This window comes from Amblyomma maculatum, chromosome 1 (assembly GCF_055883805.1).
Source record: "Amblyomma maculatum isolate TAMU_Amacu chromosome 1, ASM5588380v1, whole genome shotgun sequence".
Lineage (NCBI taxonomy): Eukaryota > Metazoa > Arthropoda > Arachnida > Ixodida > Ixodidae > Amblyomma > Amblyomma maculatum.
Genome location: NC_139344.1, coordinates 501,914,413 through 501,986,501, shown reverse-complemented (window position 1 = coordinate 501,986,501; position 72,089 = coordinate 501,914,413). Strand labels below are relative to the sequence as shown.

General features: G+C 47.6%; 2 long non-coding RNA genes across 4 annotated transcripts; one reads left to right on the top strand and one right to left on the bottom strand.

Annotated features, from left to right (window-relative positions):
• Window positions 1-29,322: 29,322 nt before the first annotated feature.
• Window positions 29,323-31,531, top strand: LOC146210333 (uncharacterized). 3 transcript variants are annotated; one of them, XR_014703526.1, is made up of 5 exons: window positions 29,323-29,617; window positions 30,507-30,615; window positions 30,968-31,091; window positions 31,169-31,203; window positions 31,451-31,519. It is a non-coding gene; the product is annotated as an uncharacterized LOC146210333 (long non-coding RNA). The 3 variants fall into 3 exon arrangements; XR_014703525.1 differs by having other exon boundaries at window positions 30,433-30,615; XR_014703527.1 differs by lacking the exon at window positions 31,169-31,203 and having other exon boundaries at window positions 29,324-29,617; window positions 30,433-30,615; window positions 31,451-31,531.
• LOC146210332 (uncharacterized) lies at window positions 30,999-34,337 on the bottom strand. The gene is made up of 4 exons (XR_014703528.1): window positions 34,040-34,337; window positions 33,837-33,962; window positions 31,531-31,638; window positions 30,999-31,084 (listed from the first exon to the last, which is right to left on the bottom strand). It is a non-coding gene; the product is annotated as an uncharacterized LOC146210332 (long non-coding RNA).
• Between the last annotated feature and the right edge of the window lie 37,752 nt (window positions 34,338-72,089).

Below are 72,089 nucleotides of genomic sequence, written 5' to 3'. Positions count from 1 at the left end.
TGTCTCCCGCTTGGGCGGTACCCTCAAGGCGGCCACGCGGTCATCTCATTCGTCTGGCCGACGGTGCGCGGCGGCCCTTGCGACGCAAACGGGTGTGCCCAGACCATGAGGAGCCGGCAGAAGCCGAGCTCGTCTCGTGCCATCTACACTACGCTTCTTCAATTCGTCTTGCCGAAGGCGCCCGTTAGCTCGTTCGACTCAGGTTTGGCCCCGACCATGAGCCGCCGAAAGACGCCGATCGACGCAGGTGTGTCCCAGTCCATAAGACGCCGGCAGACAGCGAGCTCCTCGTATGCTGCCCTCTACACTGCCACAACGGCTTCCTCTTCACCAAGTCTAAACTTTCGAGGGGGCGTGTCTGCGAGAGTGAAAGTGCGTTAATGTGAGTGACGTTAAGGTAATAAGGACACTCCCTCGACGACGAGCCCGTCTTTAGCCTAGGGAACCTGGAGAACACGAACCCTTTAAAACTGTATGTGTGTGCGGGCATCGTCAGTTCTTCTCTACTCCTCCTAACAATGTAAATAAAGAAGTCTTCGTCCTTCCACTCCCAACTTCTTCGCTAAGCGGCACTTCTTCCTGGGTGGAGCGGACGTCGGTGCGGCCGGGGATGCGTCCAGCGGCACCCGAGCTCCACCTCTAACACCGCCCAGAGAAGCGACGACAGTGTGCCCGGCCACAACCTTAGCACGAGACGAAGCAGATATCGAACACCGAAGCCCACGTGTAATTCGACGAATCGAACAAGCGACCTTCAAGTTGTCGATGGTCGCACAGTCACTGCCGTAGTAGACACCGGAAGTGACTATTCAGCCAATAGAGGACCGTTAGTCTCGCAGCTCAGGAAAGTAACGACCGCTTGGGATGGCCCGCTGATTCGCGCCGCAGGTGTTGACCTCATTACTCCATCGGCGCAATGCACTGCAAGAGTAATCGTAAATGAGCATATTTACCCCACCAGCTTTATGGTCCTGAAGCAGTGCTCCAGGGACGTGATTTTGGGCATGGGCATCCAAAATGAATATAGGCCTATCATCGACCCCCGAACCAAACTCATAAAGCTCTCTGAACACAAAGCCATACATGCGACGACTTCAATGCAACATCATCATCATCATCAAAGGCCTGATTATACCCTCTGCAGGGCGAAGGCCTCTCGCATATTTCTCCAATTAACCCGGTTCTGTGCTAGCTGCATCCACTTGACCCCTGCGAACATCCTAACCTCGTCCGCCCACCTAACTTCCTGCCGCCCCCCGCTACGCTTTTCTTCCCTTGGAATCCAGTTTGTTACCCTAATCGACCATCGGTTATCGCACTATATGTCCTGCACATTCCCATTTCAACTTGATTTCCACTAGAATGTCAGTAACTTGAGTTATTTCTCTGACCCAATCTGCATGCTTCTTATCTCTTAATGTTACCCCTAACATTTTTCGTTCCGTAGCCCTCTGCGTTGTCCTCAATTTAGTAGAACCCTCTTGGTCAGCTTTCACGTTTCAGCCCCATAGGTGAGTACAGGTAAGATGGAACTGCTGTATACTTTCCTCTGGAGCGATACCGGTGAGCTGCTAGTCACAATCTGCGAGTGCTTGCCAAATGCGTTCCATCGCAATCTTATTCTTCTTCTTATTTCCTTTTCATGGTCCGGATCTGCGGTTACTACCTATCCTAGGTAGACATATTCGCCTACTATTTCCAGTGCTTCGCTACCTACCGTAAACTGCTGTTCCTTCCCGAGGCTGTTGAATATTACCTTAGTCTGCATATCGATTTTCAAGCCTACCTTTCTACTTTTCCTGTCTAGATCATCAATCATTATTTGCAGTTCATCCCCCAAGTTGCTTAGCAAGGCAATGTCATCAGCAAATCGCAGATTACTGAGGTATTCTCCATCAACCGTTATACCTGACTGCTCTCATTCCAAGTCTCTGAATACTTCCTCTAAGCAAGCTGCGAATAGTACTGGGTAGATAATGTGTCCTTGCCTAACACCTTTCTTTATGGGAATTTTGTTAATTTCTTTGCGCAGAACTATGGTTGGTGTGCAGACACTATAAATTTTCCAGCACTTTCACGTACTGCTCGTCTACCCCCCGATCCCCTGATTTCGCAATGCCTACATCTCCGCCGAGGTTTCAACTGAGTCAAATGCTTTCTCGTAATCAATGAATGCTATGCATAGGGCTGGTTATATTCCGAGCATTTTTCTATCACCTGGTTGATGGTATGGATATGATCGATAGTAGAGTACCGCTTCCGAAAACCTACGTGATCCTTTGCTTGATTACAGTCTATGGTTGTCCTTATTCTATTAGCGATTACCTTATTAAATACCTTATACGTAACAGACAGTAAGCTGATTGGTCTGTAACTTTAAGGTCCTTAACGTCCCCTATCTTATGAATGACAATGTTTGCAGTCTTGCATGGTTCTGGTGCCGTCGATGACACCATGCACTGTGTATACAGGGTGGCCAGTTTTTATAGCATGATATCCCCCGTCCTTCAACAAATCTGTAGTTATCTGATCCCCTCCAGCTGATTTCCCCTTTTTTATAGTTTCTAATGCTTTCTGGACCTTCTCCTTTGTCACTGGTGGAACATCTGACTGTTTTTCCCTACCACTAATCTCATTATGATCCTGGCTACTTTGGCTGCTGTATAGATCTGTATAGAACTCCTCGGCTACTTTGACTATTTTTTCCATATTCGTGATGACGTTGCCCGCCTTGACTCTTAGCGCATACATCTGGTTTTTGCCTATGCCCAATGTCTTCTTTACCGCTTTAAGAGTTCCCCCGTTACAGCATGCTGAATTTTCTCTGTGTTATACTTCCTTATATCGGCCACCTTGCGCTTATCGATTAGCTTTTATATCTCGGCTAATTCGATCTGGTCTGCTGGATTGGAAGCTTTCATGCTTTCGCGTTTCTGAATCATATTTGTCGTCTCCTTAGGCAGCTTACCGGTATCCTCTCTAACTATCCTACCGCCTACTTCTACAGCGCACTCAGTAATGATATCTGAAATTACTGTTCGTTGCTTCTAGGGTAATGTCGCCATCATTAGTTAGAGCTGAATATCTATTCTGTAGCCAGATTCTGAACTCTTCTGCTCTCCTCTTCACCGCTAATTCATTGATGGCTTTTTTCCTTCTAATCTGTTGCGTTCCTTCTTCAGATTTAGGCTAATTCGGCACCTCACCATCCTGTGGTCACTTCATCGCACTTTCCCGATCACCTCTACATCTTGCATAATGGCAGGGGCTGAACACAGTATGAAGTCAATTTCATTTTTAGTTTCCCCGTCAGGACGTTTCACGTCCATTTCCGGTTCTTCCGTTTGCTGGGGAAGGTATTCATGATCCTTAAGTTATTGCACCCTGCAAACTCAACTAGTAACTCCCCACTGCTATTCCTAGAATCAATGCTATAGTCAGCTACTGCCTATTCTCCTGCCTGCTTTTTCCCTACCTTGTCATTGAAGTCGCCTATTAGTACAGTATAGTGCGTTTTTACTTTTGGTAGCGCCGATTCTACATCTTCGTAGAAGCTTTCAACTGCCTGGTCGTCATAACTACATGTAGGTGTATATGCCTGTACACCTTTCAGTTCATACCACTCATTATGCCTAATTACGATGCCTGCCACCCTCTCATTAATACTATAGAATTAATCTATATTACCCGCTATATACTTACGACCCCGGGATTCTGGCTCACGCGCCTCCGAAAACGCCTCGCGCCGTGTAACTGAAGGATTCTGAAAAAATAAAAATCGATAGCTTGTCACGCATAAGAGTTATCAGTTGTTTCCCCCGATTACTTCTTATAAGCTTCGTGTAGTTTCTTCTTGTAATCATTTTATCTACTTAGACAGAACACACAGGTTTCCTGGGCAATCGAAAAATCAGTGTATGGGGCCTGTGAGAATTTCTTCAATAACACACCACTTCTTGCTATTCAGGCATCGACTACTGCGCCAATTAGGAAGATATAAAATGTTTCCCGGGCTTTTTGGTAGTGCAGTGTTCTGCCTTCAAATCAATTTAAATTCGGTTACAATTGATTGAAGGGGACAGGTTCCTACTCTTGTTTTTCTGATAAGAAAAGGTATTCCTGTCAACCGGGGCCTCGCGGGATTAGTTGCTCCTCGAAGGCGCAGTCATGACGCCCTCGGAGACGTCACGGACCTGACTGCTGGAGCGCACGACCGTGTTTGGAGGAGACGGCGCCTTTCATCTGCTTTTTTTTTCACAGGGGGAAAAGAGAAGGATGTCGAGATGGGTGGCGGCGAGAGGGGGGGGATGCACTCGACAGCTGATGGCGGTGGTTTAGAGAAAAAAATGATTCTCGCACTTGCTTCTTCACTCTTTCAGTTTGGTGCGCCTTTAATAGCCTCGTCGGCGCCAGTACTCGGCAGAGGCTTTGTGCCGCGAGTTGGGAGCTTCGTTTTGCGATGAGAGGGGTATGACACTTGTTCGCGGGTTAGCTTTAGTGCATAGCATTACTTGGCTTATTAATGCGAAAGCATTCACTATGTTCACAGATCTCTATCCGCATACCGCTTCAGCAAATTCGTGTCCAGAGCAGTTTTGAGTAATTGAGAAGTAGTAGCGGTAAAGGAGCAGTGTCAATAGATAGACGGTGACGTAACGTTGTGACCGAAAAATAATTAGGCCAATAAGTTAATTAGGTAATTATTTCCAGGAAAAAATGTAAAAGTTGACTGCAACAGTTGTGAGTAATTAAGAAGTGGTAGAAGTTAATGAGTGACGTCAATCGATAGAGGGTGACGTAATGCTGTGTCCGGAAAAATAATTAGGCCTTTAAGGTAATTAGGTAATCAACTAAAGGCAAAACACGCAAAATCATGTCCTCAGCAGTTGTGAGTAATTGAGAAGTGGTAGAGGTTAGTGAGTGGCGTCATTCGATAGAGGGAGACGTAATGTTGTTGCTGAAAAAAGAATTAGGCCAATACATTAATTAGGTTATTTATCACAGGAAAAAATCTAAAAGGTGTCCATATGCAGTTGTTTGTAATTGAGATGTGGTTGAGGTTAATGAGTGCTGTCAGTCGATTGAGGGTGACGTAGTGTTGTGTCCGAAAATTAATTAAGGCTAATAAGTAATTAGGTAATCAATTAGAAGCAAACGCGCTAAATCGTGTACGCAGCAGTTGTAATTGAAAAGTGGTAGAGGTTAATGAGTGGTGTCAATCGATAGCGGGTGACGTAATGCTCGGTCCAAAAAAACTAGGTCAATAATTTGATTAGGTATATAATTAGAGGTAAATTGTAAAAATAAAGGCCAAAATGGTCTCATTAGCCAATGGCTTGGCGCCACATTTCAATGTATCAAATAGTAAAATAATTAAACCAGTCAATTAAGGTGACATCAAGGATGACGCCACACAACCTGACGTCGAGCCAAAAAAAGGGTATAGGAGGAGATTAGGGCGCTATTTTAAAGTATCAAACACTAAAGTAGTTAATTAAGGCAGTCAATTAGGGTAACGTCAAGGATGTGACGTCACGCAACCGGAGGTAGGCAGAAAAAGGACATAGGAAGGGATGGGCGCGCAATTTGAAAGTCCCGAAGACTAAAATGGGGAACAAGAAATGAATTAATGTGGCTCAGGGTTGTGATGTCACGCAACCGGAAGTAGAGCCGAAAAAAACATAGGAAGGAATTGGCGCGCAATTTGAAAGTACCAAAGACTAAAATGGGTAAGCAAGAAGTGGATCAAACAACTAGAAGAAATCAGAAGCAGGCAACAGAAACATCCGTGCTTTCGCATTACTCCAGTGCACATTCTGCAGTGCTCCTTAATTTTATCCTAGCGGTGTAGATTGTGCCTATGGCACGTGTGTACACTGTCTTCAGCGGCGGTGTAGCTCATGTCAAGTACACAGCCACACGAGTTGTGTTGTTGGACAGTCTGCCAAGTACAAATTGTACTGGACTAATAGTACGTCCTAATTGTTTATATAAATTAGCTAATTGGCTAATATACTTTACACCACGACTGCAAGTAATATATCGTTGGATAACTTACGCAGGGTATAATTGCACTGTATCATTTGCACAACTTGCTTATGCCAACTTTTATTAGTTATTACTGATTAAAAATTGAAATTTACAGTGCAACATGAATTGAGATATCGTTGCAGAGCTTATGTCGACTATAATCACACTAAACTAGATGCAGGTTTCGTTTACTGTTCATCAGGTAAAGAAATAAAGAAATGAAATTTATGTTACAACATCGTCATATCATTGGATAACTTATATCCTTAGCTTACTATTCTGATTGCTGGTCTTAGTTAATAGTCATTGTTTATTAAATGTGATGAATAATATATTTTAGATTACAAATTCAAGTTATATCGCTGAAAAGGTCTCGACGCGTAAATTAAAAATCAAACGCTAAACCACGCAAAAGTCTGTACAACCGAGCATTAACCGAGTTCAACTCGGTCCGAAAATGCATCACAAGAACGAACCAACAGCACTTAAGCGCGGAAGTGCGTACTGTGGTTTTCGGCCCCCCCCCCCCCCCCCTCCGCTGCTTATGCTGTGTGCCGCGCGCGATTTTAATTACCAATATTACGCTACGCGACCGCAGGTTGTATATACTGTGGGACAGCACTTGCACAAAACGTCTGTTCTATTCCAGAACCAGCTGGCATACAGAGCGCGATGCTCCGAGCAACAGTCAGCGATGATGATGATGATAGATCTATACAGATGAAAGAGGTGAAAGTTCACGCGTTGCGCTCACACAAATCCCCCCCGACAAAAGAGCGGCCACCTTGGTCGCTGATTACAGGGATGAGGGACGACGGGCATAAGGCTTCATGCGCGAGCAGTGGACGATCTCTTCGGAGCGACGACGTCGATCTACGACGATGTGCGAGGGAATAACGCGATAGTTTACCGGAGATGTTTGTTGTAGTACTGTATAAGGGCCAATGTAACGATGGAGAAACTTCTCACACAGGGCAGGAATGCGGATTGGTGTCCACAGGAGAACTTCATCGCCGGGGTAAAAAGAGGGAGTTCGATGGCGTTGATCATATAGGGCTTTGCGTTCTTGTTGAGCATCTTCAGTGTTCAAACGGGCAAGTTGGCGACACTGGGCCAGACAAGTGGCAAACTCTTCGCCCAGAGATTCAGACGTAGAGGGAGCAGAGAAGAAAGTAGTGTCGAATACTGTCGATGGTTGACGGCCATAAACTAAAAAGAAAGGGCTATAACCAGTAGTGCGCTGAACAGCGGAATTGTAGGCGTAGGAGACGAAAGGTAAAAAGGTGTCCCAGTTCCGGTGATCAGGAGCGATATACATGGATATCATGTCGGACAAAGTCCGATAAAACCGCTCGATGAGTCCGTTGGTCTGAGGGTGGTAGCTAGAAGAATTCTTATGGACGGTGTTGGCTGCGCGCAGTACTTCCTCAAGGACTTGAGAAAGAAATCTTTCCACGGTCGCTAATGAGAATACGGGAGCACCATGACGCAAAACTATCGCACGCAGGAAAAAATCGGCGACTTCAGAGGCGGCACCGGAGCGAAGAGGTGCGGTTTCAGCGTACCGCGTTAGATGGTCGATGGCAGTGACAACAAAACGGTTGCCGTCTGACGTCAAAGGGAGAGGACCAAACAAAACAATGGTGACCATGTCAAAAGGCACAGATGAGCAAGGTAGAGGTTGCAGTAGGCAAGCAGGAGGGGATGTTGAACGCTTGCGATGCTGGCAAGACGGGCATGATGAAATGTATTTGGCGACACTGGCAGAAAGCCCAGGCCAGAAGCAGCGGCTCTTGATACGGTCGTAAGTTTTAAAGTGGCTTAAATGTCCAGCAGTGGGGTCGTCATGGTAAGCCTCCATAATTTTAAAACGAAGGGAGCGAGGGGCAACGGGTACCCAGCGTTGGCCCGTAGATAATAAACGTCGCGGTAAAGTGTTCCATGGTGACGTAGCAAGACTCCAAGCTGGGCTTGTTGGTTCATAATTACTAAAAAGATTTGCAGCGCTAAAAGACGACACATAGAAAAAAGATGCACAGGACGGCGCTACACTTTCAACAATGCTTTAATTCATTCAAACACACAGAATATATATGCAGCGGGTGATGGGAAGTTATCATGAGATGAGCTATAACCTTCCATATCTATCTAAAAAGGCGTATTCATTACTGAGCAGCACCGTTTGATTCTGCGCATTCTAAAACAGTGAAACGAGCGATAGCATCGCTCTGCCCGCAATCCACTCTCAACAAGTCATGTTGCCATATGCATGAAACTAGCTTCGACAGACAGATCACAAAACTGAAATCTGCTAGTTTTCCCACTAGTTTACAATCGGCTGTCTCTGAGATCCTTGTGCAAAGATTGAAAGCAGGAAGAGGTGTACAAAGGGATAAGCCTGCAAAACCGATTAAACCTGTAGTGGTCCCATACACACATCGTGTAGCCCATAACTTGAAGAATGTAGCCACACAATTCAAGGTTCCGGCGGTATTCTCCGCTACATGCAAGCTCGGTAGGTTGTGCCAGAAAACGTCCAAGGAGAAGGAAGCATTTCTTGGGTGCAACAAGAATCACAGAAAGCCTTATGTGGCATGCACAGAGGGAGTAGTTTACAGCATCCCTCTCACTTGCGGCAAGGTATACATCGGCCAAACAGGCCGATGTATTAATGATAGGCTACGGGAGCACAAGAACTCGCTAAGGACTGGCACCGGCTCCAACCTTCCCTTACATTGCAGAAAATGTAATGATGGCACGTGTCGAGCCCTTTTGTATGACACGACTGTATTAAAACGATGTAAGAACGCTATCGCCCGACAGCTCATAGAATCATATCATATTGAAAGAACTGGGTCTGCCTGCGGTAGTTCTGCCACCATGGTGCTGCACAGTAATGAATATGCCTTTTTAGATAGATATGAAAGATTATAGCTCATCTCATGATAACTTCCCATCACCCGCTGCATATATTGTCACGTAGTGGTGACGAGGTCGACGACACAAATGAAGGGTCGATGACTGCACTAAAGAAACTCTTTATTTCGGCTGACTTGCGCCCGCAAAAGAACTAAGCAACTCGGCGGCGGCGATAGAAACAAACGCGCTCGTCGATCGTCGAACAAAGAATGCTCGTCACACTCGGCAACGCTCAATTTAAAGGCTGCACAGAACAATCTAGATAACGTCGCAAACAGCTACCAGTCCGGACTGGAACATTGTGGAAAGACACCCAAGTGGCCGGAACCTTCGAGATAGATCTCGGTGCATCTTGTGCTACAACAAAACTGATAAAGGTGTGACTCGCGACATCGAGCATTAACAAACAAAGATTACGGAACTGATACGCGGTCCAGAATCAGAGTGATAAGCCTGTATGCCGGCGGCTGTTAAAAAGCAACAAATACTGTTTTGAAGGTTTCGCGGCATTACCCCCCCCTTAAAAAAAAACATCGCCTCGATGTTCCAAAACAAAGCAACTTAAACGTAAGCACTGCAAATTTTAAACACCACACATTCTTTAATGCGCGTAATATGGCTTCAGTCGTACAACATGTACAATTTCTGGGCGTGCGCGTCGCCGTTGTGATGCTGACATTCCGTCGGGAATGACTTCATAGTCCAGTGGGCCGACGCGGCGAATGATTTTGTACGGACCAAAGTATCGACGCAACAATTTTTCACTTAATCCGCGACGGCGAACAGGTGTCCAAACCCACACTTGGTCTCCTGGATTGTACTCTGCGTGGCGTCGTCGTAAATTGTATCGTCGGCTGTCGGTGCGCTGTTGGTCTTTAATACGCAGCCGTGCGAGTCGTCGGGCTTCCTCTGCACGCTGCAGGTAGGCGGCGACGTCAAGGTTGTCCTCGCTGGTTACGTGCGGCAGCATTGCGTCGAGCGTCGTCGTGGGCTCCCTGCCGTAGACAAGCTTAAACGGGGTCGCTCTGGTCGTCTCCTGGACTGCCGTGTTATACGCGAAGATCACGTACGGCAAGATGGCGTCCCAGGTCTTGTGTTTAGCGTCGACGTACATAGCGATCATGTCCGCGATCGTTTTGTTCAGGCGCTCCGTAAGGCCATTGGTCTGGGGATGGTACGCAGTTGTTCGTCGATGGCTTGTGTGACTGTATTCCAGGATGGCTTGCGTCAACTCTGCCGTAAACGCCGTTCCCCTGTCCGTGATGAGCACTTCTGGGGCGCCGTGTCGCAAGAGAATTTGTTCGACAAAAAATTTGGCGACTTCTGCCGCGGTACCATTTGGTAGTGCTCTTGCTTCGGCGTAACGGGTAAGGTAGTCGGTGGCCACGATGATCAACTTGTTACCCACAGACGAAGATGGAAAGGGGCCGAGGAGATCCATCCTAATTTGCTGAAAGGGCAGGATTGGGGGCGGAATCGGGTTTAGTAGTCCTGCTGGTCTGATCGGTGGCGTCTTGCGTCGTTGGCACTCACGACACGTCTTCACGTAGTGCGCAACTTCGGTAGGCAGTCGCGGCCAGTAATACTTCTCTTGGATTCGACGCAACGTGCGCGCAAATCCGAGGTGGCCTGCTGTGGGCTCATCGTGCAACGCCTGCAGAATTTCTTGCCGAAGGGTTTTAGGCACTACGAGAAGCTGCGTGGTCTTGTTGGGTGCGAAGTTCTTCTTCACGAGGAGGCCATTGCTTAACGTGAAGGATGATAAATGTCGCCTGAACACACCAGGAGGGGGAGCGGTCTTTCCTTCCAAGTAATCGGCTAGCGCTTTCAGCTCAGGGTCTGATCGCTGTTGTTCTGCGAAACTGCTGGCGCTTACCGGTCCCAAAAAGGCGTCGTCGTCATCGTCCTTCGGGGGAGCATCGACGGGAGCGCGGGATAAGCAGTCTGCGTCGGAATGCTTTCGGCCCGACTTATAGACTACAGTCATGTCAAATTCTTGAAGTCGTAGGCTCCATCTGGCAAGGCGCCCGGAAGGATCTTTCAAATTAGCCAGCCAGCAGAGCGCCTGATTGTCGCTTACCACCTTGAATGGTCGGCCGTATAGGTATGGACGAAACTTAGAAGTGGCCCAGATGATTGCAAGGCACTCCTTCTCGGTCGTCGAGTAATTGACTTCGGCTTTTGTGAGTGACCTGCTAGCGTAGGCGATTACTTTCTCCTGTCCGGCACTCTTCTGGACGAGAACGGCTCCTAGGCCCACACTGCTCGCGTCAGTGTGAATTTCGGTCTCGGCGTTTTCATCAAAGTGGCCAAGTACAGGAGGGCATTGCAGGCGGCGCTTGAGTTCGTCGAAGGCTTCTCCTTGCGGCGCTTCCCATTTAAAAGGTACGTCAGCCTTTGTAAGCTGCGTCAATGGTTCGGCGATCCTCGAAAAGTTTCTGACAAATCGTCGATAATAAGCGCACAGCCCAAGGAATCGGCGCACAGCTTTCGTGTCGGCAGGCGGTGGGAATTGTGCGATTGCAGCTGTTTTCTCCGGGTATGGGCGAATACCGTCCTTGCTAACGATGTGACCTAGGAACCGGAGTTCTTCGTAGGCGAAGTGACACTTCTCTGCTTTTAGCGTTAGTCCCGATGACTTGATGGCTTCCAACACTGTCTGTAGTCGTTTTAGGTGGTCTTCAAAGTTTGACGAGAAGACAACAACGTCGTCCAAATATACCAAACAAATCTGCCACTTCAACCCTGCCAGGACTGTGTCCATTACTCGTTGAAACGTGGCTGGTGTGGAGCAGAGACCAAATGGCATCACCTTGAACTCATAAAGGCCGTCCGGTGTGATGAATGCGGTCTTCTCGCGATCTCTTTCGTCGACCTCAATTTGCCAATATCCGCTCTTCAGGTCCATCGATGAGAAGTACCTTGCATTGCAGAGTCGGTCGAGAGTGTCGTCGATGCGGGGAAGTGGGTAGACATCCTTCTTCGTTATGCTATTCAAGCGGCGGTAATCAACGCAGAAGCGAAGTGTGCTGCCTTTCTTCTTGACCAAAACGACTGGTGCCGCCCAGGGGCTGTTCGATGGCTGGATTACGTCATCACGCAGCATTTCCTCAACTTGATCGCGAATGGCTTGCCGTTCTCGCGGCGATACACGATAAGGGCTTTGGCGCAGAGGTCGGTCGTGTTCGTCCGTTATAATGCGGTGCTTGGCCAGTGGTGTTTGTCGTACCTTCGATGATGACGAGAAGCACTCCCTGTAGTTTCGAAGAAGACTGCGAATCTGGGTTTTCCTGCTGTGGGTCAATACTGGGTTGATGTCAAATGTGGGCTGACGGAATTGGTCCGGTGCGTCTTCCAGTGGTTGGCCGTGGAGGGCGAATACGTCTTTGAGGTCCGCTAATTCGTCGAGAAAAGCGATGGTCGTGCCCTTGTTTAGATGACGGTATTCTTCAGTGAAGTTTGTTCCCAGCACCTGAGCTTGTCCTCTCCGGAATTTCGCGATGCCTCTTGCGATGCCGATACCCCGTTCCAAGAGCAATTGGATATTTCCTTCGACGATGCCTTCAGCGGTTTCAATGTCTGTGCTACCTACACTGACGGCGACGCTTGATCGGGGCGGCACGGTAAATTCTCCGTCGAGGATGTTTAGAACGACCTGTTGCGTCGAAGTCGTCGTAGCAGGTATGGCATTGTCTGCAGAGAGCTTGATGAGCTTGGATCGGAGGTCGATGATAGCCCTATTTTCATTTAGGAAGTCCATGCCTAAAATCACGTCGCGGGAGCACTGCTGCAAAACCACAAAGCTGGTGGGGTAAGTACGCCCATTTACGGTTATTCTTGCAGTACGCCGTCCCGATGGAGTAATCAGGTTGCCACCTGCGGTGCGAATCAGCGGGCCATCCCAAGCGGTTGTAACTTTCCTGAGATGGGAGGCTAACGGTCCACTGATGACTGAATAGTCAGCTCCGGTGCCTACAAGGGCAGTGACTCTGCGACCGTCGATATCAACTTCAAGGTCACTTGTTCGCGTCCTCGCATTGCACGTGGGCCTTAGTGTCCGATCTCGGCTCCGTCGTTTCTCAGGTCATGGCCGGGGCATACCGTTGTTACTTCGCTGGGCGGCGGTGTCTGCTTGCAGTCTGGTCGTGTTGTCGTCGATGACGTCGTGTGGAGCGGCAGTGAAATGGCTGCGTCGTCGTTAGTGGTCGTCGTCGGCGGAGGATGTTCGTTTTTTCGCCGTTGAGCAACCTCACCTCCAAAGGTTGCTCTGTTTAGTTTCCCCTGCGCGGGCTTGGGGACTTTCCGCGCATGCTCTCATCATAGGTACGGCTTGGCGACGCAAAGCGGGCCCTGTACGGCGATGGAGATCTGAACCGACGGCTTGGTGGCGCAATCTCACCGCTACGCAGGTAGTTGTCAATTTCTTGTGGTCGTTCACCTGGGCGTGGTCGTGGAGCGTCGACTGCAAATCCGCGGAGACCGATTCGTCGGTACGGGCAGTGGCGCAGAATGTGGCCGGCCTCACCGCAGTGGAAGCATAATGGCCGGTTGTTTGCAGTCCTCGAGGCGTCGCACTTCCTGGGGTTTGGGGGTCGTTGGTAGGCTTGGCGGGCGGGGGCCAAGGGGCGGTTTTCAGGAGCAGGACGGTAGCGGCGAGGGCTGGGAAAGTCATCACGTCGGGGCGGAGGGCGACGTAATGCACCAGCGTAGTTCATCGCTGTTGCTTCTTGTGCTGGAACAGTCGCAGCCGTCACTTCAGGAACGCCCAGCGCCTGCTGAACTTCTTCACGGACGACGTCCGCGAGCGTCGCCACCTGGGGTTGTTGCGATGATGGCAACATTCGGCGGAGCTCCTCTTGCACGATCTCCCGGATGAGGTCGCGAAGGTTCTCTCCGCTTGCAGATGTGCTGGGGTAGTGGCATGAGTAGTTTGGTTGAAGTGGTCGCTCGTAGTGGCGCATCCGGGTATCCAACGTCTTCTCGATGGTCGATGCTTCACTCTCAAATTCTTCCGCAGTTTTCGGCGGGTTCCGGACAAGCCCCGCAAAAAGCGACTCTTTAACGCCTCGCATTAAGAATTTCACTTTGTCATCTTCGGTCATATTAGGGTCGGCGCGGCGAAACAGGCGTTTCATCTCCTCTACGTAGGCCAGGACGGGCTCGTTTGGTAGTTGAATTCTTGATTGGAGGAGGGCCTGAGCTCTTTCTTTTCTGACAGAACTTGTAAAGGCCATCAAGAACTGTGCTTTGAATATCTCCCAATCCTTGAAAGAAGTCTCGTCATTTTCAAACCAAATTCGGGCATGTCCTTGAAGAACAAAGTAGACTTGCCTTAGTTTCGCGGCGTCGTTCCAGCCGTTGAATTCTGCCACACGATCGAAAAGGTCCATCCAGTCTCCCGCATCTTCATCCGGTCGTCCATGGAAGCAGGGGGGCTCACGGGGTTGGACGAAAACAACCGGTGCTGTAGGCTGGGCCATTGTCAGTGTTGATGCCTTCCGAGATCGAATGGGGTCAGGCAGCAGACCGTGTTCGGGTTGTAGGCCTTGAAGTCGGCGGCTGGCTCGGTGACCTGTAGGCTGGTCTTCCAGGGCGACAGGAACACGGCTTGGGACTTTGCTTGAAGGATCAAAGGAAGCACCTCCACCAGATGTCACGTAGTGGTGACGAGGTCGACGACACAAATGAAGGGTCGATGACTGCACTAAAGAAACTCTTTATTTGGGCTGACTTGCGCCCGCAAAAGAACTAAGCAACTCGGCGGCGGCGATAGAAACAAACGCGCTCGTCGATCGTCGAACAAAGAATGCTCGTCACACTCGGCAACACTCAATTTAAAGGCTGCACAGAACAATCTAGATAACGTCGCAAACAGCTACCAGCACGGACTGGAACATTGTGGAAAGACACATAAGTGGCCGGAACCTTCGAGGTAGATCTTGGTGCATATTGCGCTACAACAAAACTGATAAAGGTGTGACTCGCGACATCGAGCATTAACAAACAAAGATTACGGAACTGATACGCGGTCCAGAATCAGAGTGATAAGCCTGTATGCCGGCGGCTGTTAAAAAGCAACAAATACTGTTTTGAAGATTTCGCGGCAATATATTCTGTGTATTTGCATGAATTACAGCATTGTTGAAAGTGTAGCGCCATCCTGTGCATCTTTTTTCTCTGTGTCGTCTTTTAGCGCTGCAAATCGTTTTAGTTCCATGGTGGAATCGGAACCGACTAAGCTGACGGCGCAAGCGACTGTTTGGGACAACTGAGTCTCCACGGAGGCGAGCGATGATTGTGCGGCAGTAAGGGTCAGTCAGCTGCAGGGACGAGAAATCTGCATTGTTCTCGGGTGGAGCTATAGCGATGGGTGCAACATTCAGGTGGCCAGCAGAAAGCTGACTCGGATGGTAGGAGGGAGAGGAGACCGTATGTGGGGCCGCGTCACTAGGTAGCAATGGGCAGCTAGAGAGGGCATCAGTGTCGAGGTGTTTTCGCCCAGATTTATAAGTGATGGTGAAGGTGTATTCTTGAAGACGTAGTACCCAGCGACCCAGTCGACCCGATAAGTTCTTCAGCGATGACAGCCAACAGAGTGCGTGATGGTCTGTAACAATGGTGAAGTGGCGGCCATACAAATAAGGTCGAAATTTTTGAACCGACCAAACAACGGCGAGGCACTTTTGCTCGGTAATAGTATAGTTACGCTCAGCTGCATTAAGCGTACGACTGGCGTATGCGACGACTTGCTCTTCAGACACTACGTTGCGTTGCAAGAGAACCGCGCCAATACCGTGGCCACCGGTGTCCGTGTGAAGTATGGTGGGTTCGTCAGCGTCAAAATGGCGAAGCACAGGAGTGGAAGTGAGTGCCTGCTTGAGAGCTTTGAAGGCGTCTTCACATTCAGTGGACCAGGTGTAAAACACTTGGGAAGGCACGAGCTTGTGTAGCGGGGCCGCAATTGTTGCAAAGTACCGAATAAAACGGCGGAAGTAGGAGGCTAAGCCAAGGAAGCTGCGAATATCTTTCTGACGTTGGGGTCGAGAAAAATTAACGACAGCCGTAATTTTTTCGGGATCAGGCTGGATTCCTGCCTTACTGACGACATGGCCGAGTACTTTCATGGTCTTACTGGCAAAGGGGCATTTCTTGGTATTCAGCTGAAGCCCCGCCTGGGCAAGGGACGTGAGGACTTCAGTGAGACGCTGTAAGTGCTGAGCGAAGTTTGACGAGAAGACAATGATGTCGTCGAGATAACATAGGCATGTTTTCCATTTCATGCCGCGAAGCACGGTATCAATCATGCGCTCAAAGGTGGCCGGCGCATTTCAGAGTCCGAAAGGCATCACATTAAATTCGTAGAGACCGTCGGGGGTAGAAAAGGCAGTGTTGTCCTTGTCTGCATCGTGCATAGGAATTTGCCAGTATTCCGAGTGGAGGTCGAGACTGGAGAAATACTCAGCGCCTTGGAGACAGTCTAATGCGTCATCAATACGAGGCAAAGGGTAAACATCCTTGCGCGTGATCTTGTTAAGTGCCCGGTAATCCACGCAGAAGCGGACTGAGCCATCTTTTTTTCGAATGAGGACCACATGTGAGGACCAAGAGCTCGTAGATGGCCGGATGACATTTCGAGCAAGCATGTCAGTAACTTGCTCCTCAATGACTTTGCGTTCTGCTGCTGAAACGCGATACGGCCTTCGTCGAACAATAGCAGAGCCGTCCGTCTCTATACGATGAGAGGTGACGCAGGTCTTCCCCAACGCTGAGGCGCACACATCAAAAGACTCTCGGTGCCGCAAGAGGACGTCTAGCAGAGCTGTGAACTGCTCGGATGTAAGGTCAGGGCTGATGGCGGCTGCGAGCGCAGAGGATGTCGGAAATGGAGGCTTGGCAGCAGGCGGTGGTGCGCTGGGAAGTGTGTTGAGGGGAACGGGATCGCAGTCAAAAACAAACCCAACTGTGGCTCCTCTGGGCAGTAAGAACGGCCGGAGAGTTGTATTGAGGGCCGCAACCACCGCGCAACCACGCGTGAAGAAGGTGAGGCACGAGGCAAGAGCTAGGCCGTCGGAGGTCCACCGCGGAACGGGCATAACGAAGGCCTCGCCATCGAGAGGGTAGTCCAATGCCACGATGATCAGCTGCTCGCGTCCTGGGGGCAAAACGAAATCAACTGCTGCGAACACGTGTGGTGGGGAACAATCAGAAGTCGGTAATATATAGGGGTCCGCATGATGAATAAGGCGCTCACGGCAAGAGATGAGGGCGGACGCCGACGATAAGAAATCCCACCCCAAGATCATGAGATGAACGCACGTGGGGAGCACAATAAATTCAATATGATGCCGTTGGTTATCAATGAGGACACGTGCTGTGCATTGGCCGGTGGGTTTCATAAGAGTTCCATTAGCTCCACGAAGTGGCGGACCAATGTATGGCGTTAGAACTTTGCGCAGATGAGAACACAGAGAGAAATGCATGACGAAATAAGCGGCGCCGGTGTCGATGAGGGCCTCAACGTACAATCCTTCAACAATCACTACTAAAATATTCGACGGTCGCCCAGGAAGAATTGTAGATTTCGAACTCGAAGCAGCTTTCCCTCCAAAAACTGCTTCGGTTAGTTTTCCGTTACAGGTTGGAAGGGTTGCGAGGCAGGACGAAGCGGTGACGTGCGGCGAAAAGGCGAAGGGGATCGGCGTCGGGAAGGACGCGAGGGCCGTGAAACATCGGTGGAATTCGGAGGAGAGGAAGAACGCCGGTAAAAGTCTGAGTAGGGTAGTGTAGAATCATCAGGCTGGCGCACGCGGGCACGTTCAAAGGGAGCATAACCCCGTTGCTCGTCTTGCTGGCGGCAGCGACAGACACGGGCAATGTGGAAACGTATCCCGCAATAGTAGCACACAGGGCGGGAGGGGCGCCAGGCTGTAACAGGAAGGAGCACTGTAGGATATGGTGCCATGGAAGCGACGTGATTGCACACGGGTTCCGAAAGAGTCGGGGAAGGCAGGGTGGGTTGACGTGAAGTAATCTCGGCATAGGTTGGCAAGGAATGGTGGGAGGCGATGGGAGGCGGCGAGGGAGGTTGGGAGGCAATGGGAGGTGGGGCAGGTGCCACAGTGCAGTTGAAATTCGTCAGTTCATCTTTGATAATGCTGCGCAAATTCACCGTTGCTGGCGGAAAAGTTGGAGATACTGCAAAGGGGTTGGTGAGGCCGTAGAGCTCCTCTCGGATCACGGTGCGTATTAGGGACCGCATATTTCCATCTATGAGGGAGCCACCATCACTGGGGCCTTGCACGAGGTGGCACGACTGTAGCTGGTCCAGACGTTGGCATGTGGATGTGATGTCAGACACGGACGACGGAGTTTTAACCACGAAGGCATTGAAAGCAGCAGTGTTGATGCCCTTAATTAAGTGGCGAACGCGCTCAGATTCAGGCATATCAGCGTCGACACGGCGACAAAGGGCCAGAACGTCCTCGATATACGATGTATAGGACTCGCCGGGCTGCTGTAGACGAGCTTCAAGTTTTTTTCTTTGCCTGCTCTGAGCGACCAGCCGGAGTGCAGAAAAATTTTCTTTAGCTGGTCCGTGAATGTAGGCCAGTCAGCGATGTCATCCTCGTGATTGAGGAACCAGGTTTTGGCGACGTCAGCCAAGTAGAAGACGACGTCGAGCAGTTTATGAGCGTCATCCCATAAACTGTTTTAGTTGTCGAGCCAGTCGTCGACATCTTCACCGCGAAGGCCAGCAAAGATTTGGGGATCGCGCTGGCGGCTGGTGACAGTCCAGGCAGGGGCAGCCGCAGTAGGAGCAGGAGACGCCGGGGGTGAGCAAGCACCGTTGCCCTCATCCATAGCACAGGGCCGTTGACGCAAGCGAAGACCTGAACGGAGCTCCAGGGAGAATGGTAGGTGGGTCTAAAACGAGAGGCGGGGAATGCGAATCGCATCTCCACCACTTGTGGGACAGCACTTGCACAAAACGTCTGTTCTATTCCAGAACCAGCTGGCACACAGCGGGCGACGCTCCGAGCAGCAGTCAGCGATGGTGATGATGATGGATCTATACAGATGAAAGAGGTGAATGTTCACGCGTTGCGCTCACAATACAGTGTATTTTATTATAATTTTATAGTTGCTGTGGCGGCTCAAGCACAGTTATTTTTTCAGACAGTGCCGGTGAACTTTCGCGCTACCGGCGTGAACTTGTTTACCTTTTTATTTTATAAATAGTGGAGATAGCTCTCTCTACAAGCTTCTCGTGTTGCCCCTCTTTAGTGTACATCTTGCAATCCACTCCGTGTTTTTTTTATGCTCGCCGGCCGTAGCTAGGGTTTGATTATTAGATAGCAATTATGGTGGCCAGCAGCATGTTTTCCTTCCTTTTTATTTAAGTTAGTTTTGCAGGTCGCTGGACGGTGGGCACACACGGAGGTCGGGTTCATCTGTGCCTTGAATTATTTTTTTTTTCTAAAGGGCTCAACGCGTCCCCCCACCCCAGTTGTCCTGCCCGCCCTAAACTAAGGGAGCGATCTGCTGCTTGCAGAGGGCCGTCGAGCGGTAAAGTAAAAACCGTTCCGACAGGAAGGATTCTGGAAGGAGGCGCGCGCTCGGCGACGGGGACTGTGTGTGGCGCTCCCCGCTCATTGTCCGCATGCAGTGATTGATGGCCTTTTTCGGAGAAGCTGTCTTAGGACGGTTGTAAAGTGTAACGTTGAGGGCGGCTACGGACGTACACCCCAGTAAAAACACGTGCGAGCCACCACACTGAAACGGGGTGCTTAAATGGTTTTTGGTCGCGCCTCGTTGATGGCCTGCAACCAAGTATAGACGCCGTATCCGTATGTATCTGTTTTGCGGGCACCGCTGGTGGATGTAGCGTTTGAACGTGACTTTGTTCTTTCAATGCTGTTTGGGAGATTGAGTCTGTCTGCATAGTATTCAATGGGAATATATTGAACAAATTCTTAGAGCACGCTGTGCTCGAAGTAAACCAGTGGGGCATTGCTTTGTTCAAATTTAAAGAACACTGAACACTGACTGACTGACTGACTGACTGACTGACACACCGACTGGTTCGAATAAACGCTTTCCCGATTGGTCATTCAGATGGTCCTCAAAAGTCTGGGTGAACTTATGCAAGAAAGTGTTTTGTCACCAAAAAGGAGACTTGCACAGGGTCGGAGGAGTGAGTGGTCTGACTGTGTCAAGGTATGGACTGAGCGCGCACCGAGGAATGAGGAACTGCTACGAGTAGCGCGATGATCTTTACATATTCGTTGTGATCGCACTGGCCGTAGTTTAAAAAGTGTGTATATAGTGTAAATAAATTAATTTGCATATCTTTACCGGGAAGAAACGTCCAACCGTGTCATCCTTCTGCAACATGTGTTGGACTCAACGAACCACATCTCCACTATAGGACCCGGCATTGCAACAACAGAAGCAAAGAAATCTAACTCATTACAAGTATTGCTTTTAGAGGGCTGCCACGTCTTTTTGCATGCTATAAATAACATACCATTCGATACATGCGCATCAATGGAAGTGTGTTAAATGAAGTAAGCGAAATAACCGTGGTTTCCAGCAAGGGCACTGAACGCCTCGTTATATATGAAAATAAAGTTTCAGCTCGGACAGAAAATGAAAATTTTGTGGTGTTCCTAGCCAACGCTACCACAGCCACAATTTCCTGTAGAAGAATTACGAATCCGCGTAAAGTTCTCAGGATGGGGACGAAATTTGAGGGATCGGCTTAGCGTAATTAATACGTGGTGTAAATAGCATGTGGCGAAAACACAGTGATGATAGTCTTCATAAGATACGACTGTTCTTTAATGTATTGTGAGGCCCTGCTGCAGATATGAATAAATAGAAATTTCCTGGATTTTTCTACACTTATAAAACCAACGAAAAAGCGTTAGTCAGCATAACACTTGGTCAAAACGGTTTAAGGTCAGTATTTTAACATGATATCATTAAAGGCCCCGTTCAACGAATACCCAATGCGGCGGTCATCAGTCGGCGCCTATATATATGTGGTGAGTGAACAATGACTATCACGGAGCTGGCAGGCGGTAGCTGGCAGCTGAAATGGCCGAGCAGTAACTGTAGCAACTGGATGTAGGGTTGGCTGACATTACGCTTGGCAGGAATTACCAATTTGGCTCTCTCCATTCATATGGGAGGATTCTATCAGAATCACCGGGTTAAGTGTAGAAATATGGGAGAGGCCTTCGCCCTGCAGTGGGTATAGTATGATGATGATATCAGAATCAACCTGCCAAGATCATGGCATTCACGATACCAAAAAATAAAGTGTCTCTCTCTCTCTTAGGCCACGCAAGCACTGTTCATACGGCGTGGTTAAAGCGGTATTTTATACGTGGCATCAGGCAGGTTCCTTGATCCGTCATTCATCGCAAATCTAGGTTACAAGAAATTTATTTACACAATAGCGAACACTTCATTTCACTCTGAGTGAGGCCTTTCTTCTAAACACTCGAGTTCAGTTACTCCACATCGCCACCTTATTCAGAGCCACCGCTGCCCTCAGAGTCCTCCTTCCCTTCTCTCTTTTCACTTTTGTCTAAGGCCTCGCGAGCTCCGCCGATTCCTTCTTTCCCAACCGCCTTTTCTTCGTTGCCGTTACCGCAGTTGGCCGCGAGCGCAATTCTCGGAAGGCCCTCCCGTTGGCCTGGTCACCTGGTCTCATTTCGAAGGCGATCTTTTGCTTCTGCCAGCATCTTTCTTCTTGCACTGGCCGTTTGAGAGGTATCAGCCACCAGACCTCCTCAACAGTTTGAGCGGTTTTAGCCGTTCAGCGGAAAGGGCGTCTACCATGGCCGATCCATTCGCGCGCACTCACTAACACGCACACATCCCCATATGCGAGTCGTTTTTTTTTTCGCTCATGCTGCCAGCGGCCAGGGAAATGCAACCGCGCACTTGACGCGTGGGCTGGTAGCATTACGCTTTCGCTTCATACTCTTAAAGGCGCAGCTTGAGTGTCCCTCGTAATGATCCAGACTGCCTGATTAGAATGAATCTGAGTGGCATACGCGATGAACTGTCCCAATCGGTAGTGTAATAAAAAAGGCAGGAGTGAAAAAACGAGCAGGAAAAGGCTGACGTATGACGGGCGAGGTGTTATAAATATACTGACCTCAAACGCGGTTTCCATTTATGTTAGATATGTTTTGGTCAAATTTTGCATTTGAGTCAATGTGAACCTCTCCCCCGTCCCCCCTTCACAGGACGAGCTTGCTGGTATACAGTTACTTCCTGAAGAGATGAACGTTGAGATTGAATGCAGTGTTTGATTTCACTCAGTGAGTCAATCAATCAATCAATCAGTGCAGACGCTACAATGTCCGAGGACAAATAGCTGCGCTACCTCATGCGTGGCGTCAAAGAACAGGTTTTTGCTGGCCTGGTGCGCAGCCCGCCGAAAACTGTCGCAGAATTCCTTGCGGAAACATTCACGATAGAAAACGTTCTTCAGCAGCTAGCTTCGGCACAGGATCGTACCGTCCACGCCACCTCCGTCTCTGCCGAGTTACCATCGCATGGCATGGACACATCGGCGCTACGGGACCTCAAACGTTCGATTGTGCGCGACGAACTCAGACCACTCAGACTGCTATACGGCGCACCTCAACCAGCTTCTACCTACATTGCGAGCGTTGTCTGCGACGAAGTGCAGCAATTGCTCCGGCCTCCGTTTACAAGCGGTGAACCTCACCCTGCTCCTCCTCTTACGCCACCTGAGTGTCACCGCCCCACATAGGCCGAGGTGCTACAATACTCTCCGCCCCAGTCGCCGAACTTCATTCCCGCTAACGTAGCTGTACCGACAACACCAGCCCCAACACACTTGCTAGAATACGACAGACATTCTACTGGCCCAACCTTGCCACTGTTGTTAAGCGCTATGTCAAGAGCTGTCGGCAATGTCAGTGTCGGAAGGTTCCGCAATCAAAGCCTGCAGGCCTCCTCGTGCCCATATTACCACCAAGCGCACCATTTGATCAAGTCGGCATGGACCTTCTCGGTCCTTTCCCTCGATTCTCTGGTGGCAACCGTTGGGTAATCATCGCCACAGACTATCTGACTCGTTATGCCGAGACCTAAGCGTTACCTAGTGGTACAGCATCTGAAGTTGCCCATTTCTTTGTGCACTAGATGTAATCAGGCCTGCTCCGACCTCTATCATTACTGACAGAGGGACTGCCTTTACTTCACAAATGATGGCCGAATTTTTTCATCTGAACGGTACGGCGCATCGAAAAGCTACTCCTTACCATCCCCAGACCAACGGGCTGACGGAAAGGCTTATTAAGACCATCGCAGAAATGCTGGCGATGTATGTCGACGCCCAGCACAATACCTGGGATGCTATCCTACCATATGTGACATTCGCGTACAATACGGCAGTCCATGAGACGACATGCTTCACACCGTTTCGCCTCGTTTACGGTAGGGAGGTTCGGACGATGCTGGACGCAATGCTCTCTTTCGAAACAGATAGCGAGCTTTCTACCGACGCCGAGCACTTTGCCCAAGATGCTGAGCAAGCACGCCAACTAGCATGCATCCACATCGCCCAGCAACAGGACAAGGATTTACGCCGGTACAACCTCCGCCACAAACAAGCTTCCTACAACACTAAGAACCAGGTGTGGGTGTGAACTCCTTTTCGACGCCGTGGCCTATCAGAAAAGCTTATTTACCGTTACTTCGGACCATATAAAATCTCGCGGCGCCTCAGCGACGTTAACTATCAGGTACTCCCAGATGGCCCAGAGCAGAGAGGTCGTCGGCTACCTCGTCCAGAGACAGTTCATGTCTCACGCATGAAGTCGTATTTTGCGCGATAACTGAAAACCGGCATCTGCAAACTTTTTTCTTCGTTTGCTTTTGTCCACTTGTGTGCACGTGTGCCGTGTGAGTTACGCTTAAGGAGGGAGGAATGCCCCAGTCACCAACATCGTGACAATGTATTTATTGATACTATCAGCCGTAAGGCCGTTACAGGGTGAATACAAATACATGTAATTAAGGAACACACAGCCACAAGTATAACCTTATACACTTCTAGAAAAATCAATTCAAAAATGACCCATATCTACAGCGCGATAAACGGGACAAGAGAACACAATAACGACAAACACAGCGCTGACTGACAACTGATTTTTATTGCTTGTCCAGCCGGTATACCGGGTGTCCCAGCTAACTTGAACCAAGGGGTACAAAATAATATTTTTGAGGTAGGTCAGTGAAACCAATTGCATACAACTGCCAGCCTCCTTGCGCACTACAGGCAATTTTTTGTTTTGCAATTACCTAATTAGCTAATTACGTTAATTTTTCTAATTTATTAAATATCGTCTTTAGACCAAAAATGTGAATTGGAAAGTTGTAGAGCACCTTCAGAAACCCCCATTCCATTAATTGCGATAAAGACAGTCTCACGTGTATCTTTTTTTCCGAGCTCAGAAGAAAGCCTGCGAAATACAAAAAGATACCACGTGACGAGTGTATTTGTGCGCCGCGATTGTGGTGCTCTCAGTCGTGGTTTGAGCGAACGAAATTAGCTGCGGACCATGTGATAGGGCTGTTTCCGGCAACCAAGTCCATTCAAGACATGTCTGAAATCCTTCAGAGGACCATAAACAGAATCCGCGTTCACGGCATCCATAGTACGGTGAACCAGTCCCAAGGACTCACTGGCTTCTAGTTCCAGTAAGGGCTGGCGACCATTTTTTTACAATGAAGAATTTCGCCGTAGTTTGGGCATTTCCAACACGTACAGTTTTCGACACTGTCCCAAAGTATGTTATGACACCCCCGTTATACGCCCACAGCACTGTGCTCGTTGGCTGTAGTTCATCTGATGGTAGTTTCAGATAGACTAAAAACGGTAAAATGCTGGCTTGTGATCTCGTGTATATCTTGAAGGAAATTCCCTGACCATTAACTTCGGCATTTACAGTCCACTCATTGGTTTTCCACCTTTACTGCATACATCTAGGACATCACAGTCGCTCTGTTGAAGTTTGTTGACTTCACTCACTTCGCTCGAGCTCCTACAGCATATTGAAAAGTGATTAACACCTTGGCACACATTTTTTTCCAAATGCTGGGCACTGCTTCGGTCTGTGCTTGCGGTTACACCGCCTGCACTGCAACTGTTCCCCGCGGATCTTGCTCTCGTTTGTGCGCCTTGAAATGGCATCGACTCAGCCGTCTGCTTTGCGCCACACCTCATTCTGCTGTGCAACTGACTATGCAATTTTGCACATATCCTCCGCTTTCAATAACGTCAGCCCTTTCTCACGAAGCATCTTCTTCCGTAGCTTAACATTGTTGGTACCAAATACAATTTGGTCCCTTACCAGTGAGTCTAGTGATACTCCAAAGTTGCACTGCGAGGCTTGTTTCTTTACGTCCCATAGAAAGTTTTCAAACGGTTCTCCTTCCGCTTGGGTCCTCGTTCGAAACGGGTATCTTTCATGCACTTCGTTGGTCACTTCTGTGCAGTAGGCATCGAACTTCTCTATTAAGGTCTTGTAATCATCCTTGCTCTCGTCCGGTTCGAACTTGAAATTGTTGAATACGTCGAGCGCCTCGTCACCCGCGATGCTCAGCAGGAGTGTGGCTTTCGAGGCCTCACTTTTTGGCTGGTCCTTCACCTCCGATGCTTGCAGGAAGAGCTCAAACCTTTGCTTGAAACGTTTCCACGATGCCGAGACGTTCCCTTCCAGACGCAGGGGTTTCGGTGCCTGCAGCCGTTTCATGCTTCGTGCTCCACCACTGCCGAAGCTAGAGCGTCGTAGCCACTTCTTACACCATGTATCCGAGCCGCGAAGGACGTGACAACAGCAAGATAGCCTGAACAAGAAGAACGCAGGTTTATTAGGAAGCGTTGCTTTTATAGCCGACCAAGTGATAAAAGGCCGACCGCAACGCGCGTGTCAGGAACAAGCGCATTGTCATGCACGCGCCTGATACAGTTATAAATCGCCCCTCTATTTCATAACCAAATAAAAAAATATTTTTAGTTTTTTTAGTCACTATAATATATGAAGTTTTTGTGTAAATATTTTCATTTGGTAAGTTGTGCACTATTGAATTATAGAGTTCAAAGCCGAATTTAATGCCAGCTGGTCTTCTGGCTTTGAAATGACTGAGTGAATTAAACAATCATCCGCAAACAGCCAGACTGTAATGTGGGGAGGAACTGAGACAGCAATGTTATTGACATAACATAAAAATAATATGGGCCCCAGCACATACCCCTGAGGAACACCTGATGGCACACCCAGGATGTCAGATTTCACGCTGTCTACCTCCACAAACTGGGTTCTGTTTGTGAGATAAGCTTTTATCCAGTGTACAACATGTCTGTTTACGCCAAGGCCAATTTGTCTGTTAAGTAGTTCATCATGGGGCACACGGTCAAATGCTTTGGACATGCCTAAGCAAATTGCATCCACTTGATTCCTATCATTTATTGCTTTTGAAAAATCATGCAGGCTTTCCATAAGTTGTGTTACAGTAGACAGGTTCCGTCTGAAACCATGTTGATTGGGATTTAGCTTGTTTGTGTGCTCAAGGTATTTGGATAAGCAGTTGGCCACAACGTGCTCAAGTATCTTGCAACAAGTGCAAGTGATAGAAATTTGTGTGTAATTGTCAGGAGTGTGCTTGCTTCCAGATTTGTGTACTGGTACTACCCTAGCCTGCAGCCAGTCGTTTGGTAAGGAACGTTGCTTCAGAGATGCGTTGAATATAATAATTAGATATTTAGCGACCCATTCCGCGTGCCGCCTCAGCAACGCATTAGGAATAGCACCAGGATCGGAAGACTTTTTTGTAACTAAATTAAGGAGGAGGGAAAAAATACCTTGTTGGGACAAGGTAATATCTGGCATGTCAGACGGCTAGAATTCTGGGGCAAGCAGATTGAAGCGCTAAACACAGATTGAAAATAAGCATTACACCTGTTAGCAATTTCTGATTTATCAGTAATAACAGAACCATATCCACTGTAATAAACCCTATTTTTTCATTTGAGGTTGAAAGGTGACGCCAAAAACACTGCGGGGAAATTTTAATAAATTGCGCAAGCTTTTCTGAAAAGTACTATCTTGCGCTTTCAGCAATTTTTGTTTAAGCATTGAAGCTAGGTGTAAAATTCCATTTTGATTCCTTTTTCCCATGCGCGTTCTCCGCTTTATTTTTCGCTTTATCTGGAATATTTCACGATTTGTCCAAGGGCTACGTTTTCTGATTGTTTTAATACGTTGTGGAACAAACTTTTGTAGGCAGTACGTGACTATGTTTTTAAACCGCTCCCACAAAGTATTGACGTCATCTTCCCCATGAAATGAATCCAAGGTCATTTCCAAGTAATATATGATGCTTCTAGTAATATACCTTCTAGTACAGCCGGGGCTGGCGCCGGCTGTACTGCATTTGCCTTCACTAGCGCAACCTCTTCGACCTCTGTTTTCCAGCATTTGATCATATTCAGTTTCCTTTCATCGCACAAATGAAATAGTGCATAATTAAGGTATTTATGTCTCTATTTCTCATAATGAACAAATGTTTACAGGATCGCTATGAATCGCTGGCAGCCTATATAATATATATGGTTTTGCAGGTGCTACGTCTTATTGGCCTATTGCAGATTGCAGATTGCAGAAGTGTATATGTTTCTATACGTAAGCAGCTAGCGTTGTCAGCTTGAAAAAAAGATGCATCTGTTTTGTTGAGAATTTATCGAGGAGGGCAACGAAGTATGCCTAAACTTTTGACGTATGAGTGGCCCCACGCATCACGTTGAAGGCGTATAGAAGGAATGGTAGGGTCTGTAACTGCTGAGCGCTGCATCTCAGTACTAACTTTTTTCACATTTGAGAACAGCGCAACAGTAGGGAATTTCTCAGCGCTTCATAGACGGCATAAGCCACGCGTCAGACTCGATAGCGATGACGTGCGCACTGCACGAGGCATGCCCTGCGTGCATGGGTAGTGCCACCCAAGCATGCATTTCGAGACATTCTGAATATTTTGGCTCAAGAATGTCTGCCTTTATCTCATGGCATGGGTTTGTCAAGAAATTGAAGCCTTACCCCGGCAGGGGTTCAGCCACCGAAGCAATGGGGGAGGATCTTATCCCAACCCCGCTCTTTCCCGCCTAAGCCATTTTTCTTAAATAATTGTTCTCTACTACTGTTACTATAAAACATGCTTGAAAGCCATCGCGAAGAACACGACACTATTGTTCGGGAAGTTGAAAATATATCAGGATATACAGGTTGATAAATTGATCGTTAATATTCCTTGTTCTTTTTGGAATTGTAATACAAGTCATGACATGTGCATTGTTTTTCAGCCGTCAAAGCTCAGTGGGCAATATCGACCACTGTAACCCAGAGTCCTATGCATTATTGGAAAGTCCCCAAAACTGGCGTGACCACATCAACCAATCTATGCCAAAATGTATTCAGTGTAGATAAGCCATCTATAATAACGGTATCATATAGATCAATGCTTAAAATGATGCGTGCAATGTTAGCAAGCTGTCCGTAAAATATTGACATATATAACCCATGATACAATATTTGGAAACCATTTATTAGCAGTAAAATATTGACCATTGTATGGCAGTAAATATTGAGTTTACAGGCCATCAATGTTGGCAGGAGAATATTGACTAACATATGTAAAGATGGATGGTATTTTGGAAAACCATTACAGTTCGTCAGGCCACATCGACCACTTTATTTGCAGATATACACAATGTTGGAAAGCCATGACGACTGACGGGAGGACAAGCAATCAATACTGGCAGTGCAATAGTGACCAATTTATGCCATGATAGGTGCAATGCTGGCCAGTCGCCACAGCTCATTGGGAAATATCGCCCACTGGAACCAAAAAGTATACATTGTTGGAAAGCCACTAAGACAGATTCGATGAAATTACCTATATATGCCGAGAAATATTCATTTTCGACAAGCCAGCTATACTTGCAGGAAAAAATTTACCATTGCATGCCCTCATCGACCATTTTAACTGACGATACATACAATGTTGGGAAGCCACCACGTTTGGCAGGGCGATATTGACCAATGTATGCCAAGATATATTCCATGTTAACAAGCCGGATACTGGCAGGACAATATTTACCAATGCATGCCATGATATGTGCAAAATAGGGCAAGACATTGCCGATGGCTGGGCAATATTGACCAGCATATATCATTGTGTATACAATGTTTGCAAGCAATTCTATACACAAGGTCATTATTGCCCGCTTTAAGGCGCGTTCACACTACACCAAATTTTCGGCGAGCGAAGCGGATTCGGCCGCTTTTGACGCCGACGAGGGCGGAAAGCGGCGCGGCGAGGGCGATCGGTCCGAGACCGATTTTTCCGCGTTCGCCGCGGAAGCGACGATGGGTCGTTGACGTCACGTCCGCCCAAAATCCAGTATGGCGGCAAGCACTGCAGCGGAGCGGGCCGGCGCTGTTTCTGCGGAGGTGCTGCCTGATGCCATAGAGGCCCCAATCCAAGCGACATTTAAATTTCAAGGTCCTGATTTACAACTAGGACCCGTGGGAACATCTTGGCCAAGAACTGGGAGTGAGAGGTAAGCACAATTGCTTATATATATTGCATCACGCCGATGCTCGCGAGAACTTTTCGGATGCCGGTACAAGTAGTACGTTTCGCTCTGTTCTCGCGCTACTGCTAGCTTTATCCTATGCATGCGTATCTCGCGCGATCGTGCACGACGCATGTATTACGTACTTCGAAACCAGCGCATTGATGACCATTTGGCTCATGCCGCTGTTTGAGAACTGTTTTTTTTTTCGAGTGCCAGTGCGGTATGCTTCGCGTATCCAGCCTTTGTTGTGTTCACGCTGCTGCTAACTTTCTTTTGTCCCATGCAAGCGGACTTCGCGCGATCGTGTGCGACACATGTGTGCTGCGAAGCGATAACACTGATCATTTCGCTCATTCCCGCTATTCGCACCTATCGCATGCATGCGCAGCTAGAGTGAGCATGCACTATTACTTTTCTTGTGCCGTTGCGGGTCCCTGTGCCGTGAATATTCACCTCGTACGAATATTTTGGAGCGTATAGCATCACGGTAGCGGCGCTGCGTGCTCCGTGACAAGCTTTAGGGCGGACCGCGAGCGTGATGCGTTTTTAGAAACTTATTTCGTGTGGCAAAAGGCTAATCCTGAGTTTTTCACCTTCTACAATAGTGGCCTTCAGATTTCGTGCATTTAAAAACTAATATTGGAGTGGTCGTGCTGTGCTGGAGTGCTGTGCAGTTAAGATGAAATAATTTACTGTGGCAACGCTGAAGAGACCGTTAGAACATGTGAACAGAAAATAAGCAAACGCCAATCTTGTTTACTGTGCTTGATAACCAGTCTTTCTTTTTTTTCTTGTAGGGGCCATCAGTCAGAAAAATATTTTAAGAACTTAAAAGACATTTTGTTTTTTTTTTTCAAAATTGAAAACCAAGTTAGGTCTAGTATGAGGGGTGAAGCTGGAGCTGACAACATTCCTACTGTGAAGTGGAAACACTCGAAGCAAATGCAGCCCATAATAGAGCATGTGTCAAGAGAACCAATGTAAGTTGCATATTTTCTCAGTATGCATTAGTGTGCACTATCAGGGTGCTCATTTCATGATTGTAGTATCAAGCAAAATATAAAAATTTAGGTGTACTATTGTAAATGTGATATAGTGTTGTGTTTGTTATATGTGGCTGAATATTTTGCAGACTGTTTAAGCGTTTATTTCACCCAGTCTCGAGAGTAAGTTTTAAAACAGTGTGCAGCTTTTCATTCTTCACAGATTGTAACTTCATTGCCCATGACTCATGCCTAAAAATCCTGTTCAAAGGATTCATGTGTGGATGAGTTAAAATTATAAAAAATCCTGTTCAATTCATGATATTGGTTATTTATTGATTGGAAATAGATCTGAAGACCAGCCAGATGCCTCCATTCAAGTCGCCGTTCCAGAGCCTGCAGTGCCAGGAATATCTGGTTTGTCCTTTTGCGTCAGATGGGCCATCCACTCCACACACAGCTACAACTGAAAGGTAACCATCTGAGAAAGTAAGGTGTGCACTTGAAGTCACTGAAATTTAGTGCACGTCATCTGCCCTAATATTTGCAGCCAACTGGAAAGCAGTGTAGAGGACTGCGATTCAGGTGCGGAAAGATAAATCTCTCTCGTAATGCATGCTTACTTGAACCCAACTAGTGACTGCGGTGCTTGCTTCTGAATTTAATTTTCTCTTCACAAGCATTCCATTTTATAGAGGGCCGATGCCAAAGAAGAGCTCCTACAAATTGACGACATTGTCATGTATTTTCAAATTACTGACAGGAAATACCTAAGGCATATACTAATGACATATATCATGCCTATTTCTTTTTGTTTCTTCTCTGCATACAGGACAGCAAGCACGTTATCAGGACAATATTAGCTGTGAACTACAAAGTATGCTGTAAGTACAAAGCAAAAATAAATGTTACCATTGTCTTCATTTGGCTGCCTCTGATCATTTTCTCCTGCCACGAAACTTTGCTTGGCTGCTTCTGATGAAGTATTCGCACAGCTTTTCCCTGATAGCATGTGCAAGCCTGAAAGGAGAGAACATGGAACATTAGAGAGAAAGGGCTCTCTTTCCAAATTATCAAACTGACAGCTTTAACTCCTAGTTATAAGCTCATTTCGATGAGTTAAAAGTAACCAGTAATTCAGTTTCTCTAAGCTTATTTGCCAACAGAATGATTACATGGCTGGGTGACAACCTAAGGCTGGAAGAGGAGTTAGCCTTCAGTTTCCCTCTGTCTCCTACCTCCAGGTTCCCTCGATCAGTTGCCCTTGCCAATAGTATGTGGTGCTGGGGGGGGGGGGGGGGGGGGTGTAGTAGACTGCACGGGAATCTGGTTTCTCCTCAGACACCATGAAGTTGTGCAGTGACATGCAGGAAGTGATAATGCGACTAATGTTCTCTTCCGTTGTCTTGAATGGCTGACGTAAGATGAGCCATTGTTGGGCGAGAATCCAAAGAACGGTATGCCTCACTCAACTCATCGGTAACTAAATACTCGTTTTGCATGTATTTGAGAGAATTGGCTGGGTGTTCCTGCAGCTGACTGGTCCCATCTAGTCCCTCAGGACTAGAAAACTAGAAAAGGAGACTTGCAGAACAACAAATTAAGTTTAATTTGAAAATAAAAATAAAATGCAGTTTAATCATACATTAGTTTTGGCATACTCAGTGTTCAGTGTATATTGTTTTGTTCTGTGACAATCCCAGGCTGAATGTTTAATTCCAATCAGAAGAGTGAGGCAGATACTGCCTTTCATTTGTAACCCATACCCGTATAGTGGTTGGGTTGGCTGAAGTAAAAGATCTTTAAGCCTTTGACATGATGCCTCATTTTACGTTCATATCTTTGGCTGGTGAACATTGAACAGCTTGTCATATCAAATGGCGCTGAAGGTGGTATGACACCAGTTAATCTCAGTTCTAACAAATTGACTTATTGAAGAATACAACAAATTGAATAGCTTACTTTTCTTGTGTACGGTCACATGAAGATTTCCAGAAGGAAGGCCTCATCTCCCACAAAGAAAGAAGGCATTTTGCTATTATCATTCAAATGTGCATCTTCTGAGATGCCTACCTGGCCTAGCTACATTTGTGAAAAATGTGCTTCGGCAATAATTTCCACCATCAGACTCGCTCCAATTGTGGTCCATCTCCACCAACAAGAACCTAAATGAGCAAATTAAAATTCACTTGTATCTTCTGGTTAATATTAGCCTGAAGGGCACACATTTGCATAAACATTTTGCCTCATTTATTCATAGGCATGTGTAGCTTTGTCGTAATTTAGTTTACACAAGGATATCAAATGACATTACCATTACATTAGACAACCGAGGACTAACTATAAAAAAAAAACTTGCACTTGATAGGAAATCAAATTTAAAGGTGTTCAGAGGATACAAAGGAAATATACTTGAATACCTGTAGCAAGCATCAATGACTGCCAGCATAGACTTGCTATATGCATTCTTGTAATTTCGGTCAACACTTCCTGAGTTGGCTGGACACTCAATGTGGACATGTTTGCCAGACTCTATGCAGTGAGGTATCTGCCAGATTTATTGAAATTCTTTAACAACCTTGGTTTGGAGCTGAATAAGACACATACTATCTGTTGTTCTTTACATTATAATTATTATGCTTAAAACAAGCTTGTCAGATAACCACATTCAAAACGTTCCATTGAAAATGAACAAACTTAGCATATTTGTTGTTGATATGGTAATGACTGGTGTGGTAACAAAAACATTTTTGACAGTTTTGTATTCTGTATATGTTGCCCTTCATATTTACTGCACTGGTGTAGGACATTCTTTCCTGAATTTTTTTTTATTAACACTGTCCCTTAGCATGCTTGTGAAACATGTGCAAGAAGTCAAGGACTTCACACGAGGGCTTTACATTACGCTACCGCAGAACTGGGGCAACATAACAGTAGATAACTCAGCTCCCAAAATAAAAGAGCTCACAAGTGGGCGGACAGACCAAAAAAAAAACGACTTAAACTGCGCAAAATTGGTTTATAATATTGGCACTCCACAATTTATATACACGTTACTATAACTGCTCAGGCATGACAATCGAATTCTCGACAATCTCAATAAAAATGGCAATCCAAACCAAAGTATCACGTACCAGAGTCGCTTTGGGACGTTAAACCCCATAAATCAAATAATAATAATAAAAAATGAAACCAAAAATACAGAAACTTCACCTTACCTGATAACCTGCGCCTGGCGTTGATCTGAAAGTATCGCCTTACGAAATCGCATGTCTTTTTTCTGGATACGAGGACGAAGGAGCTCTACATGGGCGCCGAAGCTGCTGAGTGACATATGCAGGCAGCTGCCGAGAACAGAACATGCGAGTGAGGTGATAGCGCTTGGCATAATAAAGTCACTACGAAGTTCACATTAACATACTCTCTGTAATACTCCACGTCCTAGTCATGGAGCACCGGCAAGAGGTTGTAGCCTTGGCCCAACCGGGCGCGTTCCTGCGAAGATCGGTGCACCCACCACCGCCTCCGCCGCGAACCTGATTTTCCATCTGCCTTTCGCAACTCTTCCAGCATGACCATTATATAGTTGCAGAGGAGAATCGAAACGATCTCTTCGTTGTCTGAAATGGTCGTCATTACTTATCCGCTACCAGCGCGCAACTGGAAAATAAACGAGAACTGCAATATAACAACGCAAGACAGTATGCAGCCACGCACCAGACGACAGAAAAGCGCGCGAACTGTCTCCGGGGCTCACGCGCGCTCTCGCTTCATTCGCGAACTCCCGATACCGGAAAAGAAACTGCCGTGAGATCTCGCTGCTTTCGTGAAAAAGCGAGAAGCAGCCAAAGTTCCGCGTCGGTTCCGCGTCGGTTCCGCCGCCGCGGGAGGGGTAGATGAGAACAGGCCACTCTTTTCATGCGAAGCGAATCCGCTTCGCTCGCCGAATATTTGGTGTAGTGTGAATGCGGCCTTAGCGAGCTGAATTCCAACATAGCAGGAACATGTAAATCACTTGTTCAAGAGTGGTCAATGTTATCGCAAGGCTGTACCATTATTGGTAGCGTATTTGCAACCCCGGGCCCCTGTCGGAGCAGATGCAGCCAATCAATTTCCGATATCGGGACGATCGCATGTCCTACTTGGGTAGTGGTGCCCCAGCGAGTTCCGTATTTCTAAGATGTAGTCGGTCATACGTGGTAGTTTTTCATGGTCTTTTACAATGGTAAGTTCAGCATATGTCCCTCGGGTGTGGGACAGTTCAGTCAGCGCCACGGGGAACCAATTCACCAAACTTAAAAATTAACACTCGATAGATTACAATGCTGGCGAAGAGTGAGCACCGAAGATTTTTGATAGTCTGGCCGAAATATAGGAGATAGCATAATATTTTTCTATTGATTAGGGACTCTCCTAATTATAGATGGGATGAAATGCTGCGATTGAATTTTTGTCTCCCGGGTTTTAAAGAGGCTCCAGCTGTATTACAGGTGTGATTTAGGCGGCGCTCTGCACTTGAGAATATATCGTAGCAGATAGTTTCGGAAGAGCTGCCTCATTTCCAATCTTTTTATTTTTACTTGAAAAATAGTTTGCTACTTCACTAGAAAACAAAACTAATCGTTCCGTCTATTGTATGACCTTCCAGCCGTTTTTTTCTTATTTTCTTTGTGATGTAGTTTCCATGCAAAATAGGCGCAGCCTGATATTCCCCACTCGTGAGGAAGGCGGAGTGATTTAACGTCTTGGACGATGCCCTTAAAGCATCTGTGCATAAATTTTATCCTTTTGCTAACTGTAGGTGAAAAAATATTTTACATGCTCTGTTTAGCGTTACATGGGAAGAAGCAATTTGAAAGCCTGCACTGGAACGAACGCGGAATAATAGAGGGCGCTTATCCTCATGGGTATGCAGTGTGGCAGCTTGAATAGTGAATGGGATACAACAACGTTCTTAATACTTTAGTACGGGGGTTTATTAGAGGTACTGGGACTCGACTGTGAAGCACGGCAGGAACAGTCCGCGTACATGAAGGTCCCGCGACAACTCTGATAGCAATACCACTAAAGAAAGCGCGCAGAATCTTCTTCATATTGTTACGTGGCAAGGTTAGTGCACGAAGGTTAGTCCAGGAGGACGCAGTACACAAAGCACAGAATCACAGCAGCGTTAACCTTCTTCTAGCACTGAACGTTGCTGCCACTTTGTCGTCTTCTGTGTCACTCCTTCTGATCGTTGTCTTCTTTTACGTCCAGCGATGCAGGGCATATAAGTCACATTACCCCTCCCCCCCCCCCCCCCCCCCCCCACGAAAAGCACAGTCCCGGTGCGCACTAGGACGAACTACTGGAGGGGTAGTACGGCTTCATTCTGGCGACATGAACAATCTCGGTGCGTGGCATAGAGGACTGTCGCGGCGGATGTATAAAGGCGACTTCGTATGTCACAGGAGTGACTGGCCGTAAAACACGGTAGGGTCCTGCGTAGCATGGCAAAAGCTTCTCACACAGCCCAACTTTATGAGCGGGAGTCCAGGGCAAGACGAGAGAGCCCGGAGAGTAGTGGACATCCCGATGGCGAGAATCATGGCGCCGTTTTTGAGAATTTTGGGAGGAGGCCAGTCGTCGGCGAGAAATAACACGGGCTGCGTCAGCTCGGGAGATGACGTCACGAACGTAGCAACTGGCGTTAGCGGAGGGAGGCAATACGCTGTCAAAAGGAAGGGGAGTGTCGCGGCCGTACAGAAGATAAAACGGTGAGTAGCCCATTGTGTCGTGACGAGAGGAATTGTACGCGAACGTTACAAACGGCAAATTAATATCCCAGTCACCGTGATCATCCGAGACATACTTAGACAGCATGTCCGTGAGCGTGCGGTTGAGGCGTTCAGTGAGGCCGTTTGTTTGTGGATGGTAAGCGGTGGTAAAATAGTGCTTAATGGAGCAGTACCGAAGAATTTCATCCACTACTCGAGCAAGAAAGCAACGGCCACGGTCAGTGAGCAGCTGGCGTGGAGCACCATGGAGCAGGATGACGCCATGGAGAAGAAACGCAGCCACATCAGTTGCACAGCTGGTGGGTATCGCTCGGGTGACAGCGTAGCGCGTAGTATAATCCGTAGCCACTGCAATCCATTTATTCCCCAACGCAGAAAGTGGGAAAGGCCCGAGGAGGTCAAGGCCAACTCGGGAAAACGGGTCTACTGGGATGTCGATCGGCTGCAGGGATCCAGCAGGCATAGCCGAGGGCTTCTTCCGTCGTTGACATCGGTCACAAGAAGCAACGTAACGACGAACAGAGCGATAGAGACCTGGCCAAAAGAAGCGGCGGCGGGCGCTATCGTACGTACGAGATACGCCAAGATGACCCGCTGTGGGTGCGTCGTGCAGCTGTTGAAGAACGGTGGTACTCAGGTGTTCGGGGACTACGAGCAGAAGCTCGGCGCCATCTGGTCGCATATTCCGTCGGTATAAGGTGCCGTTGTTGAGCACAAACAGAGCAAGGGTAGCATGAAGGTGTTCAGTGCTGAGGCGATTGATTATGCTGCAAAGCTTTGGATCTAAGCGCTGCTCATGGCGAATGTTTGAAAGGTCAGAGATGGCCAATACATATGTGTCATCGTCGCACTCGCTCGCAGGTGGCGGATCTACCGGGTTGCGGGACAGGCAATCGGCGTCAGCGTGCAGCCGGCCAGACTTGTGGACGACAGAAAAAGTGTACTCCTGAAGGCGGAGGGCCCAACGACCTAGGCGACCAGTAGGGTCCTTCAGCGTAGAAAGCCAGCATAAGGCATGGTGGTCGGTGATGACGGAGAACGGGCGGCCAAACAAGTAAGGGCGAAACTTTGTAATGGCCCACACGAGGGCTAAGTACTCACGTTCTGTGATCGAGTAATTTCGTTCAGCCGCAGAAAGGAGGCGACTGGCATAAGCAATGACGCGAGTGCGACCCATCTGCTGCTGGGCGAGTATGGCACCAATACCGTGACCACTGGCGTCGGTGCGTACCTCCGTTGGCGCCGAAGGATTGAAGTGTGCCAGGACGGGCGGGTTGGTGAACGCTGCAATGAGCGCACAAAAGGCTTGGGATTGTTCTTGGTCCCAGCAAAATGGAGTGTCGTTCTTCAAAAGATTGGCGAGTGGACGAGCCGTCTCCGCAAAGTTAGGTACAAACCGCCGAAAATAGGAGCAAAGCCCAATAAAACTACGCACGTCACTGGTACAAAGGGGTGTAGGAAATGCACTTACAGCACGTATTTTGTCTGGATCGGGTTGAACGCCACGGGCGTCGGCCACGTGACCGAGCACCTTGAGTTCACGTCGGCCGAAGCTACATTATTTTGAGTTCAGCTGAAGGCCAGCTCTTCAGTGGACGCCAAGAATGGCATCAAGGCGATGGAGATGGCTCTCGAATGTAGAAGAAAATACAATGGCGTCATCGAGATAACACAAGCACGTCGTCCATTTCAAGCCGCGCAGTAGAGAGTCCATCATGCGCTCGAATGTTGCGGGCGCATTACACAGGCCGAAAGGCATCACCTTGAATTGATCCAGGCCATCGGGAGTGACGAAGGCGGTCTTCTCTCGATCCCGTTCGTCGACTGCGATCTACCAATAACCGGACCGAAGATCAATGGAAGAGAAATAGCTGGCACTGTGTAAGCAGTCGAGGGCATCATCTATCCTGGGGAGCGGGTAAACGTCTTTCTTTGTAATTTTGTTGAGGTGTCGGTAATCAACGCAGAATCTCCAGGTATTGTCCTTCTTTCTAACAAGCACGACAGGCGACGCCCAGGGACTGCTCGAAGGCTCTATAATGTTTTTTGCTAACATCTTGTCCACTTCATCTTGTATGACGCGTCGTTCAGAAATGGCGACTCGATAAGGTCTTCTGTGAATTGGGCGGGCGTCTCCGGTGTCGATACAATGTATAATGAGGGACGTTTGTCCCAAGGGGCGGTCACCGAAATCAAAAATATCGATGTACGAATTCAGAAGACTCGTAAGTGCTGTAGCACGGTCAGGGCGCAAATTAGATGCAACCATTCCTGATATGCGGGCCTCCAGAGATGGGGACGGTGCAGGTCGTGTCGACACTTTAGCAGTAGGATCAGGCAAAAGAGCGGCAACTGTGACGTCAGACAGTGGGGTCAGTTCGGCGAGAGTAATGCCCTCAGGAAGAACGTGCACAAAAAGGCCGAAGTTCAAGACTGGAATATAAGCGTTGTTATTTTCTCCGTGCACGATTTTATGAGGGAGAGCGATTCTACGCTGCAGTGTCACGTCGGTTATGGGGCAAACAACGTAGTCGCCATCAGGAACGGAGGGGAAAGGCGACGTGAGCACATACACTGCAGCTTCTGGTGGCAGACGAGTAAATGTAGAGGAGCGGAGACGGAGCGTTGAGGTATCAGAGGCCTGTTTGTCAGGACAGAGTGGCAGGTCCAGATGAAGCAGTCCAGAAGAACAGTCAATGAGCGCGGATGTGCAGTTAAAAAGTCGAGTCCTAATATAACGTCGTTAGGGCAACTGGTGAGGACTGTAAATAGGACAGGGATATGGTGGTCGGCAATGGTAATTCTCGCAGTACACATACCGATCACAGTAGCTGTATTGCCATCAGCAACTCGAATGGTAGATGAGGAAGAGGGTGTGAGGACTTTGTTGAGGTGTTGACGGAGCGAGAAACTGAGGACGGAAATGTGGGCGCCAGTGTCAATAAGGGCAGAAACTGAGACTCTGTCCACAAAAATGTCAATGAGGTTACGTCTGGGTGCGAGGGTCAGTTCCGAGTTGACAGTCCGGGTCGGTAATGCAGCGTCACTCCCGGGCGCTGCACTCGCTAGTTTCCCGAGTGGGCGCCGGCGTATGATGAGGAGAAGTTGCGACGAGGTAGCGGTGAACGAGATCGACGAGACCGTGGAGATGGAGATCGGCTGGAGTGACGGACACTTGAGACGGCTTCGGTGTGAGGTTCATCTGGGTGAGCAGGGAATTGTCCAGGTCCATCATATGCGCGGCGGAGCTGTTCAGGTTGGGCAGGGAAGCGTCGAGGTCCGTAGTAGTACCGATGGTCAGCGTTGTAATAGGAACGAGGTGTGGGGAAGGTGCGACTGCGGCAATAACGGGAAGTGTGGCCGGCTCTACCGCAAATAAAACAAATTGGCCTGTCATCTGAGGTGCGCCACTCTGCAGGATTGCGAGTAACGTAGCGACGTGGGGGAGCTTGGCTAGTGGTTGCCGCAGCCACTACAGGAACAGGATGCGATGGTGACGAGAGCGGTACGGAGTTGGAGGAAAGACCAACGTTGGCAAGTTCCTGTCAGACAACAGCCTGTATCATGGCCACGGTGTCAGGCACTGGCGACGGGAATGGTGCAGGAGCTAATGCCTCGAGTTCTCGCCTGACGATCCGAGTCATTGTTGCGGACAGAGGTGTTGCTGAGGAGCCAGATCATCGCAGGATAATGTGGCTGCCGTGTTCGGGTGCTGGGCTGCCGGAGGTACCCAGCACCTCCACCAAGATGTTACGTGGCAAGGTAAGTGCACGAAGGTTAGTACAGGATGACGCAGTAAACAAAGCACAGAATCACAGCAGCATTAACCTTCTTCTAGCACTGAACGTTGCTGCCACTTTGTCGTCTTCTGTGTCACTCCTTCTGATCGTTGTCTTATTTTACGTCCAGCGATGCAGGGCATATATGTCACAATATTTTCAAGTACACCTTCATTTTTACCAGGGCCCCGGCGAGAAGAAGAGAAACCCTGGCGACTTACGGCGTAGGCAAGATATCAGGGTCGTAGTATTTCTTAAAACACTGGACATGGACAGGCTCGCGGCTGCATCGGCGAAAATCAGGTGAGGGTGTCAGGGGTTCCACAATGTAATTGACATGGGGGATGCACTCCAGGACACGATATGGCTCATGATGCTTCGAAATAAATTTGGAGGATAGTCCGGAAATACCTGATGGATTCTAGCGCCACACAAGACTGCCAGAAGAAAACTGAGGTGTCATATGATGGTTGTAGCAGGATTTATGGTGGGACTGGGTGTCAGTCATGAGAGACGGTGCAAGTTGGCGACACTCTTCTGCGCATCGGGCAGCTTCAGAAGCCTGGGTATACTCAGATGCGTCTGGTTAGTACGGAAGAATGGTGTCTAGTGGAGGAGAATGGTGATAGACCTTTAATTCGATAAAACGGAGAGAAACCGTTAGTTGACTGTGAGCAGTATTGTACTCGTACGTCACATATGAAAGGAGGATATCCCAGTCAGAGTGGTCGGATGAGACGTACTTAGTATGTCGTTCAGTGAGTCTGTTAGTCTGCGGGTGATAGGCGGTTATATCACATGAATTATGTAGCACTTGTTGAGTAGAGCTTTAACAACGTCAGTCAAAATGATGCATCCTCTGTCCGTGAGTAGTTCACGAGGTGCGCCGTGGCGAAGGACGAATCGCTGCAAACTGAGTGAGGCTCCATCTTACGCTGTGGAAGATGGATGGATAGCGGTTTCAACCACGACGATGGCCCAACGGTTTCCATCGACAGTGTACGGGAGCGGTCCCTATAAATCAATACCGACGCGATCAAAGGGATGTGGTGGGCAAAGGTAACGGATGCAACTCGCCAGCAGAACAATGACGAGGAGAATTGCGATTTTGACAGGTGAGGCATGAGCGAACCTATTTTTGGACTAATTGTACATGCCACAAATAGGTTCGCCCATGCCTCACCTGTAACATCGCAAGGAGTAATTGTACATGCCGCCTCGTCGGTGTGGCGCAGTAGTTACGGCGCTCGACTAATGTTCCCAAGGATGCGGGATAGAATCCCAGCCTCGGCGGCCGCTTTTCGATGATGTGAAAAGCAAGCCACCCTTGTGCTGTGCGATGTCAGTGCACGTTAAAGAGCCCCAGGTGGTCTAAACTTCTGGAGTCCTCCACTACGGCGTCTCCCATAGCCTGAGTCGCTTTGGGACGTTAAACCCCACAAACCACAATTGTACATGCCCCTCCAATAGTATCGTAAGCGTAGCGATGGCACGCGTTGAACACTTCAGCTTGGCCGCACTGTGGGTCAGCGTGAATGTATGCACGGACTTGCGAGCGTAGGTGGTGGGGAAAGACTAGCAACCATTTGCGGCCCTCAGCACTGCACTTGCGAGAATGAAAGACGTTGTTACGAATGAAGAAGTGCGATGCTTGGCGGCGAAGCGCGCGCGATGGAGAAGCAACCGATGGATCGGGGAGGAGAGGGATGAGAAAAGCGGCTGAGGGGTGTTTTCGCTGCGCAGAAGGCATGTCACTGATGTGAAGTGACGTCGTGGAGGCGTCCAAGGTGGGAAGGCTGATGACGTCAGCTGGAAGGGGCAGCGAGAAATGGCATCAAAATCTTGATACTTGCGGCCAGAGCGGTAAACTACGTGGACATCAAATTGCTGTAGACGGATAGCCCACCTGGTGAAGACCCCCATCATACATTTGGTGGAGCTGCGGGATAGAAACGTCGTTCCTGGAGCTCCGTAGCCGCGCTCTTCCTATAATGCCTGACGACATCTAACACCAAGGCATGCAAGCGGGTCCAGCTCTCATCTGCACCGGCTTCGTTCGCCAGCGGGACCTGGCTGTCATCAGCGGAACCGATAACCATGATGTCGAAGATTGGCTTACTTCTTACGAACGGGTGAGCCTCTGCAATAATTGGGAAGACGGAGCAAAATTGAACAACATGTAAGATTGGGGTTTATTTGATGGTACCGAAACTGGGAAGATCAGCGGCGAACACAGCGACAACGAACAGTCAGATCGAACACGCGCAGCGGTAACAATGCAACTGACTGAAATGTTCCCCACGCACTTCTTCCTCTTCAAAATTACCCTCGGGACGAAGAGAAGCCATCCTGGCGACTTACGGTGTGAGCAAGACGGCAGGGTCGTAATAGGGCTTGAGGCACTGGACGTGGACAATCGTGCGTCCGCCCCGGCGTAGATCATGAAACGGCGTAAGAGGTTCCTCCACATAATTAACCTGAGAGGTGCGCTCCACAGCACGGTATGGGCCATGGTATTTAGCAAGAAATTTTGAAGACAGTCCAGGAGCATTGGAAGGTATCTACAGCCACATAAGAGCGCCAGACGAGAAGTCTGGTGTCGAGTGTTGGTTGCCATGGTTGAATTTATGGCGGTACTGGGTGCTAGCCGTGAATGCGTGGGCAAGTTCTCAACAGTGTTACGCATGCTGGGCGGCATGAGACGCACGAGTATACTCGGATATGTCAGGCTGATACGGGAGTATGGTATCGATTGTAGCAGAGGGGCCGTAGCATCGCCCTTCGCTGAGGATTCAAAGCCCCCCTTGTCAGCGGAAGAATTCTTGCCGGAAATTTCTTGTGATGGTGTGCTCGAGCCATTCACTCTGACAGCTATAGCGGCAGCGAAAGGACATGGCCTAACTTCTACGCTACATTCTGCATTTTTCCGATAGGCAAGTTATTGAATTTAGTGATCCTCTCTCTACTCCTATTTTCTGCCGTGCTGCTTCCAGTGTTTTCGGTTTTCTGTACAGTGCAGTTTTGCTTGCGTTATATCTGTCTAACGAGTAACAGCTGAGAGAACTTCGAAATGACGCGTTCTTATGTATTTCGCTCGAACTGGCATGATGACGGAAACGTCATTGTTTGCAGTGAATGCGAATTCAGCTTCCATGGCTCTGCGTGTTCAGGAATGAGTGAAGGGACATTTTTGGCAATGCGCGAGCCTAAAAAGAAGTCGAAATGTGAAACATGCAGAGCTATTGGCGCGAAAAGCAGCGCCTCTGCTGCAAACCAGAAGGAGGATCTTGATCTTAAGGTCATTGTTGTAGAAAATGAACAGAAAGCTTACTTTCCTTCTTTCACTGGATGAAAACATTGACAGTATAGAAGAATCTCTTATCATGATCAGCAATCAGTTTAAAGAGTTGCAGAGGCGTCTTGACTGGCAAGACAAGGAAATTATGCACGTCAAAGGAGGGTTGACAAACTTGAAAGCAACAATGCAGCAAAAGAAATTAACCAACTGAAACTTGAAGTTGCCGATCTCAAATGGCGCAGCAGATGCCTTAACATTGAAATTCATGATGTTGCTGAAACAGCTGAGGAATTTTTGCTCAAAAAGGTGAATCAAATTGCTGCAAAGCTAGGGACTAAAGACCTTGATGAGACCGATTTCACAGCCCTTCACCGCCTGCCCGCAAAGAAAGGAAAGGTGCCAGGATTGATTGTTCGCTTAGTGTAGCAGGGCATGCGAGATTTCTTGCTGCAAAAAAGGAAAATCTTGCAAGAACTAGGAAAGGACATGTACATCTCTGAAAACCCGACTAAGCACTCGAGGACTATCCTTACGGCGGCGAAAACTTGAGCAAAGAGGCGTGCTATGATTTTGTATCGCACGCTAATGGTGAGGTGCTACATTAACACTTCTTTTTGGGCGAGTTGGTTCATTTTTGGAAAACTTCGGCGCTTGTGTCTCGTCTCTTGTCCTTAGTGGTCGTGTGTGTTTGCGCTCTATCAAAGGTAAGGTGCTAGTCAGCAGAAGGAGTGGAGAATCAGCAGCTGTAATCAGGAGCCTGAGTGATTTGTGAGCTTTGAGTGGATAAACGTTTCTACTGTGTGCAAAAGTAGCCCCAACATGCCTCATCTAGGTCACATTACAGTAACAGAATTGCTTAAATTCTTTTATACTAAAAAAAGTGGTTTTCTTCGCTGTGTTCATTTAAATGTTCAATCGATAAGAAACAAGGTCGCGGAACTTGCAAGTTTGTTTAGTGAGTTAAAAAACTCTTTCGATATAGTAGTGTTTACGGAGACATGGCAAACAAGCCGCTTTGATCTTTTTTCACGATGAAAACGTTTAGTGTATACATAGGTCGACTCCTAGAGGAGGTGGCTACTGGTGAAGGACTCCTTGCAAGCGAATTTATCGGATGAATTTATCTGTGTCAAAAATGATTATGAGATGGTTTGTGTAAAATTACAAAATTTAATCTTAGCTGCCTGCTAATGTCTTCCCGATGGAAGCATAAAAGAGTTGTATAGCTTCATGGCCCATTTTTTAACTTTTATAAATGAAAATCAATTTAATGTTATCATTGGCGGCGACTTTAACATTGACTACAGTAGTAACAGCGTAGCGAAACTTGATTTTGAAAACCTTCAAGCCTGCAATTACTGCAGAAACTGCACTGAGTCATCGACCCGAGTGACACTCTCCTCGGAAACCATAATTGATTTGTTTATAGGCAATTATGGCACTTCTTCATCCCGTGAGTGACCTCATGCCTATATGCTGTAGTGTTCAAACAACGTCTCAACATTACGAACTCTGATACACACGTACCATATCAACATGTAACTCAAACCGCCTTGGATTCTTTTCAAGTAGAAATCTGCCAGATATATTGAAATAGTGTTGTAACTTAAACGAACACAGAAATCGCTTATGGGGCTTTCTTGCAACAATTTGTTCCTATTTATGAAAAACACTTTGTTCAGAAGCATAGTTTTAGTGTTAAAGGTGCTGGTAAGAAAATTCATAGAAAAGATTCCCTTTTTAAGAAGTTTATACCGACCAAAAATGAAACTGACCTTCGCGCCTTTATAAGCGTTCGAAATGCATTAACTAAGAAGCTAAAGAAGGCGAGGGAAATGTACAATCTCTACATTTTCTCATCTTGTTAAGGCACAGATGTATCTGGAATATAAATTAAATTCACTAATGGGAGGGAATTCAGGAAAGGAAGCAGTTAAGGAAATTATCCACCAGGATCAAACAATTACTGGGCAGGCTATGGTTGATACATTTAATGAATATTTTGTTCATAGAGATTTTTACGTTGTATCGCAGGTTGCTTATAATGTATCAAGTCAGGCAAATACGTACTCATTCTTCTTAGAACACACAGAAATAAACGAAGTGCAGTCTTTATTTTTAAGCCTCAAGAACTGTCACGCTTGTGATGCAAACGGTGGAGAGATAAGACCCTATAAATATGTTATTGATATTGTCACGTCTCTATAGAAGCCAAGGAGGTCCTGTAATAAGCCCCGTGCTTGCCCATCTTTGGGTACATTTCGGTAAGAAATGCAAATAACACGTGTAATACCTGTCTATAAGAAGGGTTCGAGGAATGAAGTCAACAACTATAGGCCGATATCAATCCTACTAGTGTTTTCTAAAGGCCTGGAAAAAATAATTCATAGTATTCATTTTGTAATAACCATGGCATCATAACATCTCAGTATGGTTTTCAAAAAAGCCGATTTACAGAATTGATACTTCTCGATCAAAAAGAGTATATTTCGAACAATTTCGAGATAAAACAAGTCGTTGTAGGTGTATTTGTTGACTTCACTCAGGCATTTGATTACATCCATCAAAACGTTCTCTTCAAAAAATTAGAGCATTATGGCATCCGTGGGCTTCCGCTTACTTTGTTGAAAAGCTATCTTTCACATAGGTGTCAGTTTGTTTCTGTTACCACTTTGGTATCGAGCAAGAAGCAAATCATATCCGGCGTCCCACAGGGTAGCATTTTGGGCCCTTTGCTTTTCATTCTGTACTTAAATGATCTGGTTAATATAGTGTAAGAAACTAAATTCATTCTTTATGCTAAGGACACCAGTATATTTACTGCCTCTTCAAATGACAATAACGCAGGTGTAAAAGCAAATGATGTCCTGCGAGCATTAGATATAAGGACGAGAAATAACCACCTAAAGGTTAATGCTACAAAAGCAAAAGCAATAATTTGTCAACCTAGAGGTAAACAGATGGCCGACTACTGACGTAATATTTAAATTTCCAAGATAGAAATTATGCAGTGCGTTAAAGCTCTTGGAGTGCATTTTTCCGAGTACCTGCAGTGCGATGACCATATAAATTTCGTGCTGAATAGACTGAGCAGTACAATAGGGGTAGTAAATCGAAACAGATGTCTTTTACCTGAGAGAGTGAAGTTAATCATATACAGGTCTCTGTTCATATCCTACTTAAATTATTCATTTATGGTATGGGGCACAACCACAGAGGGTAACCTAAACAAGTTAATAATAGCACAAAACAAATTTCTACGCATTATTGCTAACGTAGCATACTTGCAATCTACCTCTCAACTTTTTAAACAGTTCAGTATTCTTAGTGTTAGTGAGCTATGTAGGTTTAGATTATCACGAGAATATATTAGTCAAAAGCGCAGAAGCAATACCCTTACCGGCATTGTCAGACTATGCTTACCCGATGCAGTATACACTATCAGGTCTGCCCCCTTTTGGAAAATATCTTCCTGTCGGGCTAATTACGGTCGACAAATGCTGCATGATCTGTTACCACGGATGCTAAATGAGTATATAAAGATCAAGGTATCGACCTTTCTAAACTGAAGCTTTCTGATTTCATCGCAATGTTCATCCGCTGAAACTTACTGTATCTTACTCTATTATTTTGTGTACCATGTGATATTCGCTCAATTGATGCAGTATTCTGTAGATTATTTTGATAAGTTGCATGCTCGTACCAGTTGCTATGGCTCCATTTTTATTGCTGGACATTTTGCTTTGTACTTACTGAGCTAGCTGCGACCAAGAACATTGTTTTTTGTGCTGTTCTCGCTGCTGCCAGTGCCTGATAAGTGGGGCCAAGGACAACTCAAACCATGCTTGAGCGGCTTTTCCCTTGGCTCCTTTTTTCACACCCCGCCGGGGTGGCGCAGTGGTTACGGCGCTCGACTACTGTTCCCAAGGACGCGGGATCGAATCCCGGCCTCGGCGGCAGCTTTTCGGTGGAGGCGAAAAGCAAGGCGCCCGTGTGCTGTGCGATGTCAGTGCACGTTAAAGAACCCCAGGTGGTCGAAATTTCCGGAGTCCTCCACTACGGCGTCTCTCATAGCCTGAGTCGCTTTGGGACGTTAAACCCCACAAACCAACCAAACCAACCTTTTTTCACTTTACAGTGAAAAAAAAGAACGAAAAAAGAAAGAAAGAGAGGGAAAAAAAGAGAGAAGCCAGTAGTAGACTGTGTTGCGGTATTCACTACCTTCACTTCACTTTATTACCTCAAAGACCCCACATTGGGGGTATTACATAAGGGGTGGGAGTACAAACATTGATTGAATATGATTGCCTACATGATATTTATGAAGTGCATATTTAAAGTGTTTACAAAACTTGATGGACAGGTGATGGCGTCAACATCGTGGGGAAGGCCATTCCAGTCTTTTGCAGTGCGAACAAAGAATGATGAAGAAAAAGTGACGGTGCGGGCGCGCTGGCATAAAACTACTAGTGGATGGCCGGTGCGATGAGATATGCGAGCTGGCGGTGTGATGTAGGGTGGTTGGCCGAGGGAGCTGTAAAAAAAACTTATGGAACAGATTAAGAGAAGCAATGCAACGACGATGGGCAAGAGTTGATAAACCTGACTGCCGTTTAAGTGACGATACACTGATGTCATACGAATAGGAAGAATGAATGAACCTCGTGGCGCGATTTTGGATAGATTCTAGTGAACTGATGAGATATGCTTGTTGCGGGCTCCAGATAGCAAACGCGTATTCTAGTTTGGGTCGGATGAGCGATTGGTAGGCGAGAAGTTTAATACTTTGAGGGGCGTGCCGTAAATGGCGTTTCAAAAAAACCCAATGATCGGTTAGCTGATGCGACGATGTTCGTTACATGTGAGCGCCAGGAGAGATCCTGGCACAAGGTGACGCCTAAGTACTTGTATGAGAATACAGATTCTAGTGGAATGTTAGCAACCAAGTAAGTGAAAATGGGGGGGTTACGCCGGCGGTGAAAAGATACGAGTTTACATTTATTAGGATTAAGCGACATTAGCCAGTCATCGCACCAGGCATGTATTACCTTAATGTCGTTTTGGAGCTGTGATTGGTCAGAGGTGTTGGAAATTGTGCGGTAAATAACGCAGTCATCTGCAAACAGACGAACATTGCAAACCAGGTTTGAGGGTAAGTCGTTTATATAGATTATGAATAGGAGGGGAGCTAATACAGAACCTTGGGGTACGCCTGATGTTACTGGAAGAGGGTTAGAACTCTGTCCATTAACGAGAACAAACTGGGAGCGGTTAGAAAGGAATTCTTGGATCCATAATAAGACGTTAGGATGCAGATTTAGCATGGTTAGTTTCAGCAGTAAACGCCTGTGGGGAACTTTGTCAAATGCTTTAGCGAAGTCTAGAAAAATTGCGTAAGTTTGTAAGTTTATGTCGAGGTTGGAGTGAACGTCATGAAGAAAGATGGCCATTTGAGTTTCATATGACAGCCCCTTGCGAAACCCGTGCTGTGAGGGATGAAAGAAGTTGTTACTGTCAAGAAAGTTCATGATTTGAGAATAGATGACGTGTTCCATGATTTTGCAAGGTATGCTGGTTAATAGTATCGGACGGTAATTTAAAGGAGTATCTTTCTTTCCTGATTTATAGACGGGAATGACCATCCCCACTTTCTAGTCATCCGGAATGCATCTTGTAGAAAGCGACTGTGAAAACAATAACAATAAGTACATTGCAGAAATGCTGTTAGTATTGCGAAGTATTTTGGAGTTAATTTCGTCAACGCCGGCCGATGAATTTTTAAGGTGTTCGATTAGCGAGGAAATGCCAGATTCAGAAAACACGACAGTAGGCATGTTGGACTGTATATTGGCGGTGGAAGGCGCGGTTGGTGGGTGAATTTCATTAGTGAATACAGATGAAAAGGCATTATTAAAAATATCAGCGCATTCCTTGTCATATGTTTCTTCGCCAGACTCTTTAGTAAGAGTGATGGTATGTGCCGGGTGCTCACTTATTACTTGCCAGAACTTTCTGGGATTGGAAGTCAACAATTTCGGGAGGTCGTTGTGAAGGAATGAGTATTTCGCGTTGCGGATTGCGGAGAGGTACGTGCGGTCGGCTGCACAGTATTTTTCCCACGCGAAAGCGTCGTATTGCTTTAATTTTGCCGCACGAAAAAGGCGTATCTTTTAATTGTTGAGCCTTTTTATTGTTTTGGTATACCATGGTTTTTGGCGGTCGGAGTGGAAGCTTATTCTAGGGATGTATCTGTCTGTTAGTTCGATAATCTTGCTCTTAAAGAGGGACCAGTTATCATTTACTGAGCGATCGTGAAAAGATACTTCAAATGTTGTGAGATATTGGCTTAATTCGAGATTAAAGGCTTCATAGTTTCCTTTGTCATGTAGCCGAATAGTTTTGTTTTGATTTTATCGTCTTGATGGGTGGATTTCAAATGTGGCGTGGATCACTTTATGGTCGCTGATTTCGCGTGGATGAGTGATAGATGAGAGTGCTTCCGGATGGGTAGTTAGGATTAAATGGAGGATGTTTGCACACCCTTCTGCAACGCGGGTCGGTTCGGACACCACTTGTGTTAAGTTGAAGTTTAGGCAGACCTCAATGAAGTCATTCGCTTCCCGGTTGCCGACTGTTGTCTGTGTCTGCCAGTTGATTCCTGGAAAAATGAAGTCATCAAAAAGGATGATATGTGCTTTTGTGTATTTCCTCGATAGCTGACTGATCACGTTAAGTATTCGGGAAAAATCAGCGTTGGTATTTGGCGCTCTGTAACAAACGCCTAGCAGTACGGTTTGGGGCGCGGCGCGACAATGTAGAAATGCTATCTCGAAGTCTGATGGAATATTTATAACTGTACACGAGAACTGATTGTGAACTGCGATGAGGAGACCTCCGCCTCGAGCGGATGTGCGATCTTTGCGAAAAAGGTCAAAGTTCGGTAAGTCAGCAAGAATTTCAGGATCAGTGACGTCATTAGTGAGCCATGTTTCGGTAAGAATCAGCAAGTTACTAGAAGATGAACACACAAGATTGGAGATGATTTCGCGTTTCGGAAGAAAACTTCGTATGTTAGTGAAAATCACCGAAAGAGAAAGATTATACCGGGGGGTGGTAGATACGTGAGCGGCTAGAAGCTTGCGGCGCAGCAACTGCTATGGTATCTCTTTTACAGATTGCGATGGTTCGTCGAAAATATATCGACGGGCACCGATGAACAGGTTCTTGTACCGCAAAGAAAAACGGTTAGTCTTGCTTTTGGCAAAGGTAACTATGTGCTTGCGCGCATTACGAGCGCGACGTGAAAAATCTTCGCCGACGGAGTAGTCAGTGTCCTTGAATTTGCAGCCATTAGCTAGTTCGTGGCGCCCAAGACGGTGAGTGTGGTCTATTGTTTTGGCGTCGAGGGTGATGTCCACGTGGTGAAAACTGCCGACGCACTAACGATTGTGCAGCATGGTCATCTCATTTTCTGTCAATGCGACGGACGTTTTACTAACACAAACATTTTGCTTTCGGTTAATATGGAACGCCTCGGCGATTTCTCGAGTAGTCTGGTCTTTATGAAGAAACAATATATTAGTATCAACGAAGAAAGGTACACACTCACACGCGTTACAATGTTTTGCTAAGTTAGTATCATTCTTTTTTAAGGACTGCGCATGCTCCATCAGCCTAATGTTGATGCAACGGCCTGTCTGCCCAATATACGTACGGCCACAGGACAATGGTATTTGGTATACTACACCCATCCTACAACTAATGAAACTCTTGGCGTGATTGACCTGGCATCTGTTCTTACTTCTTGTGCCCCCCAGCTTTCTTTGAACCGCTGCACCTACCTTGCCAATCTTATTAGGGGCTGAAAACAACACCTGTACGCCATATTTTGCGCCTACTTTTTTAAACCGATGTGATAATGCATGTATATAAGGCACAACTGCAATTTTATTTCTTTCATTTTTTCTTTCTATCTGTCCGGAACACTTCAGAGAACGCAGAACCATTTTTGATTATGCATTTATGATATGATATATGCATTTTTGACTATGCTCATGTGGGTACAACAAGTGTGTGTACTTATATATATACTCTTCCGTTCTTCGAATAAATTCAGTTGTCAGTTCTGCGCCGTCGTTGTCCACTTCTCCTCTTTGTCTCGTCTTTTTGCGCAATATACATTACTCTCCATCATGGTTCACCAACTCGCCCAATCAGCCGTTCTTCTACAGTTCATTTCTTGTACATGGGCTTCTATTTTGTGTCGAAACATCGATTTGTCTAACCCAGCAATACTGTCACCCATCATCGCCGTGTGTATCTGCCGAGCCCGCACTGCGTCGTGGCATTGCCGATACGATACCTGCCCTCCGGATGTGCAAGCACTTTGTGGCTGGTTACGACCTTCTACGGGGCACAACAGAAGAATTTGCAGAATTCTCAGGAGTGAATGGTGGCGGCAGGCGAGGCTGTTCAAGGACGTACTTCGGACTAAGTGCCTGGTTGAGAACACTCTCCGTAATCAGCGTGTGTTTCGTGAGTGGTGTAAGACTACCGATCAGCTGACGGAATTCCTTTGGAGCGCAGTCCGTCCAACCCTCCCAAAAGGTACGAGAAGACCGGCATCAGAAGGAAAGCTTTTGGTCTTGGATGATGTCGCTTTGGATTCTAAGCATGAAAAGACTTTACGCCTCGGACCAAAGTTCTGTCTTGACCCTGGGATGTTAACGGTTGAGAAGTTGGCTTTTGCTCGCAGTGTATCGTCCAAAGCTCAGTTCGATGATAGGTCTAGGTGTATTTCAGAGTGTGTTGATGCGGTAGCCAGTAGCAAGTCTAGTGGTCGGCGTAGTAACAGGTTTCGCTCATTGGTCAATTACCTGTGTGACAATCGTTTGCACGTTGTGCAGTCTGATAAAGAAGGCTACTTTGTTGTACTGTCCGAGAAACAGTTTTCAGAAAAAGCATGTGAGTCAGTAAGGAAGCATTTTAGAGTGAGCAGAAAGGATCCGGTTGAGTGCAAGAAAGAGGCTGTGGCGTTATTGCATGAATTTGGACTAGAGAATTTGGCAAGCAAAGTAAAGAAAGCTGAACTTCCAGTTCTTGAAATTTTCTTTTCAGCAAAAACGCATAAGCCTGGCATCCCTTTCCGGGCAATAGTTTCTGAGCGCCAGACTTGGCAAGTAGTCGTATCGTCTTACCTTAACAATCATTTGTCAGCACTTTTCGTTATTGACCCGTTTCTTGTGCCTAACTCAGAGACCGTTGTAAAGCATCTTTTCAACGAGAATATGGCTTCTTGCTCTGGCTTTAGCATAGATGTGGTTGACTTGTTTTATTCTCTTCCTCATAATCAACTTCTACAATGTGTGAAGAATTGCATCACAGAGGATAATGATGAGTGTTTATTTCGAAATGAGTGCGGTATAACTGTTGGATCCTTCCTGGAACTTTTGTCATTTTATCTTCAGAACACCTATGTAATGTGGGACGAAAAATTATTCATGCAGAAGTCTGGCGTGTGCATAGGCGCTAAAGTAGCCCCCGTTCTCAGTAACATTTATCTTAGTTATGTCGACCGAAAAATAGAGAGCGACCTAACAGGAAAGATCATTCGTATATTCCGATACGTAGATGATTTTCTTGTTTTAGTTAGATCCTTGGATGCTGTAAATGTGCCTCAAATTCTTGACATTTTTGCTCGGAATGGTACAGGACTGAAGTTCACCTTTGAGGTTCCTCAGAAAAATGTTTTGCAATTTTTAGATTTAAAGTTGACTTTTAATATGAATCATGTGTGTTGGCAGTACTCTCCTAGGAGTGTAAAGCCCCTTTTAAACTACAAGTCATGTCACTCCAAACTTGTTAAATCTGGAATAGTAATAGCTTGTTTTAGGATGGCTGTCAATAAGTCTTGTGCACATCAAATGTATAATAGCCTTGAAATCCAAGCTAACAGATGTAGGGAGGCTGGTTATCCAGACTCAGTGCTTGTAGCTAGTGCTGATAAGGTTCTGCGTTCTCTGAAGTGTTCCGGACAGATAGAAAGAAAAAATGAAAGAAATAAAATTGCAGTTGTGCCTTATATACATGCATTATCACATCGGTTTAAAAAAGTAGGCGCAAAATATGGCGTACAGGTGTTGTTTTCAGCCCCTAATAAGATTGGCAAGGTAGGTGCAGCGGTTCAAAGAAAGCTGGGGGGCACAAGAAGTAAGAACAGATGCCAGGTCAATCACGCCAAGAGTTTCATTAGTTGTAGGATGGGTGTAGTATACCAAATACCATTGTCCTGTGGCCGTACGTATATTGGGCAGACAGGCCGTTGCATCAACATTAGGCTGATGGAGCATGCGCAGTCCTTAAAAAAGAATGATACTAACTTAGCAAAACATTGTAACGCGTGTGAGTGTGTACCTTTCTTCGTTGATACTAATATATTGTTTCTTCATAAAGACCAGACTACTCGAGAAATCGCCGAGGCGTTCCATATTAACCGAAAGCAAAATGTTTGTGTTAGTAAAACGTCCGTCGCATTGACAGAAAATGAGATGACCATGCTGCACAATCGTTAGTGCGTCGGCAGTTTTCACCACGTGCGTGTGATGGGGGGAGTTTTACTGTGTTGATATAGATTTTTATGCATTTTTGACTATGCTCATGTGGGTACAACAAGTGTGTGTACTTATATATATACTCTTCCGTTCTTCGAATAAATTCAGTTGTCAGTTCTGCGCCGTCGTTGTCCACTTCTCCTCTTTGTCTCGTCTTTTTGCGCAATATACATTACTGTCCATCATCGTCCATACGATCCTCGAGATCACAGAGCTGTCGAGTCGCCTGAGCGGTGTGATTGCTTATGCTTTCTATCTCTGTGCGTATCGTTTGTATGGTTTGGTAGTGGCCTTCAAGTGCTTTAATGCGCTTGCTTAGATCAGAAATTAGGTTTCCTGTTGTTAGTAACTGGGTTTTGAGGTCTGAAACTTCCGTGATTATTGTCCACTGGCCGCCGGACAATTTTTGAAGTTCCGCAAGTACAGTTTCGAGTTGGGCAGGGCCGGGGTTAGTCTCTATGTCACCGGATAACAAAAGCAAGGAAATAATGACATCAGCACACTCAGTGGCAAATCGCAAAGCAACACTGTAAGCATACGTGATATACGGAAGGACGAGGTCCCGATTTGAGTGGTTGGAAGCGACGTACAAGAGAGCGACGTACAATGGCCGCTCAGTGAGGCCATTAGTCTAGGGATGATAGGCGGAGGTGGTTCTATGAATAATGCTGCACCTGATGAGCAAGGATTTCACAACGTCACTCTAGAAAATGCATCCACTGTCGCTGAGCAGCTCTCGAGGTGCGCCGTGGCGAAGAAAAAATCGCTGCAAAATGAAGGAAGCTACTTCTGACGCAGTGGCAGATGGAAGTGCGGCGGTTTCTGCATACCTCGTCAGATGATCAACGGCTACAATAGCCCAGCGGTTGCTGGCTGCAGTGTAGGGAAGCGGCCCGTACAAATCATGCCGACGCGGTCGAAAGGGTGTGGTGGGCAGGGTAGCGGCAGCAACTCTCCAGCAGAATGTTGAGGAGATGGCTCGCGACATTGGCAGGTGAGGCATGAGTGAACGTACTTGAGTACGAAGGTGTACATGTCCCGCCAGTAGTAACGTAGTCGGAGACGAATGTATGTCTTGAAGACGCCCGGGTGACCGGATTGTGGGTCAGCATAAAAATAGTCACAAATATATGAACGTAGCTGCCGGGGAATAACGAGCAACCACTTGCGGCCATCTGCGCAGTAGTTGCGGTGGTAGTGGAGGCTATCACGAATGGCGAAGTGGGAAGCATTCCAAGGATCCAGGGATCCAAGCATGGCGGCGGAGAGCACACGATGAAGAAGCAGCCTTAGGATTGGAGATGAAATCGAAGAGAGAAGTTTTCCAAGGATCTTTCCGCTGCACAGGCTGCATGTAATTGATGTGAAGCGATAGCAAGGAATTGTCGGAAGAGGAAAGGCTCGCGACCCCAGCTGTAAGGGTGTCGGTGCAATGATGTTTGCGGCCGGAGCGGTAAACAACGCGAACATCATATTTCTGAAGGCAAAGAGCCCATTTTGCCAGTCGGCCGGACAGGTATGTCAATGAGGAAAGCAAGCAAAGCGCCTGGTGGTCCGTCACTAGCTCAAAATTTTAGTAAGAGCCAAAATAATGGTTAAGCACTCTTTTTTAGTAACAGGGTAATTGGATTCAGCCTTCTTGAGTGCACGGCTAGCATAGGCGATCATGTATTCAGCATATCCTGATTTGCGCTGAGCGAGCACAGCGCCGAGACCAAGACCACTGGCGTCCATGTGGGCCTCGGTCGGTTCTGTGGGGTCGAACTGACGCAGGACAGGTAGTGCCGTGAGGATGCGACGTAAAGTATTGCAGGCATCGTCGCGCGTTGGAAACCACAGCTCCACAATGAACGTCGGAACTTCCAGACAGAAGTTGTGTTAAGGGTGCAGCCATGGAAGCAAAATTTCTAATAAAGTGACGAACGTAAGAACACAGCCTCAGGAAGCAACGTAGATCTTTGATGGAAGTCGGTTTGGGAAAGGCTCCTACGGCACGAACGTTGGCGCGGTCTGCAGATACACCTTCTTGGAGACAACGTGGCCAAGAATGGTGAGCTGGCGGGCGGCACAACGACTTTTTTTTTTCAAATTCCGCTGCAGTCCGGCATCAGAGAGACAGATCAAAACGTGCTTCAGACGGTAGAGGTGTGTGTCAAAAACGGGAGAAAAGACGATGTCGTCGAGGTAGCATACGCATGTCTTCATCTTTAGGCTACGCAAAATGGTGTTCATCATCCACTCAAATGTTTCAGGAGCATTACAAAGGCCAACCGGCATAACTGTAAATTCGTACAAGCCGTCGGGAGTTACAAAGGGGGGTTTTTGGACGATCAACCATTTCCAGGTGAAGCTGCCAGTACCCGGAACGTAAATCTAGGGAAGAAGAGAGCTCGGCGCCTTGCAAACAATGGAGAGCGTCGTCGATGCGCGGGAGAGGGAAGACGTCCTTGCGCGTAATCTTATTAAAGTGGCGATAATCGACACAGAAGCGAATAAAGCCATTTTTCTTTTTTACGAGGACAACAGGTGACGCCCAAGGGCTACTTGAGGGCTGAACCACGTCGTTCTGGAGCATTAGGTCGACTTGCTCTTCAATAGCCTGGCTTTCGTTTGCAGACACACGATAAGGGCGCTGTCGCAGTGGTGCATGGGTGCCGGTGTCGACGCGATGAGTGACTGTAGAAGTTTGACCCAAAGAACTTCGATGAGAGTCGAAGGAGGAACAAAAGTGATGTAGTAGGTTCAAAAGATTTGTGCGCTGCGCTGGAGGAAGATTGGCGTCACTGGAACGGAGGAACAAGTATATAGAGGGGGGAGCGAGTGCAGGTGAAGGGGGCTGAGTGCAGTCACGTAGATTGCGGCGCGTAGCCAGGTTCTTTAGAGATCAGAAGAGATGCGATTGGCTGGATACTGCCGAGACATTCACCATGGAGCAAAGCCGTAGGGGAGCTCAAACCGGTTAGAGACCCATAACATGGAAAGGCAAGCGGAAATAGCGAGCACAACGTAGGGTAATGGAAGGCACTTGCGGCAAAGGAAAGTATGGTCTGATGTGAAGAAATCAATGTCATCGCTAGCAGAGTCACAAGCGACACCAACAAGCACAGAAGAGCAGCGAGGGAGGTCGATATCTTCGGCGACGAGCACTTTAGCGCAGGAATTCGACGGAGCAGCGTCTGCTATGGCATCGGGTAAAGTCGAGAACCTCACTTCAGCGCGAGCACAATCGATGATAGCAGCGTGACACGACAGGAAATCCTATCCTAAGATGAGCGCATGAGAGCAAGAGGGCAGCACGACAAACTTGATAGTATACAATGAGTCTTGGATCGGACTCGAGCGGTGGATGCTGCTAACGACGTAATATGTCCAGCAGTGGCCGTGCGAAAAGAGAGTCCTGAAACTGGCATCTTATCTTTCTTTAACGAGTGACAAAAATTAGCGTCAATTAATAAAATCGCGGCATCGGTGTCGAAAGAGCCATGACAGAAATGCCCTCGACCAAAACTTTTATATGGTTGGCAGGTGAACGACGAGGTCTTTGAACGTTCGAAGGGGCGCATTCTTGCCTCAGGAACTACGACACCTAGTTTTCCTCTTGATTATTTAGCGATGCGCATTGGAGAGATGGAGCGGCGTCGGGGTGAAGAGGAACGGCGGCTCGAGAGGGCAGAGCGTTCTGGAGAAAAAGGACGACTTGCTTTGTCATCACATACGGAGAATTCACGCGATGGAGGGCAGTACCTAGAAGCTTGAACAGGTGGCGCGGGCACTGAGTAATAGCGACTGCAATAGCGGACAATAGGGTCAGGCAGTCCGCAAAAGTAGCAAATCGGACGGTAATCATTTTTCAGCCATGGGTTGCTTACTCGTGGAGTTGGTCGACGATATGATGGTGCCGGCGCTTATACAGGCACTGACATCGCAGGGTAGGTAGGCGGTCGAGGTCTTCAGGCGATTTCGGCGTAAGTTTGTGGAATGGCGACAGGTCTTGGGGCGACGTCGGCGTATGTCACGGGAGCGGTAACAATTCGCGGGACGTGGGCATAAGTTAGCGGAGCGGCGACAGGTGGTGGCGGATGTGAGGACGGGACTGTCTTAGCAACCTGCTCTTGAATGGTTTGACGGGTAGCAAGGACCAAATACAGTGGCTGTTCTTGGGAGCTAGAGGGAAGTGAAAGCTGACGCACCACCTCTTCACGAACGAAATCTTTTATCAACTGCTGCAGTGAGGAGATGGCGGTGGCAGGCATCAGTCCGGCACGCGATTCCATTTGCCTTGGGTGCTGACGAGCCAGCGCCCTTTGCTTGCGCAGCTCCTCGAAGCTCTGGCAGAGCGTGAAGACTTCGGCAACGGTGCGCAATTCACGGGTTATCAACAATTGATAAGCGTCGTCTATGCCTTATATGTGTTTGATCCTTTCAAATTCCGACATGTTGGGGTTCACCCGCTTGAATAAGTCGGCGATATCTTCTATGTAGCCCGTTAAGCTTTCGCCCATCTGCTGCGACCGCTCACGCAGGCGCTGTTCAACATTGAGTTTTATGGATTCCGGACGGCCAAACACTCTGAGAGCGTCGTTTTGAAGGTGGCCCAACTTCGGATATCCTCCTCATGGTTCCGGTACCACAGCTTAGCCACGCAGGTAAGATAATATGACGTTATTAAGCATTGTTTCGTCGTCCCACTTCTCGTAAAGGCTCACCCGTTCATATGAGCTGAGCCAATCTTCTACATGATGGTCTTCGGTCCCGCTGAAGATAGCTGCGAAAGGGGTCCGGCACAGATGACAGCCGGGCCCGCCCGCTCAGCTTCGTGTCTAACGTCCTCAGCTATCGTCGGTGTCACAAGAGTGCGGCTACGGAGCTCCTGGATCGATGTTTTTAGCCAGCGACACTCCACCAAATGTAAGATGTAAATTTGATGGCACTGGGACTGGGAAGATAGCGGCGAATTTGCCACAACGAACATAGTCAGGTCGAACACGCGCAGCGACAACAATGCCACTGACGTACTTCTTCCTCTTCAGAAACGTAATACTTTACTTCACCGGCATTGCTAACTTATGGTATCGCAATGATGAGAGGAACATCCGTACATGGGCTGCATTTAAAACAACCCTTAGACAAGTCTTGGTCGCTAGGATGACAGGAAATTGCGCTCCGATAAGCGCTTTCGTGAACGGCCACTGCAGGTCGGCGAAAGCTTTACAAGCTATATCGAAGAAGCCATCGACCTGCGCAAGCGTGTGATCGCCACTATGTGAGAGCCTGAAAAGATTCAATGCATCGTATAGGGTATTCCCAATGACGCCTTCTAGATGTCAGCACGCGGATTGAGTACCGCCACCGAAATCATCATGCTCTGCTTTCGAGGAGCAGAGGGTATTGACGTATCAGCCCCAAGCACCGGTTGAATTGCTTGCCGGACTGACGCCCACAGCCGACAACCCATCGCTGCTTCAGCAGATTAATACATTTATTCGTGAATAAGTCACGCGTTAGCTTTCCCTGCTTCCTAGTCCTCAAGAGAAGCCACACCACACTGCTCCGACATTGCGGCAGGCTATTGAGGAGCAGGCTGCTGAGGCGCTTCCATCTGTCCATCCACCATCGGTTGTCGCAGCTACTCCTCGGACTTACACCGACGCCGTTCCAAGACCTGTCTCCGCTTCTGTGACCTATGACGATGTCATCCCAATGCCTGTCGCCGGTCGCTTGATTTACGTTGACATCGTTGGACAACCTCGGCCACCATGTTACACTCCGTCAGTGCCTGTGCAAGCGCCAGCACCCTATTTTCGATCAGCTTCAAGGCCACGCAATTTCTGGTGTATGACAGATAACCGCCCAGTGTGCTACACTTGCAGACTGGCATATTGCCCGCTATTGAAGAAACTGTCTCCTGGTGTCAGCAAGGTTCCGAGGAGTGCTCTTCGACGCATCAGTATTCCGCACCTACTGAGCCTCCAGCAAGCCGTAATTTCTCACCAGAGCGCTCAGCAACCTCCGACCGCCTTCACTATTGCCGCGACGCCATTCCATCTCTCCGATGCGACGTGGACCGAACCCTTCTAATGAGGAAATCTAGAGGCCGCAGTTCCTGAGGTGAGAACTGCGATCCCGTCGAACTTTCCAAGTCCTCTCTATCGCAAGCCAATCTTATTGAAGTTTTGTAGATAGCGTTCTGTGATGGCCCTCATTAACAATAGTGCTGCGATTTCGGTAATGAACGCAAAACTTTGTAGTTTAAAGAAAGCGAAGATGCCAATAGAAGGACTTTTGTTGCCAACGGCCAGCGCTCAGCAAATCAAGTCTTTAACAGCGTGCACCACTCGAGTAGTAATCTAGAATCGCCTGTATATAAATGAGTTCGTCGTGTTTCCAAGTTGCTCACACGTTGTTAACATAGGCTGGGATTTTCTGTCGCGTCATGCCGCTATAATCGATTGTGGTGGAGCTGAAGTTGGGTTTTCTGTGCTGCCCGAGCTCGCGAAAGGCAACGCTACGTCTAGTTTATGCACTAAAATTCTCGTCGCTGAAGACATCGACATTCCTCCCTGCTTGTAAATATAGCTTGTGACTGTATGCGATCAAGCTGGCCTCTTCACGCCAGCACATACATTTCTGCGCCGAAAGATCCTTTCGTTGCCCTATGCTATACTCACTATTTGTGTTGGCTTCTCTTCACTGTGGGTCTTTAACCCGTATCCCTACTCCACTGCGTTGCGCCATGGTGAATGCCTCGGGAGACTACAACTCAGAACATTTGTTCTCCCTGAAGAGACTGACGACGCGCTGTACCTCGCCATGACTGCTCTCAGCGCTCTGCTTTCTGCTCTCTGTGCCTCCACTGAATGTATGATGGGGGTTTATTAGAGAAATTAGGACTCAATCGGGAAGCACAGCAGGAACAGTCCACGTAGATCCGTCAAGCGCGCACACTGTACGATGGCGATATTACTGAAGACAGTGCGCAGAATATTAATCTTTTCAAGTACGTCTTCATTTTTACAATATTTATTGATATCGCTGTACTCTCGTCACCTGAGTGTTTTTCAATTTTTTTTGGTTGATTTATTATGCCTTCGTTATTGTTTATTTCTCAGTAAATTCTATACTCATATCTGAAAAGATCGAAGCCATCTTGCGCGGTAACAGCAACACAATAATTGCGAATTCAGGCTGCCATCGGCTGAGGATGCTGCCTTCAAGAAAACAACGGGCACAAGCGCCGACTGATTCAGCTATTGCTTTCAATTTCCAAAGAGCTATTCGAGGGGTATTAATATTATTAGGACGAAAGCCTTTCTGGGCTACGCCGACAAGGTCGTGTCCGCAAAACGTGTCCGCAGCCGTTTTGTCGTTTCCGGAAATGCTAGAATCAAACGGACGCTTCCAATTGATAGAGGATAATAGAGATGCGGCAGACAAAGATTAAATTGATAGGATGATTTGTTAGTTATTTAGAGCCAAAAGGTAGACGTAAAATAAACACGGCATTCGAAAATTAGCCATAAGACTAATGTCGACGTCCAATGGATGTGACGACACGCCAACCGGAAAGTGGATGTGTTTCTGACTGGTCGTCAGGAAAAGAAAGGTGCAGTATCTGCCAACTTTCTCTGGACACCTGAACCGCGCCTTATGGGAAGGAAGGAAGGAAGGTCCGAGTGGAAGCAGAAAGAGAGAAAGGGGTGCCGGTAGTGGAGAGCTTCAGAGTAACTTGAACCGCCTGAAGATATTTAAGGTGCACTGACATTGCTCAGCACACGGGCGCTTCTTCGCTTCACGTCCGTCAAAACGCAGCTGCCTGCGGTCGGGACAAAATGTCCACTGTGGGGCACCAGCTCTGGTTTTGCTAACAAAAGCTATACAAGGTCTCGGAACGTGTGCAGTAGGAAGCAGCTCAGGCTTTCGCATTTATCCAGTGCAAATTTTGCAGGGCTCAATGAGAAAAGAGAGCCAGGTTCGGGCAAGCACTGGAGACATTGCCTTCTGGCCTGTACAAGAACGTGCCCCTGCCTTCTAGCATGGTCTGTGCGCAGACCAGGCGCATTCAGCTGCGCCAACCATGGCCACGACTAGCTTTCACTGCAGCCAAACACTTCCTAGAGGCCTGCTGTTTGTGAGCAGCAAGATTTAAAGAAAGGACATTTTAAGTTAGCTCAGGATAGTTGGCTGCGCGCACGCGCTAGTTCCGAGCCTCTTTTAAACTGCAACGAAAACAGCTCTCACCATGTAAGGTTGCGTTATAATCAAAATTTAATGGCTCATGCTGTCGTGGACAAAATGTGTCCCGCTTTTGCGGCGGCTCTGATTGGCCGAGGCGGGATAACGTTATAGCGATCTCGACCTATCACAGAGCTTCACCAGAGTATACACGAATGCTTGCCTTATATGGCCACATGCCAATCAATGATCAATTACTGATTAATATCAAATAACGTAATAAATAATTACTTATTGATTATTAATAAATAATTGAATAATGGTAATATAATTGATTTATTGATTATTTACCTACGTATTGGTTAATAAAATATTATTTACTACTAATCAGTGCTAGTTGCGTAGCACAATGCGGCACTCAGGCTTTCGCCTCTCACCACTTTAGTCTCTAAAGTCCCTCGTGATTTTTTTTTGCTACGTGCCGGCATCATATATATAGGCAAAGCTTCTCGTTTGATATTGGTTGAATTTAAAAGTATCGGTCTACCGTACATGGCCAAACGCAACAACATATGTTGTTTGCCATCGCGTTTTGCAAAGGAAGGCGTTTTTTTAATTTATGTATACCTCATCAGTTGATGTGTCTTTAGGACCTATGTGGCACGGGATGTTCCTAAAGAAACAATTTTAATGATTACTGCAGGGCACCGTTAACGTGAACCTTATTATTTATTTTATTTGTTGACATAATACTGTGAACCTCATGTGGTCAAAGCAGGAAGGGCAGATAGCAGAACAATTTCAATACGCCATAACATTTGTACACGAAAAAATGTATTAACGCATCACACAAAAGAGCCAGCAAAAAGTCACTCTGATACAATGCTCTGCATTGCATTATCTTTTCTCTTTTGCAGTAAAGTGCTCAGCGTCGTTTCAGTATTTGCACTGATGACAATAGAGTCTGACAATAAATTCTATTTGTTTATTTAGCACGGAAAGTATGAAAATTTGAACAAAATTTATTTTCGTGCCGTTGATGGTGTAACATATATGATGAAGAAAAGCCACATTTTTCTTGAAGAAGTGAAAGAAAATACGCTTAGGGAGCAAATTTGCGTCCTATTACAAGCGCTTTGATGTTGTTGGCACCCATTAAGGCAGATGGGCAATCAGTCCACTTAAATTTATTATGAATGAATCGCACAGCCTGTCTTCGTATATTATCTATTTTCGCTATATCTTTTTTGTGTGTGGGTCCCAGACAACAGCCGCATACTCACGTTTCGGCCTTATTAGGGAATTAGGGGATAACAATTTTACACTGATTGGCGTGCCTTTGAGCTTTTAAGACACAATTGTGTCTTAAAAATCCAAGTTTTCTTAGTCCTCCTGAGCAAATGTAATCAATATGGTCGATCCAGTTAAGCATTGAATTAATTACGACACCTAGATATTTGTATTTTTGGAAATTGAAGTGTTAGAAACAGACTAAGCAAACTGACAGAGGGTCTGCTTTTTTTTATCATACGCAAGTGCACAGTTTTTTCTATACCCATTTCATTCAAAGCATTGTTTGGTCTTTGAATGCAATGGGGATAGATAAAACTGTGCACTGGCGTATGATAAAAAAAAAGCATTGTTTGGTCCCCCTTCATGGATCACTGCCTTGTCGTGGCGGAGGGGCTTGCGAAACTCGATGAAGTCGTGAGCTCTGCTGTGTAGGGCCACCCATGATAGACAGGTCACGGCAGAGAGTTCTGACAAAATGTGATTCAATTCACTGGAGAAGGTAATGGCAACCCACTCCAGTATTTCCTGCCAAGAAAACCCTATGGCCAGTCACAATAGCTCAGCTACTTTGGTCAAGCTCAGCTACTTTGGTCATCTGATGAGAAGAGAGGAGTCGCTGGAGAAAGATTTGACGTTGGGAAAGGTTGAGGGTCGCCGGAAAAGGGGTAGGCAGCGAACGCGATGGTTAGATGGCATCCTCGAAGCATTGCAAATGAAGTTATGTGATGTTAGGAAGATAGTGAGAGACCGGAAAGCGTGGCGTGACATGGTCCATAGGGTCACGAAGAGTCGGACACGACTGAACGACTGAACTGAACTGATTGTTTGGTCAGCGACAGAGTGTATTGGAATGTAAAGCGTGCAGTTGTCGGCAAATAAACCAAACTTAACCGTACTATCAACCGAACATACTATGTCATTAATGTAAATCAGAAATAGCAGCGGACCAAGAACGCTTTTTTTTTTGGAGAACGCTAGACATCATTGGAAGTGGTGCAGAATCACTACCATCGATCTCCACAAACTGAGCGCGATTATTTAGGTAAGATATGCTATCCAGCTAACTATAGGTAAAGATAAATAAAAGGGGGATACTGCGCACCAAAAGCATTTTATTTACCATGATTTACCGACTGGCCCAACAACGTTTTCTCGTAAAGTAAGTAAAGATAAAGTAATTAATATAACCTTTGCAATCTGTGGTACCTTGTCAAAACCTTTGCTGATTGTCCGGATTTGCTGTGTTGTCCTGATTTATATAATACGTCCCTAAAGTATGGATGGCGGTAACCAAATGTGTCACAGTAGAAAAGCATTTCCTAAAACCGTGTTGGAATGGAGATAAACTTGCTGCGGAATTTACAATTTGAACTATGGGGTTGGCGACAATATGTTCTCTCAGCTTACAACAGGAATTCCTCAGTAAAATCGGACGGCGGTGCTCAAATCCTTTCGGTCTCCCTTTTTTAAGCACGCACAACTCTAGCTGTTAACCAATCTAGAGGCGAAGAATGAGATGACAAAGACAAATGGAAAATTTCTGCTAAAGAGAAGGAATAACGATTCTGTATAACGGCGCAAGAGAGCGTTTGAAATTTTATCGGGACCATGGAAACATTTTCTATTTAATCTTAGTAATGACTAAACGATACCTTCTTGGGATACAGTGATTACAGATTCAGACGATACATCGCAGATCATCAGTAGCACGTTTTTCAAAAAGCATAGAATGAAAGTAGGTATTGAAATATGAAACAATCGACTGGAGACATGTTACGTCAATGCCATGTTTTAGGTTTCTTGAATGGGTTCATCAGCTTTTTCTTTGTATTGCCAATGATCATAACATTTTCAAGAATCACTTCATAGCGTTTAACGTGGCTCATACGAACAACCTCCTAGGCCTGCAAGTTTTCACGTCCCCCAGCGCCAAACAAGCTATCACCGCTGGTGTAGTGCAATTATTATAATTAATTTAGACTACTTAGTGGTATTCCAGCTACTCCGACATCGAATAGTCGCGCAGTGCAAATTCTTTCTTTCGCTTTCATAGAAATGGCAGCACCAAATCAGTAATTAGATCCTGCTACTCTGAGATCGTCAACCGAACTCAAAAGCTCCTGGCTCATCATGCACGGTAGATGGATAAACAACTAAGCTAAGTAGTTCAGGCTTGACTAGTATTTTGTGCCATTTGATGACTCATGTTATCAATCACCCTGTGTCGCTGTAAAATGGACAAGCGCTTACTAACAACTGATTATGTAATGAATGAGACACGTACAACATATTGCAACAGTACAAAAGAAAATGAAGTTTAGAACACAAGTTAAGGAGAAAGACATTGGAAAAAGACTCTCTTGCCGGACTCGCAGCCGTTGACCAGCTGAGCTCCCTGCCCTATCGTCTTGTTCAGCGCTCCAACGTCTTACCCCCGTCGTAAGAAATTGGTGGTCAGGTGCTGGGTACGACTACCCTCAAGACACATCCTCAATCGCTGGAGCTTCGTCGGAGCCGTCGCCTCGCTGGTCTCCCACCCTTTTCAACAAGAATGCAGCAGACTACCGAGCATCCCCGAACATCAACACCGGACCCTTTACCCTGTGGGGAACGATCTCCCATCGTCCCCTTTAAAGTCGGCTTTCCCCCGCGGAAGTTACGCTAGCTATCGCGGAATGGCGCCAACATTGGTGGTTAACATTATAACTATCGAGAGATGGCGCCAGCGTCGCAGCAGCACAAGCGCCACCCTGAGCTTGTCAGCGCGCACGCGGACAAAGCCAACTCCTCTCTTCGGCATCGGGACCTGGACGCGAACGGACGTCTCCTCGCGGCACTCCGCAGTCACCGGCGACGTGAAGCCTTGTGGGACTTCTCCCGCTTGCCCGTCTTGTCCGGCCTCGGGGTTTATTCCCTGGCCTAGCGTGGGCGAACATTCGCCCGTTGCGCTGCTGGTGAGTCAGACGACCTGTATTCATTAGTGTTTTATTGGTAGATGGCGTTGTTGTTATTGCAGCAATAAATGCCTGTTCGTTGTCAGCACGTGTTGCTCCTTTGTTCCCAAGAGCACGGCCCGCAGTGGTCAGCGTGCGCTCGGTAGCACACGCGATCACTGGGTGGGGTCGGCGGTTGTGACAGTCAGCCGAGACTAAGCGGGGGAAACGTTTTTATCGCCCTATTAAAACAGCCACAACCCCCGTCTCGGGATGCGCTGCCGACCACCACGAATGCGACCCTACCGTTTAGCGAGCGTCGTTCCTTTGCCGGCCAAGCAGGGAAGATGTTGATGACTGGCTCACTCATTATGAACATGTGAGCCGCTATAACCGCTGGGATTCAGTAGCTAAACTAGCCAATGTAGTATTTTTTGACGCAAACCGCCTTGATGTGGTTGAGAACAACGAGGACTCCCTGACAACTTGGGAAAGTTTTGTCGAAGCAATCAAGGAATGTTTCGGTGACCTGGCCGAGCAGACACTTGCTCAAAGGGCCCAGGCAGCCGGAGAAACTTGCACCACCTACATAGAGGCCATACTCAAGTTGTGCAAGACCGTCGACAGAAGGATGATTGAAAATGATAAGGTAGGTCATCTACTCAAGGGCATTGCGGAAGATGTCTACCACTTCCTCATTGCCAAGGAAAACTTGAGTTCGGTCTCTAACGTTATCCGGCGCTGCCGAACATTCAAGGCACTAAAGACTCGCCGCATTACACCTAAATTTGGACGGCTCGCAAATGTGACTACAGTGGCTAGTATTGAAGAATTGCCATCTCAAAGCATCCTGTGCGCCATCCGTGAAATATTTCGAGATGAGATGTCACGACGTGAGCAGCTTGCCCGACCCAATGGCATCGGAGGGGACGTATATGCTCTTCCAACCTATGGGGGTGCGTGCCCGCCGATGTCCGCGAATGTCACCGAATTTGCCTGCCGCGAAAACCTATATACTCCGCGACCAAGACCAGAAAAGAGTTTCCAACAATTCTCTTTGCTACAGCGTAGAGATCTTCGCCCTTACTCCAGTCATACATCGCGCCGACCGCCGGACAACTACATCGTCCCGGAACCACCATCTAGATATTCGTCGCGGCCTACCATGCAAGAACCAGCTGACACGCCACTTTTTGACCGACCTCTTCCGGTGTGCTACCGGTGTGGTGCCGCGGGTCACATTTCCCGCCACTGCAATCGGCGAACATCGTTCCGGAATCCCCCGACGGCACCGAACCGACGCATCTTCCAGCCCTACATCGACTGCTATCGGCCAGAACATCCCTCCCGGAGGGGCCATTTCCAAAACGAAGGGCTCCGCAGCCATTCGCTAGCGTCTGACCGTAGTGTGACACCACCTCCGTCATTTCGTGTGCGCCGCTCCCCGTCTCCACGGCGCCGATCTCTGCCACCAACGCAGGAAAACTAGCCAGCGCGGTGAATGGAGGTGAGGTCGCTGGACAATGTGCGCTGCTACCTATTATTCCTTCTTCTGTGTTCATGTTAAAGAACAAGGTCAATGTGATTGTTGATGGTTTGCCAACGATGGCGTTGGTAGACACTGGGGCTACAGTTTCAGTAATGAGTTTAGATTTTAAGAACCTTTTGAAGAACAAAGTTATGTTTGGGACAAAACTGCAAATTTTTATGGAGTACGTGGAGATTTATTGTATCCGATTGGGGTATGCAGCGTTAAAGTTTCCTTGGGGGGCACAGTATTTCCGGCGGAGTTTGCAGTACTGCCCCGATCTACACACGACGTAATCTTGGGAATTGACTTTCTGCGTATGTGCGGCGCTACAGTTGATTGCCGAACAGGAGAGCTAAGTGTTAGTGGTTGTCTACCTCGTGAACTTTTTGGAAGAGACGTCAAATTATGAAGACGTTTTGTGTGTATGTGATGAAGTCGTCATACCGCCACATTCAGCAGTGTGTGTCCAGGTGTCCTGCTCCCTTGCTATTAACGACTCTCTTAGGCTACTGTGGCGCCTCTTAATATGCAGTGCGTAAAGAAAAATGCGTTAGTGCCTCATTGTTTGGTTCGCGTGAAAGAGGGCCGTACCGGACTGTGGGCTATAAATTGCTCATCGGAACCAGTTGTTTTTCCAGCGGGCTCCAAACTAGCTTCAGGTAGCGCAACTCTCCCGAATTGTGTAGCTGTCGTTACTTCTTCCCTAGACAACCCCGCTACTAGCTCACCTGCTGACGAAAAGCTTCTTCCGATGATCAGCGCATCGTTAAACACCTCACAACGACAGATATTGAAGAACCTCTTGTCCCAGCACCTATCCGTCTTTGATTTCGCGCAGTCCGACGGCTCGCAACGTTTTCCGCTGTCTAGCGCTCACGCCACAGGATTGACACGGGATATGCCCATCCGATCCGTCAAAAGCCGTACCGTGTGTCACCATCAGAGCGTAAGATCATTACCGAGCAAGTCCAAGACATCTTGAACAGGGGCGTAATACAGGAATCGTCCTGTCCTTGGGCTGCTGCCGTGATAATGGTGAAGATAAAAGACGGGACATGGAGGTTCTGCATTGACCATCGTCGCCTCAACTCCATCACTAAAAAGGATGTGTATCCTCTCCCGCGCACCGACGATGCCATAGATTGCCTATTCTCCGCGTCTTATTTCTTTTCAGTTGATTTGCTATCGGGGTATTGGCAGATTCCGATGGACCCTGCTGACAAGGAAAAAATTCATTTGTTACGCCGGACGGCCCATTTGAATTTAACGTGATGCCCTTCGGCCTATGTAATGCGCCGGCCACATTTGAAAGATTTATGGACACAATACTTCGTGGCCTCAAGTGGAAAATCTGCACGTGCTATTTAGACGATGTTGTTATTTTTGGACGGACGTTTACTGAACATAACACGCGACTCGCTGTTGTTTTAGATTGCCTACAGAAGGCTGGCCTTGTCCTGACTTCGAAAAAGTGCCGTTTTGGTGAACGTCAAGCGCTGGTACTGGGGCATCTCGTCGACCGCGATGCAGTTTGACCAGATCCACAGAAAACTGCAGCATTCCAACGATCACAGACTCAAAAGGAGCTCCGCAGTTTTCTGGGCCTGTGTTCTTACTTTCGACGATTCATCCCAAGGTTTGCCGACGTCACCTACCCTCTGACATTCCTTCTACGAAAGGACGTCCCTTTCGACTGGACCTCAGATTGTGGCGCGTCTTCTGCAAACTAAAGTTTCTGCTTACGTCACATCCCATACCATGGCACTTCAACCCCTCCGCTCCGACTGAAGTCCACACTGATGCAAGTAGGATTGGTGTTGGCGCTGTGCTTGTGCAACGTTCGACAACAGGCGAGCATGTATTGCGTATGCACGCCGTGCCAGTAAAACGTCAAAAGGTTCTTCTTGTTTTTCTTTAAATCTTCCGCACCTCTCCAAGGTGCTCCTCGATTCGGCAGGCGACGTGTAGTTCACACCCAAACACGCTGAGACGAAGGCCAACGAACTTGCCGTAACAAAACGAACATTAACTTTATATAACAAGAACACGAAGCACAGGGTACAGAAAACTTAGTTACACGAGACAGAGAGGCGACACACTTTACAAAAGAGACTGAGCTAAACACTAACATCAGACTGAGCGCATCGCTCTTTTTACGACTTCTGAGTCGGGGCCTGCCTGCTACGCTGCCTTCTCCAAGCGAGAATCGAATCAGAACCAGAACCGTCAGTAACTGCGCGGCGCGCTCTTCAATAGCCAGCGCTGAACCTTCTAGGCGCGGAGGAGGAACGGAAAACAGCTTAGCGCTGCCAAAGCTATGCCCTCCCCCGTTGGCTTTCTGGAGAGGCCTCGAATTTTCTCGAACATGGTCAGCACGTGCGGCCCTCCCGCGCGAAGCGAGGAGGAGGGCCGGGACCATGCGGGGGAATACACGCTTGACTCCGCGCATGGCGACGAGGGCGAGGAGGCGCAGCGCGGTAGCCGAGATGACGTAATCAGTCGCGTCGCTTTCTCGTAGCTTGGAGAACATTCCATCGCCGTTTTCTGCGGCGCGCGCGCCGAAACATTAAAGAAAGGACCACCGCGGCCTTACACGCCCCACCATAAGAGGATTGCTGGGCTTCTTTGCCCAGCCAAACCGAACACATACAAAAGGCTGCGACTTTCCGTTCACAAGAACACAATCCACATGCACAGTTCCTTTTCACCGTCGCTTCGTGGCATGCATGACGTTCGAAGCCAGTCGCAGTTCCTGCCGCACAAAGTTCAAAAGCACTTCTCTCGCGCACAGTCACTGCACAGCATGCAAAACGTTCACAGCCAGTCCCAGATCCCGGAGTTCTGCGCACATCACATGTGGTCAAGTCCGGCAAGTGTTCCTTGCAGACTTCGCTTGCCACTCCATGCTCGCGAGCGCACACAGGCGAGCAGGACTGCTCACGCCCGCCGGCGCAACGCTGCTCAGGCTCAAGCATCTCGACACTCTTTAGAGCTAGGGAGGGGCGCGGCATCAGGCGGCTCGTGTAGGTCTGCAAAAGTGCAGCTCGCTAAACACTCGCCTTCGAATGGGGGACTCATCGCTTCACTGGGCGTCTCAGGTTCACGAGTGAAGACGGCGGCCAATTCAGTGCCTGTGGCACTGACCTTGATATTTAGGACCGCTGATGAGATCGTTCTCCTACATACCGCATGTTCTGCGGTCAACGTGTTCGTAGCCGGCGCGTCGTGGTTCATCGCGGCGGTCTCGACTTGCGGTGTTGTTGTCGATAAACCTCCAGCGATGATGCCCTGTTCTTTAGAGCCAGAGGGGTGGGACGTATCCTGTGACTCTCTTCGATTTTCGCTTATGCTACCCCCTGTAAGCTCATTCTCGCGCGGGGTGCTCGCTACATCCTGGAGTGTCTTTGTTTCACAGTTGCGAGCGGTGGCTAATTCCGCGCCTCTCGTGGTGCTGACTTTGATGCTTGCGACAGCTGCTGATACTTCTTCCCTACAAATAGCATCTGTTGCGGTCAACGCATGATCGCTGATCTCGTCGATCCCATCGCTCGCGCCCGCTGTCACTGAATCAACTGTGGCGCCCTGTTCTTGATAAGCGCTCACGCGCGGTGCCGCTGTTTTAGCCGCATTTGCTACATTTAACACGTCAGGATCAGTTTGTAAACACGCTGCAGCTTTACGTTCTTCGATTACCTTGTCTACAGCGAGTTTTAGTTCGGTCTTCTGCAGCCACGCGCCTTCCGATGCACCTGACGGGAAGCTGACGCCCTCGGTAATTTGATCGCACGCGGGCACTTCTATTGGGAATACTTCAGCCGATGTTTTGGCGTTGTTTACTTCGCTGGTCGGCAACGCACCGCGCACGCCGACAGCATCGCTCACTCCGGCAAAGGTTGTCTCCGCCGGCGTAGTGCTCGCGGCAGTGTCGGACGGCAAGGCCGCTTCGTCACCTGACACGCTCCCTACAAGTACTGTTCGGGGCCGCTCTTTCGAATGGTTCTTTCTACTTTACTTGCTTCAATTTGGAAACCACGAGGCATTCGTCTTCTTTCCAATACTTGGACCTCTGCTCGTACCT